The following is a 72,089-nucleotide window of genomic DNA, read 5'->3' on the forward strand; positions in this document are numbered from 1 at the left end:
TTTAAACTGTGAAGCACCCAACCAAAAGCTGAGGAGCTTTTGAATAATCGAACAACCCCCTCCCCTCATGCTGAAGGACCTGGCACCTGGTTGGACCAATGTGACACGAAGGGCTCACACTAGCCAACAAGCCAACGAGGGAAGACATGGGTCCAGGACCTGGCGCTTGGCCACAGAGAGGAACAGGGGGCTCGGGCTCAATAAAGCTGGAAAGGACATCAGAACAGCTCATCGGAATAAATTGTATAATAGAAATATTTAAATCTGTATATATATATATTTTTTTTTTAATAATGTGTTTTTATATTCAATGTTCATGTATTTTATATTTTATATTTTATATGGATAATAAAGCACCCGACATCGCCCAGCCCCTCATCCGGGCAATGGCTAAAATTGACAATGGTCGATAGAGCCTGGGCGGTGCACGGAATGGAAATGGAAATGCTACACTACCCATGTTACTCTATAGAAATTGTTTTCCTAAATGTGTTTCAATAGGTGATACAATACGCATTTCTGGAAAAGCGTAGATAGCAAAATAAGTGATCCAACCAACAGCTGATAAACCAAAAAAGTGAAAATTAGCTTCATATCTCTGGTATAAAAGGGTCGATATGCTGAACATGCTTGTCATATCACGAAATCTCTTAACTTGTACCATGCCTTTTGTTTACTCAGTTATTATAGAAATCATCACTAGTTTTCGTTGAATCCACTTCTTTCTTCATGTCAAAAAATTTGATCAAAATATTTATTCAAATACAGGGTTTTCTGTTGATGGAAAGACAAACTCAGAGGATTGTTAGTAGACATCAAGAGGAACAAAAATTCCAATGGAACATGGTGTCGCAGTTCAAGTTTAGAGGGTGATAATCGCGAAAAGCGCATGCAGGTTTCGACGTCACGCTGGAACGACAAAAAGTAGAATAACAACTACAAAAGATTTATTTTATTAATTATATTACAAGAGTTGTTGGAAAAGTGGTGGCCGCTGACGTCATTTCACAGTCTACAACGGCGTAGAAACGATTCCCGGATGCAGTCGAAGATACCAGGTATGCTTTTGATGTCTACCGCAGCGACGACAATCCGTGCTATGAGATCTTCCGGTGCGCCACAGGCGTCAGATACGGTGTACATTACGTCAGATATGATGAGCGAACCCACGAACGCATTCAGAGATCAACTGACGTCCACCTTTCTTCTCCTCTGGACTCAGAGCTTGCATGCATTTTTCACGATTTTCCCCCTCTCAACGTGGTTTGTGACACCATGTTCCATTGCAACTTTTGTTCCTCTTGATGCCTGATAACAATCCTCCAAGTTTGTCGGTCCATTATCAGAACACCCTGTATATGCATCTAAATATGGCCACTTATCTGAAATGTTTTTGTAGGAACATAGTTTAAGACACATTTAATCAGTTCGGTCAAATAATTCAACTTAAATTCAACTAAAATTTTTAACTTCGATTAACCATTGATCGATGAACTGATTCGATTAATCGATCAATCGGACCAACCCTAATTAAGATACTTCCATGAGTATCAAAACGAGATTTTAAAGACAACGTCCTTAAAATATGGGAAATAACAAACTCTCTATCGATAAATAATTTGAAGAAACATATTAATCATTTTTCTTTAGAATTATTCCAAAGAGGTGTTTATGACTTTTAGTAATAGATTACGAGAAAAACAAACTTTCTTTGTTTATTTCTCAGAAATTCATTTTCCTTAAAGGGGAAAATAATTAGAAAGTATTCAACGTTACCTGAACGATACGTTTACCCGGACGTCATCGTCGATGTTTATTGACGATCAGAAAACATCGATATACAAAATACAACAAGAAAAATATTCTTTTTGGGAAAAAAAACACTTCCAAAGGGGAAAATTCTATTCATTTTACAGAATATGATTCCAAAAATGAAACATAATTACATGAAACAACATTTTTAAACGAATTAAATTCGCGAATTTCATGACCAAAACAACGTTTCATTATTGTTAATAAGGAAATACATTTTTGAATATAAATTAAATTTCTTTTGAAAAGAGTTGTTCGGACAGAAAAATAATTCTTTTCATTTTACTTCTTCTTCGAGTGGGGATGAAATTCTAAGAAAATTTTTACAAAATCTTGAGAAATTTGATAGCGACTTATAAGAACGCTTCTGTATGATGGGAGAAGGCTTGTAGAGACACAGAGAGAGAGGAGGGAGGGGTAAAAGAGAAGAGAGGTTAACATCACAATGGCTCCATTGTTCAAAAATGTTTTTAACGAGCTCAAAAATGTTTCTTGCATTTTCTTTTTATTTCTCGTTAAAACGTCAAAATCTTACACAGAAAGTTCTTTAAGCATTTACTTTGCCTGAAGGTGAAAACATTAAGACTCAAGGACCCGTAAACAACTATCTCTCGTGGAGAAGATACAGCAAAGCTGAGTTAATAACGTGATTATTATTATTAAAAAAATAATAAATAAATATACATATACATACGCAAAATTCAAGGTTTTCTAAGCATTTCTCGAAGCGCAAATGGTGTTTAATTGAATTCCATTACCCGTTGTTATAATTTGATATATCTTGAGCAGGGATTCTCGTCACGTGCTTTCTGATTTCTTCCCGAGGGATTTTGATTTGTGAGTTTTCTATCTTTATGATCAATTTTGTATGTGTTATTATTCAGTTTTTTAATGGACATAAAATTGATTAGCCCTTCAATTGGAAAGCATTGAAATATGCAGAGGAGAAAAGTTTTGAGGAGTTTTATAATCTAAATTATTTAAGCAAATGTGGACCGTTAAATGATAAAAATAAAATATTATTGTGTCAATATTTAAATAAATAAATAAATAAATAAAAGGGATATACCACACTTGAGGAGTTGCACTGTATTTATATGATTTACATTGGTTTGAATAGTTTATAAACGCAATTTATTGTTTGCCAATTTACTTTTCTATTATCCGATCGTCACATATGGGGCCTTTATTGCTTCACAATTTACAAGTTTAGCTTACGTGGTGTGTTCCCCCCTCCAATAGTTGCTAATGGAGGTTGCTACGCAAACTAATTCCATTAGTTGCGTAGTTGAGTTGACTGATTGGAAACTTATTGTCGTTGAGCTTGGGCTTCTAGACGAAGACCTGAATTAATATTCTGACAGTGGCATTTACCTGGACTGTATTTTCGACTTTCTATTTCACTTACAAGCACTCCACATTAATACAAACACGCATGATCTTGTTTTTAACCATCTCCATAGCCGTAAGGGCAGTTTGCAAGTCGCCCTGCAGCCCCCTGGAGCTAGGAAGCGACGAGGAAAAATCAAATTCGATCGACCTGACCAGACCAGAATTGAACATTTCCGTCGCCGCCTAGCCTTTACGGGCCGTCTGGAGACTGATAGATCACCAGGGGTGGTATGTGAAGGGGATTTGCAAAATGAGTGATCATCGAGATGAAACTGAAAACAACACAGTGGAAAGAATAAAAGGAAAAACAAAAGTAGCGGATGTTATGATACCCTAAACTCTCGAATATTATAAAATGCTACTCAATCCAAAGACACTCGTTAGAAATGGTCCATCAACACAAGTTGATTTCATGCTAATATACAGTATAATCTGTGACCGTTATGCAGAATAACGTTCTACACAATATTACATTAGCATAAAATATGCCATAAAATGATAAAATTTGACGGAGGAAAAGAAAAAAATGAAATAAAATAACACATTTTGTTGCGGATGTTTTTGTTGTCTTATCTACCAGTTTGTCACACATTTGATGTCTTCGTTCATGAGATTGTCTTAAACATTGTCTTAAAAGATGAAGTATTGAATGTTTGAATATATATATATATATATATATTCACAAAAATATATATACATGTATACATAACCGTACACATATTTTTCACAATTCGGATACATATTTTGTGTCGAGGATGTTTATATAAACCTTAGATGTTTCAGAAACTCGCAAGCATCATAATTTTAGATCCCTCACAGATGTTGGTGACACGACCTTTCTTGTTTTTTGAAGAAGTTTCGAGGTAGTTCCTTGATGTGGGGAATACATGGACGAGACCTTGAAATCTTTGTGCAGATCGATGAGGCGGAAAAATTTTTGTGCTCCAGAGTGAAGCGCCTGAGGACGCGATTCTGGAATCGTTCTAATTTGTACATGTTGCTCTTAGATGCGAAAGCTCGAGCTGGGTACCATGTGTTAACACTGGACGAACGATTTGTTCGTATATCAAAACTTTGTTCTTCAAACTGAGTTTGGACTTGGGATAGCAGAAACTCAATAGGTTCTCCAAGAGGATCTGAGCCTTTTTGATTTTGTTCTTCGTATGGCTCCTGAAGTTGAGTCTTTCATCCAGGGGGACACTCAATCACTTGGTTTGAGTCGATCGAATGATATCTTGTCGCTCTATGATGATCTTTGTGGTTGATGGGATGTATCGGTTTGCGAGCCATATAATCACACATTTATGACATGAATGTCGCTCTCCACTTGTACAGGATATACAGAAGACTGGATATTGTGAAGATATTTATTATTTGAGATGTTAATTTAAAAAAAAAAATTAACATCTCAAATTAACATCTCTTCACAACATCCAGTCTTCTGTATATCTTGCATCACACATTTGTTCACATTCAACTTCGCACGGTTGTATGCTTCCATTTTCGACATTTGTGACCAGCTCTTGGAGAATACTTAACGCTTTCAAGGGCTTTGTGTCGGTTGAAGTTAATATAAAGCCCTGAGCGTATAAACCCAGGATACCCTTTGGTACAATAGGATAATCATCCATGAGAGATCATCATCGGGCAAAAATTTGAACCTAATTGCTGCGGTTATACGTCTTTTTTCTGATATTGAGTCGTTTATCTCGACCTGAAAGGTCCGAAAAGATACATATATACCCAAGAAAATGATTATGATCGAGGGGTAGCTCCTATTTACCATTTTGAAAAACAGCCCTTCATGCTAAATTTTATCAAAAGCTCGACTGTAATCTAAAAGAGCTGGCTGCGACAGAGTAATCTTTACAATATTTAGCTGGTTGAAGGCATTCGATCACCCTAACGAGCTGATGGTAGCAAAACTGCGTGATCCAATGGAAGCGGGTTCTTCAAGTACTCTCTCACTACTTGATTTATTCGCTGCCGATGTTCTGAAGTGGAAATGTCATTTGTAGAGAACTGGTGTTTTAGATCCACTGAAAATCCACTCTCTGCACGTTCTCAAACATCAGTCGCTATGGATCGCTTGGAGAATCAAAGTGACTCTCTTCCATTTTTCTTTTATAAATATCGTACACGCACCCATCTTCTGGCTTAGCTTCCATGACACATTCATCGAACCTCTGGTTTAGGAAATTCTTGATAATTCGTTTCGTCTTTTCTTCTGTTGTACGCTGAGTGAAAATATGGATCTGATGGTTTTCTGAAACAATTTTCTGTACCTGTTCTTCTCTTACCTTTTCTTTGAGGAAGTATGGAAGCGCTAGTGGATTATGTCTTCTAAGTTTCGTAGAACTTGCTGCTTTGACGCATGCCAGCACCTCATTCGTGATCCTCTCCAACTGGGTTTCCACCACTTCTGCTGATTCCAACTGTGGAATCAGTACAACTATGCTTTGAAGTGAATGCTTTAGATATAGTAATTACCCCATTTTATTCATAAAAATTTTTTCTGTGCTTAAAAATTATACAATACAGTGCAAGATGGTTTTATCATTGAAGTTGCAATTTTAATAATTGATGATCAGAAAATCTTTAAAATCTTCATGAATACATCTGAAACAATGTAATTTTGTTCGGCAAAGTAAAGCAAATAAAAATTTACTGATAGGCGGCGCTGTATTTGTAAAAACGGGATATCTGTTCGCAGAATGGAAACAATAGTCAGTCAGGACAAAATATACAATTAATATCGAAAGTTTCATAATTCATGGGAGACATCACAAAAACGAAGTCACAAAACAAGTTCGACTGACACAAGAAATTTTCAGTGTGTGTCCACCGTGTTCTGCAACGACTTGGAAGTGTGAAACTGCGTGTTAGACAATATTCTGTAAAAAGAAAGGGAAGCAACACTGCTCAGCACTGCGGAGGGAGGCTTTGTTTCCTCGTTACCCGTCACAGTGGAGGCGTTGTATATATTTTGTATATATTTTGCATTTAGATCATTCTCGAATGTCAACTTCATCTTCTTACATGCCCCGCAATTCTTCTCACTTCTTTTAAAATCCCCAGCTTAGGTCTCCAGCCATTATGTGCCACTGGGCGCACGTGCAATTTTTCTCCATGGTCATGGGGTTCAGCTATAAATTTTTAGTCAAATGGCTTGTCCGTTACATCGACTTGTCTTTATAGGGAGAACGACGCGAGTGGTTTGATACTTGCGAGCTCGGGGCAAAGAGGTCACCAATATCAATCTTTGCTAATTTTTCCGACACAATCTTGCCTTTTTTGAGGTAACGGAAGTAAGTTTCTTTGCATCAGTCCGGGGTTGTGAGCAGTTCTATCTATCAATCTATCTGCGTGTTCGACAACAGATCAGAGTGTGCAGGTGGCAATGCTGTGGATGCGATGTGACTGAGATACCCCTCCGCAGATCGCCACCAGATCTTTTGCAAAACACACAGTCTGATCGGTTGTATTTTGCGTTTCGTTCTCGTATCAGACCGGGGTGGATAACATTTCTTGTGTAAATCGTAGGCACAGTGGAAGCTGGATATAATAATATTCTGCTGGTTAAAAAATATCGTTGTAAATAGGTTATCACACACATTAGGTCTCATATTTCTGTCTTTGCATTTTTTTGCATATTTTGCAATTTTTACACGATAGAGCATATTTTCACAATTTTAAGGCATATTTTGCATATTTCAAAGTTTTTGACAAAAAATAAATTTCTGCTTCGGTATTCTAATGCCGCTTCAGACTGGTTTTTGCGGTTCCTGCCTCTGACGAGAGAACTCTTAGGGCTAGGATTTTCATGCACTAAAAATGGAACGTCATTGCTGATTGGTAAAAAATCCTGAAATTCAGGTTTTTCGACCAATCAGCAATGCCATTGAATTTTTGGAGCATAAAAAAACTAGTCCTTCAAGAATACTGCTGTGTGGTTGTAAACAGTAATCATTTGAATCGATGTCGGTGATGGCAACTCGTGGGGAAAATTGGCTAAAATTGGTAAATGGGAGCTAAAAATTAAAGTAATGATAAAAAGTCTTCAGCGTTTTTTTGAAATTTTGAGAGTTTTATCAATTAAATAATTATTTATTTCTTTATTCTAATTTTGTGCAATGATTTTCTAAAGCTAAATACCGTACTTGGGTAGATATTTTTACCTATAGATGGCAGCCAATTAATTCTGAATTTGTAGGGAAAAACTTGCTGTAAAAGGAAATTTTGTTTGGATGAGATGAGTTAGGCTTGTATTACACTATAAAACTTTGATAAAAATTCTTTTATAAAACTTGAAAAATCTAACCAATAAACACATCTGTTACTTTCGAGCGAACTTAACTAATTCGCCTATTGGTTGCATTTTTCAAATTTTATAAACGAACTTTTATAAAACTTTTATAGTGTATTCCCAGCCTTAGTAAAACGAAGAATTTTTGTTCATATAATAAGTAATAGTGCAAAATAATTTAGACAGCATCAGCACTTGTCATGATCATATTATTTTGCTAAAACCAACGTTTTCCCAGATTGGAATGAAACATTTTTAGGACATATTTTTCGTTTTATAGGACATATTTACTGTTTTTTAAGAGCATAAATTTATATTTTATTTTTATAGAACATATTTTAGAAGTTTTGGAGGATAAAATTCTATAGTAAAGCAATTTACCGCACACCACTGTTGCGTGCTACACAGAAAAAGGTAGGGTGTGGAACCGCCGTTGTTAAACACCCTCGAAACAACATAAACTGATGAGGAATTTAAAAACATATTGGGGGATAATTTTGCGTGAAATGTAAAAAAAATAACAGTTTCGAATCTCGTAAAAAGGGAACAGTTGTATTAGTTTGAACAGCTTTGTAGCAGTTTCGAAATCTCCTACAAAAACTATCGTTATAAAGGGATTTATCGTGATAATGTGATTTGTTGCACGTAGAAGAGTTCAACATTAGACTATAACGTGGGGGTTCTCAACCTATAGGTCACGACCCCAAACTTTTGTCGCAAGGCCTCCGAGATGGGTCGTTCAAATCCATTTACAGGCATGGGCTCTTGAGCTATGGATTCCGACCAAACTTGATTCGAAGGGCGTCAGAGATTGGTCGTACAAATACACTTACTGAAAGAGTTTTTTTCACCTTTGGGTCACACACAACTAAAATTTGATTCGCAGGAGCCTCCTAGAAGGGTCGATCGAAGTCTGGTTCTGTGGAAGAAACAGTTGAGTTTGTGGAGAAGGATAACAACAAATACGAAGCGATGGTGGGGAGAAACAAGTAATAATGTTCAGTCAGTTGAACCAAAGGGGATCAAAGAGACTGCGGCTGAAACAGCGGTCAGCCTCACACGCTTAAGAAAGCAAAGAACTTGGCTGACAGAACTGTGCTATGTATGTATGTTTTTTTTGGTCGCTTAAAAAAAAATTAAGAACCCTTGCTATATTCGGTCCTAAACAAGGTGGTAGAAAAAAATCATTCAGGGGGATTCATCGTTATATCGATTATCGCTGTAGCAAGGTTTCACTGTATTCGTTTTGTGTGATGTTTCCATGAATTATGAAATCTAGCGATGTTAATCGAATTGTGCACCGGCTGACTTGTTTCCATCCTGCGAGCGGATTTCCCATGTGTCACGAGTAAAGCACCACCTATCGGTAAATTTTCAAGTATTTTCTCTTTTTTCCCTTCTCCGAAAATGATGGCATTTCTTCGAGAGCATTCATACTAAAAAGTATCGTCACAGGATTACAACGGAGAAAATAATTCAATCATCAATTTTCACGCATAGTTAGAAAAACTGATGGCAGATGGCAGCACTATAACAATTATTACACTGAAACAAACTTCACGTTAGGTTCACAACACATTAATATCAGCACGGCTGAGGTATTCTTCGACACCCCTCCCCCCCCCCCCCGCTATCTCTTCGTTGAGACAGGAGGCGGCCTAAGATCTTGTTAGGAATTTCGGAAGAGGAGTAATCATACAAATTTTCAAGCCATTCTAACCTGTGGTTCTTATTTAACAGCATTTCGAAATCGCAACTTTAATTACAACCACTCCGTACTTATACGCTTGAAGTATTCTCAATACGTTATAATGTCTGTATAGAAAATGTATTTACCTCGAGTAAATTGCATTATCTTCATAAGTTATCCACAGAATTTAAACACCCCAGACATTGCTATTATCCATAAGAAATAAATTCTTTAAATGACACGTAATTTCCATTCAAATTGAAACCAACGGTTAAACCCCCAACAAAAACGGAACATTATTCCCACTGAATATCGGAAATTTTATTCCAAAACAAACGCGAAATATTCAAACAAAACTAATTAAACGTTAAAATATGAAACTACACGCAAAGAGGTACCTAGATTTTGTGGAATTTCATACCCAATAACTTTCTTAGACATTAACATTACAAATGTATAACGTGTAATAACCTTTAAATTGCACATTTTCCCGTTACTTCTTCTTCTTTTTTAAATATTACAGACCATAGTTAGAATACAGGAATGTTTCCCCCAGAACGGAAGTCATGATTCTTTTCCAGAAAGTTCTGCAGATAGTAATATCGGAATCCAATACACACACAGACAGAAGCGGAAGAAAGGTGTTCTATGTACACATACGGATGGCGCCTAGGAAATATTCAGTAATGATCCAGCTGGGGATTTACTGTATGAATCTCACGGATTCGCGTTTCCTACGTGTGTGTGTGTGTGTGTATCCGTAAATTTTGCGGAAATAATATATGTACAGAAAAAGTCTTTTGTTAATAGATATCGATCAAAGTGATGACGTAAGGTGTGCAGCATTCAGGAACAGTTGACAGATATTCAGAACACGTATACGTTATAAAATCCTTTTTTTTTTTGGAATTCTGCAACATAATAATAAAAACTAAGGTAATAATCTAGAGTGCGGGAATGTCTGAATATACTGGATTGCGCTGGGAATAGCATTTTATACGACTGGTTCTTCGGTCGATGTACTGAGAAAACACGTTGTGGTAGTGGTGGTGGTGGTGCCAAGGCGCCAATAAAAAACCGTTTGTCGATTCTTGTACTTCCTGTATGACTTGTATGATTTGCATTTCGTGTGGGGTTTGAAAAAAATCTCGGCTCTATGGGAGGTTTTTATTGCCTGTCATAAAAAGGGGCGCCCTTTGATGACAAAAACAAACACATGACCTTACTTTGGATGTTGTTATGGGTGCACGTGATCTTAAAGATCGTGTAGAAAAATTGCGATGTACGGAATGGTTTTAAATAACATGGAATGTGACGAAGGCACACGAAACGTATATTTTTGCAATTAAATTTGGAGGGAAAGGGGAAAAAGAAAGAAGGAGAGAGAGATATTAAGTAGGGTTTACTTAGAAAAAAAATTCGCTGTATAAGAGCATCAAAAATGTCGGTTCGCAACTCAAAAACATCGGAAACAAGAATCGTCGGAAAGTGGCTGCACATATATTCAGGTCTAAAACATTTGAAATTCACGCATATATGCAAATAAAATAACCTACTAAATTTTTTGCTCCGAAGTCAGATGGCGTACCACTTCATATACACGTAACAGGCGTTCCTTACACACCAACTACGCACCGCACATTCCGACCCGCACCGATTCGTTAGAAGTTTCTCAGAGGAATATTTATTTAGTTGCATGTGCTGTGTAATAGTAGTAGTAGTAGAGCACTTTTGCATCTCCAGGTAGAGCAAATTGCATTTTGATCAATAAAATTGATAAAAATTGCTGAGGGAGACAATAGGTGTTTACAAAGACGAATATTAACGAAAATGCAGCAGTTCGGAAGTACAGTGTAAATTTTATTCACTCAAAAGCGATTTAATTAGAGGCGACTGGCGGTACGCAAAATATGCGAAGTTGATTGTCCATGACCCACACGAACATTACGTACGCTCTACTCTCATGGGAACAGTCAGAGTTAGCCACATCATTATCAAGCCGACGGATCTAAAACTTTCATGGGCAAATTGCTGTAGTTCGACGTATGGATTACTTAATATCGGAAGCCACGCACGCACTATGATTGTTACACGCCATAGTGCAGTAGGTCTAACATGAGTACCTAGATTCAGGTAAAAGGTCCATGCCAACTGCCGTGGACAACAACGTCGACGTCAGCTATCTCATATAGCACCCCGTTAAAAAGTCTCGCCACAGAGAGCAACAGTCCTACAAACAGTACAAATATTCAGTCATTACACTTCCCTCACTTCACTTCTGAGATATAGATGGCAGCACTAAAAATCATACACAACGCTAGAAACGCACTCAGACTGTTAGGTACACATACTTACACTTCCGGCACAACTCACTAGGTAGTAAATTGCCCATGGCTGAGTTGTGCTCGGCTTGAAAAAAGAAATATCTCACATGGCAGCAATAGACAAGCGTCAACGCAACAAAACGCTCAGTGATTTAAGGGCAGCGTACCAAAACGTGCAAGCACTAACAGCATACAAAACAACCTCCTCGGTTTTGGGGAATACAAGAGATCATCTAATGAGATCCAACCTCAAGTATCTTTAATTCAATTGCTCTTGCTTCAATTAATCAATTGTTCTCATATCATGTACTCCGGTTATGAGATTCGGAAGCAGTAATATTACACCCTATTCACAATGTGAAACGTATATGACGTATCTATTTAGCAACAGTTACTATTGTCATTAATAAAAAAGAAAAGAAAAACACGTGAATTGATATTACAAACTGCGTTCTATAAGAGTAAAATCATAAGAAATAAAGAAATATAGGTAGAGCAAAAAATAATGTTACGATTTGTAGGCGATAGATAGCGCGATTTGTTCGATGGCTCTCAGAAATATCGAAATCGGTTCTTGCTGGTTTCGGTTTATCGGATAGAGATGTTATTGGTGAGAACATTCTAGAAAGTCCCGCCCCTCCGTATGGTGGCGCCGCCGACTAGGAAACTGTAAGATAGAATTTGTAGAATTTCTCGAAGTTTCTGTCCGGGTTATAAATACCGTGGCGCTCGCAAGATGGAGACTCAGAGACACTGAGAGAGGCTAGACAGGCACAAGGAGATTCAGTCAGATGTGTTTGACCGTTGAGAGAAAGTTGTTAGCTCTCTGATTAGCCTGTAAATACGTGTAAATTGCTGTTCTGTAAATAAATCTGTGTTTGTCCGTCGAACCGCTTCTTGTTTTGCAATCTCGAAATCTTGTGGAAAATTATCCGGAACAATAATTATTCCTTTTGGGAAATATCTCCCCTTATATGACATGTGATATTCCCATCTGCCAAACTACTCTTTGAAGTAAGTAGAAGGAATTTTCTGTCTTAGTGCACCTGAGCTGAAACAAAAAAGTAACGGCAGCATCTTCATTAAAATTTCTGCTATGGAGCTTCTCCCTCAACGTCGAAAACAGCCAAATATCACGTGGTGAGAGATCCGGACTTTAAGCTTGTTGTGACATGATGGTTTTGCTAAGGGGCCGTTCAAGTATTACGTCAGCAAATGTTTAGCCATTTTTGACCCCCCCCCCTTGTCAGCAAAATTTCGTCAGCACTGCCCCCACCTCCTAACGTAAATTGGTGGGATCAGAGACGTACGCGGAAGGGGGCATAGGGTTGCTCGTGTGCCTACCCCACACACGAAAAACAAAATTTTTAATGCGAAAGATATTTAAAAAAATAAACAAAATTTGGAAAGAAAAAAACATTGTATGTTATTACAATCGATTTCTGTTAATTTCAATGCTATTGGGAGGGTAAGAAAAAATTTCGGTTTTAAGAAATTCATTGCGACCCACCCTTTAAGCCAAATATGGTAAACTCTTGACCCGAAGACCAATTGTGGCTCTGAAGGTTATCTGATGTGGCTTGTCCCCCCAAACCTAATTTTGTAAAAATGAACACAATTCCAGAGCATTTAAGTGGCCCGTGGCACATTTCAGATCACTGAAGTAGGATTCAAAGATAACTTTCACATTCAAAGATCACTTAAGTAACCCGCGACACAGTTCCAGAACACTTCAACGATCCGTGGCACATTTAGAGATTCCTTGAGTTACATGTGGCACAGTTTTAGAGCATTTAAGCGGCCCCCAGTGCGGTTCTACATCACTCAAGTTACAGAACATTCCCAGATTACTTTAGTGATCCATAGCATAATTACGGATAATGCGGCCGGACGCATTTCCAGAGCACTTGAACGATCCGTGAAACATTTAGAGATCACTAAATTGGCTCTGTAGGGTACTCTGATAAGTCTCCTAACTCCCCCAATAGGGAGAATGTTAGTTCTGGTGCCCAATAACTATCTAAAGGTTTTCCATTTTTGGAGTACCGAATAAGATGCCATTAAGAATATTTTACATCTTCATAAAGGAAGATGACGTCAGCATCATCCAAACCCCCCTCCCCCTTGTCATCAAAAGTCACAAAATCGGGGGAAACCCCTCCCCCATCGATGCTGACGAAATATTTGAATGCCCTGTAACAAGAAAAGGTACCAAGGTAACGTCTTCGAAAAGTTTTGAAAAAATTACCGCTTATTCTAATCATTTAAATATGCACACAAATATAAAAAAAAAATCCGGCGGAATTATAATGGATCACTCATAAACAAGTTTTAAATATTAATATTTTGAACGCCAATAGAGTATTTAAAAGTCCAACAACCCCGTAGAGTCTTAACGCAGAAACACATTGCACTGACGTGACGTGATTATCATATAATGTCAGAGACGTAGGGGATTCTGATTCGTGGAAAACTTGTGACGTGGAAATTATGATGCGTGCAATTCCACGTCACATAATTTAGAGGAATCAGAATTCTCAATGTCTCTGACATTACGTGAAATCACGTCACATCAGTGTAGTGTGTTTCGGCCTTTAGAGTGACGTCAGTTAAACAACACATAATGAACAGGTACACTTACCAGACAAAGAAAAAAAAATTTTTTTTTTCTCGCTTAGTATCTTAGGCCGAGATTACACTATAAAAGTTTTGTAAAATCTCTTTGATAAAACTTGAAAAATTCAAACAATAAGATCACTGGTTGCATTTGCTCGAATGTAACCTATGGGCGTATTGGTTAAATTTTTCAAGTTTTATAAAAGATCTTTTATCAAACATTTATGGTGTAATCCCGGCCTTAGAGGATGGTGGAAATAAATTTTTATAGACATCGCCAGGAAGCACGAGAGGCGATGAATAGCCAACTGTTGTGTCATTGATAACAATATTTCGTGGCTTTAAAAATTGCTTTCCGCAGCGAATTTGTTTGTTTTCATGTGTTCCTGTGTGTGAGAAAAATGTGCAGTAGCGGCCTCGTGATGTAGCGTAAAATGTTCTACCGATTCACGACGCTTCGATATGTGTTGCCACAAACTTTTCATCACTGAGACGTAACACGTAATTGCAATATGTGAAATCATGCCACAATCCCCATCTCATAGTCTGGATCTTGCACCATATGATTTCTATCTATTTCCGATGTTTAAGGAGAAACTTCGTGTGGGGATTATTACTCAATTCAGCGTATGGTTCACTGAGACAGCTTCCAGAAAAAGCCTTCTCTACCTGCCTTGAAAAGTAGATTAAACACATTGCATGTGATCCGAGGGAAGATACAATGAAAAGGAATTAATTTTTTCTGTAGCTATATTTCTTTATTTTTTTATGATTTTATTCTTTCATGGAACGCACCTTGTATATTACCGTTGAAGCATTATCAGTAGAGTTCGGAACATACGCTCGTAAAAAGTAGTCAATAAACGCTGAAATGCATTGAAAAAATGCTGAGAGATCGAAAGTATGTGCGGAAAATGAAAACAAGTCCATTGAGTATAACATGCCGAAATATAGAACTGAAAAATATACGAAAAAAAGATGCATTTAATAGTTTCAAAAAATGAGAAGAAAAATTCATAGCATTGTGGAAATATGCATTTAAAAATACCGAAACACGCATAAAAAAAAATTTTCGAGTTGTCCCGAAGGGTATTTATAAGTATCCATAATAAAAATATACGTGAAATGAAAGAAAAACATGCATTTAAAATGCTGAAGTTTCCCTGAAAATGAAAAAAAATTGCGCAAAAATGACAAACATATATATTAAAAGCACTAACGTATGGCCTAACATAGGATAAAAGTAAAATATGCATCACAACTAATAAATATGAGCAAAAAATGAAGGACGTGCTTCTGGAAGTGAAAAAATATTCATTTGAAAATGCTTAAAAATGACAATACTTAATAGCGAAGTTTTTTCTTGGAAAAATTGTAGAAATTTGATGAAAGTTAGAAATGTGTGACCTCACGGATATTAGTACAGTGCGATTAATCCAAAAATGCTAAATATTAGGCACTTATTCTAAAATGTTTTCTGCTTATGCTTATTCTATGCTTTTATATGCGCTAATTACGAAAAATGCATATAAATTCGAATCCCATTATAACGAACGCCTAGAGACGGGAGGAATCACTTCGTCAAAACGAAATTTCGTTATAAAGAAATTCCAAGTTACTTAGTATTGTTCCTATGTAAACTTGTTTGGGGGGGGGATTAGAAAAGTGTTCGTTAAGACGAGATTTTCGCTATAATGGTATTCGTTAAAACGGGATTCGACTGTACATATGCAATTGCATATGCACTTATGTGTTTGCGTATAATCCGGGCTCTCTATTCATTAGTTACATCCCGTACGTAATACCTATAATTACTTTATGTTTCCAATATCGGAGAGGAAAAACGAAAAAAGAAATTCAGAAACGATAATTGGATTATTATCAAACCAGGGAATAATTTGGCGTAATTCTTAATGTTAAGCCTGAAACAGATCAAATTGCACGAAAATGTCAGACGGAAATCTACATTTATTTTTCAATTCCTCTTATGTTATTAAATAACGAAGGAAAAAAAAAAATCTGAACTAATCATGGTTCAATGTTTACTCGAAGAAATTGGACTTTGATTTTGAGAGCAATAATTTTTTTCCCGTGTTTTTAGGATTCCTTTTTTCTTAACTGACTTGATTATTTCTCGAGCGCATCTCAGGTAGAAAACTTCTCAAGGGATGGCAAACAAGAACAACAACAGCAAGCCAAGAAACAAACTGAAATAATGAATGTCTCGCTCATTTTCAAGACGATATTATGAGATATGCTTATACAGAGAGCAATATTTCGTTCGATCCTATCTTGTGAAGTTTCTTTCGTTAATCTCTCTTGGGAGCAACACTGCTTGTTACTTCGTATAAATTAATTTTCAGTTTTCGTTTTTTCCGTGAAACAACGGCATGGCACGTGGAAATATGTAATTGTGCTTACGTGTACTCGTGTATACAAGGTGTCCTGTAAGTAGCGATTCGGGCTTTGTCTTATTATCCGTTCGTTGTAAAGGTAGAGTTCTTATACTGGGTGTTTAAAAATTCGCACACATCATAGTTTCTGAATATGTTTTTTTAAAATAATTTGACTAATTAAGGGGGTTGGTGAACGATCTTGGCTTCCCATGATTTGCTATGGAAAAATTTGACTTCATTTTGAGGAACATTTAAAAATTTTCTATTCACTTCAAACACCCAATTTTGTTTTCTCAAATACTATGGATATTTTAATACAATTTAACATGAGTATTTAGGATTTAATTGTTGGTTTTTTTTCTCGAATTTCAACTTCAACATTTTAAAAAATCAGCAAAATTTAACTATATCTTGTGCCACAAAAATTTTTCAATAAAAAATCTTCGTGTTAAGGTATGTAACGCTACAGGGTGATTCAGAAAATATGGAGAACAACTTTAAGAGGTGATAGTACACCCCCAATACAAACAATTGTCATCAGAGAATGCATGAGTCTAACATGAAACGCAATCGCTAGCGCGTTTCGAAACGGCCGTTGCCGCAAACGTTAAAACGGCATTTCTGTTGAAATTTATCGGCAGAAAAAGAACACCATGCATGCAAATGTAACTGGGGAAGAAGAAGAAACCGTATGTGTGCATATCTGCGTCACAACCTTGTACGACCTGCATAAGACCGAGAAGCAAGAAAGGATGCCGTTTCGCACAGCTGCTGATGCAAGCGCGCAAATTTATTCGGATTGAGCAACCACCTGTGAATAAAACGCTCACCGTACATTCGTGCTGCCCATGTGGTACTTCCGTTTGCAGCTCCGTGAATGAAATACATGTCTGCTTTTTTTCAGAATTACTAAAGTGTGCCATTATCACGTAGGTTATAACTGTTACAGCGGTTGCACGCTGGAATAACTTCACAGGCCTGGCGTCCGCGCCTTTTATTCACTGCGACGCAGATTTTCATACGGTTTCTTCTTCCCCGGGTTATATTTGGATACATGGTGCTCTTATTCCCCCGATAAATTTCAACAAGGATGCCGTTTTAAAGTTTGCGGAGCGGTCGTTTCGAAACGTGCTAGCATGTTTGCGTTTCATGTGAGACTGCATTCTTTGATGGTTTTTCCCATCTTTTCTGGATCACCCTGTATAGTGTTGAGAGATCACACACAAAGTTTCATTTTCTGGAAGAAATGTTCCTTCTCTAACAAAAATTTTAGTTTTGAGAAAAGAGCATTTTAGTGGAAAACATTAGCATATACAGGTGTCCTGGAAGTGAAGTTTATTTCATCAACCGACCATCGTAGAGGTATGATTCTAGTTTGAAAAATGCTTAACAGGTGTTGAAAAAATACCCTGTACCAGATTTGAGAGTGAAAATACAGTGTATAACGAAAAAAAAAAAAAAATCAAAATTTTCAATGCTTCCCCTCCCTGTGCTTCAACTTCCAACTTTAGAAAGTTGTCGTCCTGACAAGACAAAATCAGAATCAATCTTGTCTATCGTGATGACTAGTACGTGGTAAAGTCTCGCTATGAACAGAATATATGTATGTGGCATGCTAAAAATCCATAAAGACACCTGTACTGAAATTTTTTGAAATTTCTAGATTATTCTAGGCTTGGTAATCCCTTGATCCGCTTGCTAAGTGACATAAAATATTTAACTTAAAAAAAAAGCAGCGCTCATGGATGAAATTTTTTAAAGAATCAAACAAACCACTAAAACTTCATATACATTTACAAGGAAAACGAGTGAATTGATATCAGTGGACACGTTAATAACTAAGCAAGGTTGTTGCTCTGTCTCTCTTTTCCTGATGTATTTTGAATCAAAAATTGAAGAAAAGTTGAGAAATAACAGCATAAAAGCAACAGACAGCGCTTCTTTCCCTCATTTATGCTGTTCTTTACAAACTTTCTCCGATTCCTTTTTATTCAAGTAGCTCAGTGAATATTGCAGTTAAAAACGTGGACTTTTTCGTTGGCCTCAAGGGAGACACAGACCAATCCTCTGGTTGGAATTTTTAGCATACGGAGACTATAAAACGTTAATTTCTGTAACTTTTATGTATACGACCCCTCATATCAATTTTGAGATACTGCATGTCATTTGAAATTTTTTTTGTAATTAATAGTACACTTCTAATGTTCACGGCTGTATCGATAGTCCTGTAGACAAACAACTTGAATCGTCCTGTATACATTTTCAATGCATGCACTTCGGTTTAGTTTGATGCATTTATAATTTGGAAATCTGATGAATAGTAAAGCGCCATAGAACCTCTAGTGGCATCGCAAAGACGTACCTAACAAATTTAAACATGAAATCTACAAATAAGGCAGTCGCGTAAACTCAAATTAAATTTGTGTCATTTATACACTATTTACCATCGTGTTTTTTTTTTCCTGTCTTCATTCGTCCCAAAATAATTAGAGAATACTCATTACCGGTATTAAATAGCAGGGTATTCAATGTATTCTCTCAATCGACTGAAATAAATGCGATCGAACCAATTTTATTTCGGAAATTCAAAGATCTCCATTTCAATTGCTGAAAAATTTCAGAAAATGAATGCTACAGATATTTGATGCGAATAAAGTCCAAATAGACCTCGTCGAATTTTCTATCAAGCTTTTTGATGTTATAACAAACAAACCTCGATTTTGAAAGATCCTGAGGAAGTAATTTCAATTAAATGCTCCCTCTGATATACATGGAAGAAGAAGAAACTTTACGCGCGTCGATGGATGATAAATAACAAAAAAAACATCGATTCGGATTGGAAATTTTGTTCCAACTAATTATCATTAAATTAGTCAGTACTTAGATTCAAGACTTGTTGAAATAGCTATCAAGAATAATAAGTAACTTTAATGCTGTAAGTAAAATGAGATTAAAACTTGTTTTTTAATTAAATATAATGGAACATTTGATATTTGAATGCTTAGGTTAGTTGTAGCTTCAGTTAATTATTAAGTATCTAATTAACGAAGCGTTTGCGTCGGCATGAAGATTGATATCAAATTACAAGTTTGAGTTGATCTTCAAACTCACGAATTTAATTCGCACTTCAAAGATCTGAAATTTGCAGGTTCGGTTTTCTTGTACAGATGTGACTTGATACTTCCTAGAAATTACAAGTTCAATTTGTTCTTCTAAGTTGTGCAAGTTCAATGCTTTCCTGAAAGTCAGGATTAAATCCTAAAATTTTAAACATAAGGGAAAGTGCTCAAATACCGTCCCCCCAAGCAAAATAATTAATTCTGAAAATTTGTTTAGAGTGGAAAATAATTTTGAAACGATAAATAAATAAATAAATTAATGTATGTAACGTTACATGTGATAAATCGGTAATTATACATAAAAAAACTGTTATTAGGCAAACTCACTAACCGTCTTGATATATTTGATAAATTTATCACTTTTACGGGCGACTATGCATAATACCCAAGTGTCGTTGGTAAATTTTATAAATACTTTACATTTATCGCCTTTATCTGTGATTATACATACCCTAGTGCAGCGCTTATCAACTTTTATCAGTCCAAGGACCAGTAAAATAACTGAGACAATTCGACGGACTTTTAACTTGCAGCATGAGTAGCGTGACCATACGCCCCGTATTTTACGGAACATTCCTGTGCTTTTTGTTCGTTCCGATTTCATGCAATTGCCCCGTTTTTTTCAACGAAGCTCATTCGAATTTGTAATCTTTACTTAAAATGATGAAAGAAGATAACTTTCATGACATATAAATTATACTATGTGATTATATACTAAAAATATAAATACTCATATTAGGTGTTGCATATTTTGTTACGTTGAATGTTTTTTTTTCAAATGAAATACATTTCAATTCAAAGCTAGTCCCCGTAGTCTTTCAACTGATTCATGATTTTCAGCGATTTCAATAACAATTGATGATTTTGTCGACTAATGGCAATGGTTGTGGTGATTTTAGCATTGCGCCGTATTTTGCCGTACCTAGGGTCACAGTTTCCCGTTACGAAAGTGGTCCTCTGTAATGATGAATGCTTTTGTGTCCATGAAATACATTTTACTTAGATTTCCAGCCGTCTCTTAATTCCCGACTCTTCAGCAATTTTAGCAAATTTGTCATAAATTTCATTTTTCGGTTTTAATTTACATCATATTTTATATTGCGATTTCCTGCATTTCTTCAATTAGATATGGTTACTCTAATGCCCTAAAAACATGTTTTAGTTACTTAGAACTATATATAAAATAACCAACTGTGCCTTTAGTTATAGACCATAGGTCAAGAACCGCTATCCTAGAGTAATTGGTGAATTTGATAAATATAAAAAGAAATATTACTAATGAGTCTAGTATGAGTGATGGATATAATCGGACCCCGATATAATAATAACAAATTTCATGATCGTGCCCCGATACAATGATAAATTTTAAAATCGTACCCGATATAATAGTAAAAAATCCCACTATCATAACCTAATATACTGATAATATATTTTACCGTCGTACCTCGATGTAATTATGAAATATATATATATACTGTACATGGTAATTCATAAATGTATTGTATCTAGTACATTTTTTCATTTTTACCAACGACGCGACGCTTCGATATTATGTATAATCGCCAGTAAAAGTTATAAATTTAGGGAAATTTATCAACCTTATCAAATCTCTTGGTAAGTATCGATAATTACAGCTTATTACGTATAATAAACGCATTTATCACATTTATCGTAACATCTATGTATATAAAATTGATTTTCTGTATATATAAATATAAATCTGCAATTTTAGATCTATCGTCGCCAAATTTTGCATATATACTAAACAGGGCCCGAATTGAACGATTGGCCTCTTAAAATGTACGTCATAGCTGGGCAAATGCCCGAAATGGGCAAAATACTGTCGGGCAACAATGGTTCCTATTCCTCAAAAATCCGTTTCGGAATGTTTACTTTGGTTTCCGTAGCTTCCCTAGAAATGCGTTTTGGACATGCATATTCCTTCACAATGGTTTGCCACTTCTTTAATACACCTAGTATTATGTACTGTAGTTTATGTCTTTATAATAGTTTGTCACTTTTTAAATCCTCCCACAAATTGAAGAAAAACCCGGGCAGCGCTGGGTATTATAGCGCTGGTATATACTAAATTTGGTTTAAAAATTATTGATCATTGGTCATTATTACTGTGTGGAATATGATAGATACTTAATTACGAAGAATTTATGATTTTTATAAGCACCAAACTATATATAGGTTTATGGGAAATTTACCATGCATTGTTGAGAATACCAAAGTTAAATTTTAGAGAAAAATATTGAAAAAAATTGGAAATTAACGCTTGAATTCTTCGAAACATACTTATCCTCTTTATTATCCAAAAATGTTTCCGAGTTTGAAAGTTTTAAAGAGAACCAAACAATACGAAAAGTTCCTTCATACTTTTTGGGAAAAAAAAATAGCTACGATGATATTTTCGGTCCAAAATTACCAATTTCGTATTCATTGAGATCAATTTTATTTTATTTTCCATCTTCTTCAAAGAAATAAGTCAAGTAAGAGTAAGTAAGTCACTTACTAACGTAAGATACCTTCGAGTGTGAACCATGTTTTCTTCCCTTCCGTAATATCTTATCCCCCTTTCTTATACCTTTAAGGAAAGTACGTAAATAAGTTTCATAAGGAAAAATTTTTTATTTGTTTTCCTTTTTTCATCTTTATTTTACATCTTTTTTTCTTATATTTGTTCCGGTTCACTGGAAATAATGAGTTTGCTCAAGTCATTTCTTTTTTATCATTTCTTATAAAAAAAAAAAAATGAAGAACGTAAGGAAAAAGTAGAGAAATATATAAGTCGATCAACAGACTCTAAATTAATATTGATTTTTTTTTGGAGGCTCCTCATTAAAAAATATCGTATTTAGCGGTTTTTCTGAGAAAGATAAGAAAATATAAATATTTTTGTATTTGAAATATTTTTAGTTAAGAGTTCACGGTGTTCAGCAAAGTTACTAAATTCATGGAGAACGCGTCCACCTAAGCGATCTTTCTTATCCAGAATAATACAGGGTGATTGTAATTAAAGTTATCGTACTCTGAATAGTTTTTCCCTCAAAAACTGCTTATCAGAAGACAGCCATTTTTTTTAGGATATCGTAATGAGACCACGTAGGACAGATTTACGTTACATAAAATGTAGTTCAATTTTCGACAATCAGATGAAAAAGTGGCGCTTTTTAATTGAATTTTCTTTCTTCATATAACGTATATACCGAGTTTAAATGGAATACACACGTCCTCCAGAACGGGTGCTACATAGGTCGGATTAGTGATAGTATACTGAGGCGTTTTACTTTGGTCTAAGCAGTGTGAGTATACTGAAATTATTCCGACCTATGCAGCGTATGTTCTGGTAGGCGTATTCCATTGAAACCTAGTATATATGCTATGTGGACCATGGGGAAATATAAAATGCAATAAAAAAGCGCCACTTCTTCACCTGGTGGTCGAAAATTGAGTTATATATTTTTTTATATATGCTTTTTTATTGCTTTTGGAGCTCCAAAACTACTCGCACCTCAACCTCTCTCCTCCATGGCATCATTAAGATATCCTAAAAATTTGGCTGCATTCGGATAAACAGTTTTTGAGTAAAAACTATTCAGACACAGGAAATTTAATTTCAATCAGTCTGTAGATATATTCGATTCGTCCAAAGTTCATGTGATGTTTATAGTTACTCGTATGAAAGTTAATTAGCGTAATAAAGTGACGTGTATTCATGCGGAATAATGTTGTTGGCTTGATGAGTATAAATAAGATGGTTGAGATTTTGGATTTCGAATGAGCTATAATACAGCCTAATTTTGGTAATCAGACGTATTTGATTCCTTCAGGAAACTACCCGTATTTGAATCTTTTTCATGAAACTTAACGTCAGTACGCGTGCGTTTACAGTGATTTTGCCAATCAGACAAACTATTTCTTAGCCATATCAGAGTAAACGTTTGGTAAACTGGTGAGTTGTTTCGCGGCATCGGCGATTCAACAATGGTTATAGAGAGCAGTAGTTCCCAAACTTCTTGTGAACTATTTTTATAGTTGTGGCTCTAGTGCTTCTTCGCCCCACTCACTATTACCAGCTGCCTTTCATAACCACCGCCCTTAGCTTTAGCCATCGCATTTGATCGTCTCTCCGCTCAGAATTGTTTTTTCCTTCATCAGACGAGATATTGCCGATTTGGGAAAAACTGATTTCCCAGATGTGCCTTGCAAACCCATCGTGTATGTCAGAGGTGTTACTCAATCATTGTTTACTAGATGCTTTCATAATCATCGTTCACCAGTGACTTCATTAAGCCATCGTTTACAGCCTACATACCCATCTTTTAACAGTATCACATCTTTTATACCCCCAGTAGCACACTATATCGTTAGTGTGCTACTGGGGTAGTGTGACCACGGAAAGATGAGCTCTGCCCGTGTATGACCTTCATCGCGAAAAGAGAGGGTGGGGAGAAATGGGAATGGTGAGAATTCCAGCAGCAATCCTAGAGGATGCTTGGTTTCTTTTTTGCCTCCACTTATTCCCTCTGAAGAATGAACCCTCTCTTTTCGTCATGAAGGTCATACCACAAGCCCACCTTTCGGTGGTCTTAATATACTTGGACATCATTTTACCGATAACCATGACCATGACTAAGTTATGTTGAGCGCCAGATCAGTATTAATTTTACTATAGATCTACATCTTCTTCATCTTTGGGATCACTATTGGCATGATCCTATTACCGATAACATGCAAATGATGAGTGCTATAATTTAAATCGAAATCGGGTATAGTTTGTTTCCAAATTTGATACATGTTGGCATACATCAGTACCCTAGGCTCCGTGCGACGCCCCTAAAAGCCATGACGCACATTTTGAGAACAACTGTTATAAAACATTTGATGAATTTAATGTTTTATTTACTCAAAAGATGAAACATATCGACACGACTTGGCGTTGTCGATATACTGTCGATGGCGTTTTGTAGCGAAAATCCTTGGCTGAAGTTGGTTTTCTGTGGCGTTCCGAATTTCGAGGCACAAATGCGAGCCGATGTCCCCGTTGAAAAGTCCCGCCACAGAGAACGACAGGCCTATAACGATACCATTAATCAATCATTACACTTCACTCATAGTTACAAAAAGGAAAGGCAGATGGCAGCACTACACATAACAACAGAAACAAACTTGATGGCAGATTCACTGCACGTACATACATTCACAATCCAACTGATACCAATTCGTCAGAAGTTCTGCAGAGGAATATGGAAGGTGGGGTGCGTGTGTAGTTTATAATTGTAGTAGCGAAAATCATGTTTTTACACATATTACGTGCTGCTGCCGTCTATACTCTGGATCAAAAAACAGAAACCGTCTAATTTATTGAATGCTTTTTTCGGAGTATATCTTGATTTTATCTTTTCTTGAGTCGAGGGGCGTGCTGCTAATTGTTATTAGAATTAGAGACTGTGTTTCATTCGTGATACGAAGTGTTAAACACTTATAAAGTACTGTGAGATTTCTCCAGTATTCAATGCCCAGAAGAGAGAAAAATTATTCCGTGGTTATACCCTAGAAAAGAATGCACAATTTACATGTTTCTCGATAACATAATCATTAACCAATAGGGGCATACTGAACGTACCTGGGATGAGTTATCGAGTGGCGATGGCTCCCTTTGGGGGATTTCAGTACCCCGTTTTATTCAATAAATGGTGCGCTCGCCATCAGAAAGGTCTAACGTTCATATTGTAAGAAATTTATAGCATTCGGACCAGCTGAACGTTCTCTACAAACCTACCTATTTTAATGGGTTCAATCTCAATAAACCTGTACTTCGATCAACGCCTCAGTTATCATAAGCATTTTCTTTCATTGTTCCAAGGGTGTACTCCAACATACTTTTCAATGTCTGTCGCCTGGAAGACTATTTCTTCTGCCTAATTTCATGACCCGTCACGCCCTCCGTAATGAACAGAAAAAAAAAAATTATCATTAGTCCCACAAAAGAAATTAATTATTGTATATTTACTTATTAGAAATTATCTTTTTTTTACCGAAATTTCATGATAATGAAAAAAAAAATATGTCTCATTAATCACGATTGCTCAGATACTAAGTGATTCGAACCTAGTCCACACAGACAGACTCGTTTTCTACAAGGCAACCATTACGATTTCCATATTAACGACCCACAAGACAGGTACTTAAATGCCTTTCCGTACCCTTCCCCCTCCACCAACTCTTCATCGAATCTTGCTTAACCCATGTACGTTCCCGCAGATGGATGTGACGCCATCTTAATTATTTTCCACGAGAGGAACCAACTCTGTGAGGAGGAGGGGGGGGGGAAGGATGAAGACAGGAGAGAACCTCTGCAGAATCGAAAATTAAATCACGTGGCGGAAACAAATTTACCTCAATTTATTACATGGAACCATTAACATCTCATCAACTTGGACAGCGCTAATTTGGGTTTGAGGGTAATTTTCTCTCTCTCTCTCTCTCTCTCTTTCTCTGCCTTTGGCGGATGCCTCTCGCGTCTTAACCGCGCGTATGTGTATGAGCGGTGAGATACAAGAGGTTAACACGTCTGTGAGGAACAAGTGAGATGTATACGACCAGTAACTTATCAATTTCCTAGAGAATTCTCTGGCGAAAGGAATTGTGCCCAAAAGAGCGTTAATGGTTGCGATGTGTTTCGCATGTTGACCAGGTACTAATGTTGAAGTACGGTTTTCACATGTCTATAAAGTCAGTGTTTTTTCCCCCGTGAGCCTCATTGCGTTTGTGATGGTGGACTTGAGGGGTCATTCAAGAATTACCGCAGCAGATTTTTAGTCATTTTTGACCATACCCCCCCCCCCCGCCCACCTTGTCAGCAAATTTATATCAGAAGAATGTTACAGCATTTTTATATCAGAAGAATGTTACAGCATTTTTATATCAGAATGTGATTTATTTTAGGGAAAAACAGCAAGGGAACCAGTCGCAATGCTTCGAGAGGCATTTGAGAATAATATTTTTTAGCGAAGCAATGATATTTTTCCAAATGATTTCTTAAAGTCCGTCGAGCTTATATTACTGTAGAGAGCATCCAGCCACCGCGACGGCAGCAACATCCAATGCAAGGAAATCACGTGACTCGGTGAAAACACTGGCAATTTCCCCACAGGCTCTAAATGTTCCGTTTTAAAGACTAAAAAGAAGGAGGACTCATTTAAATATGAATAAAGATTAAATTATTTATTTCATTAATACTAGAATGATTTCTTTCATCAATTCTGGAATTTTTCTTGATTAATTCTGGACATTTCCTTCATTGATTCTGGAATTTTTCTTTATTAATTCTGGACATTTCCTTCATTGATTCTGGAATTATTTCATTTATTAATTATTATTTCTTTCATTAATGCTGAAATTATTTATTTTATTAATGCTGGAATTATATCTAGTTTATTCAGGAATTATTTCTTCCGTTTATTTTGGAACTGAAACTATTGCTTCCGTTTATTTTGGAACTGAAATTATCTCTTCCATTAAAACTAGAATTTTTTTTTTATCTTTTTCATTAATTCTGGAATTATCTCTTTCATTAATTCCGGAATTATCTCTTTCATTAATTCTGGAATTATCTCTTTCATTAATGCTGGAATTATCTTTCATTAATGCTGGAATTATCTTTCATTAATGCTGGAATTATCACTTTTATTAATTTTGGAATTATCACTTTTATTAATTTTGGAATTATCACTTTGTAATCATCTATCAATTATCTCATCGATGCTGAAATTATTTCTTTCATTAATTGTTTTAAACTCCTATTTATGCCATAAGAAAATAACGGGGGATTGTGTGTGCTTTCACCGAGCCACGTGATCATCCGACGAATGATGCTGCGGACAACGTTCTCAGCACTGCCAAGGCGAAGACCGTTGACGTCATATTCTCTCCAGGAATATAAGCTCGATGCTTATAGTTCGTTTCAGGTTAACTTTGCAGTGGAGAGAAAGGTAGAGAGTGTACTCCTCCGCCGCAAAATAAAGTTCCCATAAATCGGAGTTTTATGATGATCATTTATACAGAATATTTCAATTTTTTTAATGATTTTGTGAAAAACAAAGGAAAAATATCGTTTTGAACCGATGTTTCTTCGTTTGAAATTTTTAAATTAGAAAAAAATATTGTTTACCATTATCCAAAAATCTATAGCAACCACAACGACATTTTCGCGGTATCCTAGAAATCGTCCATACCTTACCCAGGCCGCGCATCGATACATTGGTTAAGAGGCTTTTGTTGCCATAGCAACGAGTGATGAGGTTCCCTCGTAGCTTCCTCTTCACTGCAAAGTTAACCTGAAACGGACTATAGGTCAGAATATGGTTACATGCCATTTCAAAACCCACTACGATTTTGCGCCATGCGAAAAATTTCGTGGTGTACTAATGTTTGATCGTTATATCGAACAATCGAGCGATTTACGAATTGGAAACGATTATTCAACAGTGCTATAGTAAAAGCTGTTTCCTTTGGTTTATTAATTTTACGTAATTTAAATTTTTTATTAATTTCGTTTGTTTTTTTTAAATTTTATTATTATTTAATTATGTCGATTTCTTTTATTTATTTTATTATTATTATTATTCAAGTTTACTGATATTTTTCTGTTTTAAACATTATTTTTTAAATTTTACTGATTTTTGTTTTAATTTTATTAATTTTTCGTTAAATTATTTTGTTAACTTTTCGTTTTTTTAATAATAATTTTTTTTGTTTTTAATTTTATAAATTTTGTAAATTTTTTTGTTTCATTTATTTCTTTTTTTATGTTTATTTTTTTGTTTTTGAAAATTTCTTTATTGATTGATTTATTTCTAAATCTCTGTTAAATTTTATTGTTATTATATTTTATGAAAAAGTGTTGTATAAAATATTTCCCAAATTGTGTTAGTATTGACCAATACTTCCCATTACCCATTATATGGTGAAAAATTCATTTTGCACTAGAAAGACGGGTCGGGGGGTTTATACCTAGAAAGATGGCCGGGAAGGAGGGGTTATAATTAATAATTACAATTAATAACAATTGCTTATTGTTCCTACTTCTGGCGCAGTCTTTGATCACTATTGGCGATGTCCCGTATTTTATTCTATTAGGATTCGAGTCAATCAGATATGGTCATCTGATCAATTGGATATATTTTTCATGAAATACATTTTTTCATTGCGATTTGTAGCAGCCCTTTATTTTTCCACCCTGCAGTAGTTTTAGCAACAAAATTATGAAATTGCGTTTAAAGCAATAAAATTGAATTTTTTGGCAAAATTCAATGATATCCTGCATTTAGGATCGCATTTTCCTCGATGATGCACATGGTGAACCTAAGTATAAAGGAGAAATTTTTATTTGAAAACCCATACATGGATATCACGAATATCAATATCGCAACGGTTTAATAATTTTTCTTTTAGTTAGAACTAATTATTACTTATTAACTAACTAATTTTTGACACTGCGGCCCACCTACGCCATCGTCGTGGACCAAAGGTGGGTCCGTGACCCACAGGTTGAGAAACGCTGGTATAGAAGAATAAGTAAATGTTCAACAAATATTCTCACTGACTTTTTTTTTAATCTTTTACATTTCATTTTAAGTATTATTTTGTCAGAACTGTAATTTTCCCGATTTCCCGGGAATTTTTCTCTGAATTTCGGGAACGGGAAATCGTAAAATATCCCCGAGAACGGGCTCCGGAAACACTATGTGTGACCCCATAGCTTTTTCCGGCAATTTTTGAACATTTTAATATTTTAGAGCATGGTATAATATTTTCATGATATAATAGAGTTGTAACAGAAAGATTTATTGGGTAAAAACATTGATACATTTACATATTTTCATTGTTATTTAGTTTTTAAAAACATTCTGTGCAAAAGACCTCTCGATGTGCGTCTATAGAAAAAAACTCGAGGATTTGCATTCCCCCCCTATAGGAAATGTGAATCTAATGTAACGCATGATTTAATGATCGAATAGTTATATAGTTGCATGTTATAGTTTACTGTTAATGTAATAAATGTAATGTAATAATTTTTTTCGATATCACATTGAAATTCCCATTACTACTGAACCAGACATGCACCTCGCCCATATTCCTCTGCGGAACCTCTAACGAATTGGTACATGTTGGAATATGCATGTATGTGTAGTGAAACCTGGAGTGAAGTTTGTTTGTGTAATGCTTGTTATGTGTAGTGCTGCCATCTGAATGATTTACCGTTGTAGGCATGTTGCCCTCTGTGGCGAGACTTCTTAATGCGGAGATCAGCTCGCATTTACGCCTCGAAGGTGAGAACCACAGGAAACCCACTTCAGGGGTTCGGACCACGGTGGGGTTCGAACCCGGATCTTCGCGATGCGAGTCCGTCACTATGACCACTCGACTACCATAGTAATGCCGGCTACACGTAATAACCAGCTAACATATATGTGAATGAATGGGCTAAAAATTGGGGATTACAAAACCGTATGTTATATCCAGAGTATATTGTAAGTGTACTTCGACTGCAGATGACATTACATTGCAATTGAAAGAAGAACTATATATTGTTAATTTGTCTCTTCATGGTCACGTCCATTAACGGATAAATTACTGAAACTGATATCTGATGATAGATCTTTCTCGGCTGTGTACAGTTTTAAAGAAAAAAACCGCTGATCTTGTAGTAATCTCGACATTTCAGTAGATATTGTATCTTGATCGATTCATCTCACAGTAACAAAAAAATCCCATACATGTTTCTCAATGATTGTTGTTACAAACTGAAGGGAATTAGAATTCTCGAGGCATTGAAGACTTCCAATCGATCTCGATATGGGAACAAATATCCCAATAATTTGCCGATATATCGGTTTATTTCCAGTTCAAATTGCTACAGATTCCCAATCTCCCGATTACAATGAAGATATTAATTATCGGTAAGAGTCTGCATCCGTTTAATTTTCAATTACTGGGAGAAACATATAGGTAAGGAATTAAAATTACGGAATCGCATCGGAAATGGTTCAGTGAATCTCTTTTCTAGGAACGAAATATTCTGATTCAATTTTTCCCCTCTGATATTTGATTGTCCCTATTTCCCCTTAAACATGGTATATATTCAATTGAGAGAAAAGACATTTTAAGAGACTTTTCTCGTTTTGACGAAAACAACGATCGATTTTCATTAGCGAAGGAAAATGCACGGAATGCGAAATATTGTTAGATTTTTAGGGGAGATTGAAAATTGTGTGAGAGATTTTGGATGGGATATTGACATTTCTGAAAAAGATTTCAAATAATTGTGGATTTTTTCTTCTGTTTTTCCATTAACTATAGAAATTTCAATTTCGGGTGAATTGAGGTATTCACAGTAAGAAAAAATTTCATATACCGTATTTACCCGCGTATAGGACGAGGGACGATTTTGTATAAGACCCCGTTTACATGGGAAATGAAAAATTCCGGTTTCCTTCACTCCACAATAGGGAATAATCGCAAAGGATTATGGGAAGGGAGGGGTATATATGCACTGCCAAAATCCTCACGGGAAAGAGGGTGTAAATATATTTCCTCCTCTTTCTTTACTCTTATTCCCTACGAGGGAGAAAAGTCTTCAAGCAGTTGCCAGAACTCCCAATGCTACTGTAAGATTGCACATGCAAACGGGGCTTTAGAGATCAAAATAAGGGACAACTAGATTTATTAATTGGACTCCTTATCTCGTTCATTCACAGACAATAGAATACGTGTTTCAAGTTCAAGATGACGTCAGTCGAGGTGTTATTTATAGTATAAGGGGGGATTATGAATAAATTCTGGCGGGGTGGGGTGTGGCACTCAGAATGTTATTACAAACTAACGTGGGTGCTGGAGCAGCCGTTGCGTTCCCAGCTCTCACGCCGATGTTGCGATCCCTGCGTCTGGCCCAAGGACGTGAATCAAACAGAGGGTCTCAAAAGTATTGAAATATTTCACAAATTCTGAAATTTCATAATTCTGGAACCATTTCTCTTATAAGATTTCGATCGTTTTATTCATATACGGTTGTTATTTCGTTTATTATTATTTTATTTTATTATTATTTATACGTTTTTATTCATATACGGTTTATTCATTATACGGTTGTTCTTTCATTAATTTCCTATTGTTTCATTCATCAATTTTCGATTATTTTACTCCGTCTAATTCTGACTTATCAGCACTTTTTGAGAATTAATTTATTTCTCAACTTAATTATCATTCTTGTTGGTTTTGTTTTCGTCTTTCAGTGATAGTTTTTTAGACATACGCTCACGCATATTGGACGACCTAGGTTTTGAGAAGCACTGAAAATTTAATAAAAACCTCGCCCTATACGCGAGTAAATACAGTATTTTATAGATTTATAATCTGCCATATCTATATGGAGTTAAAGAGAAAATCCCAAATCACACAATATTTGTCCGGAATAAAGCCATTGGACTGGGATATTTTTGATTGACCTTACGTATGCGCATCAATGTGATGGGTTTTTTGTTCGAAATATTTTTTTTATACAAATTTTTGTAAGAAATCTTTTTTTTGAGGAATAAAAATATTTTAATGAGTTTTATGGTAATTTTAAGAGATTTAAAAAAAAACAATTTTATTTTTTTTTGTTTCTTTTTCTTCAAAAAATTAGAATTTTCAGTAATTTCTTCCTGTGAAAGTGTATTTTCTTTATATAATATTTTGTAATATTTTTGTTATAATATTTTGGTTACAATATTTGTGTTGTATTTTCCTTTTATATAATTTTTGTTTACATATAGATGTTACATGTTTTTTGGCCATAAACGGACCACTGAAATATCTTTGAGAACAAATCTATCGGTGGTCGCCTCGAGTTCGTTAGGGAAAATTGCTTATCTATATCCTCCCTTGGGTTCGAACCCGGGACCCTGACAACAACCTTCACGATGGTAGACGAACATCTTATCATCATGCCACTCGGGCACATCCTGAAAGCCTGTCACGGCCCGTGACGCACACTCCTTAGCGTTGAACATGGGTGTGACTACCGGGCAAAGCTTTAACTAGGATTTTTGCCGCCCGGAGCAAACATGATTTTGCTATCCCCACAACTTTAAAATTCGATAATTTTGCATCTCGGTGTTCTTTATTCCCACCTAAAATTGCAGCGCCCCCTAAATTTTTTCACCCGGGGCAGTTCACCCCCCCCCCCAGTTCCGGCTCTGCTACAGCGTAATGCAACCCCACTCATCTTCTCCACCGTATTTCTTCAACTTAAGAAGTTTAATTAAAGCCACGGCTTTAATTAAAGTAAGAGTTTATAAACTAGCACCGAACGTGTGCGAAACACACTTTGAGAACCACTGAGTTAAATAGAGGTGTTCCTTATTCGGAGTGTCTTGCAAACAGATTTTTTTGAGCGGTGCAATTTTCTAATCCCAAATCTGGAAAAAAAATTTCAATGGGATCGATACGATGGATAATGAAATATCTTGGCTAACGAAGATTATTCGTTACGGAATCATGTTCGTTAGCCGAAATCTTCGTAATCCGAAATGCGATTTCTCATGGGTTTCCTATAAAAAATTGTTCAATTCACTCCAGGGTCTTAGGAAAAAAATTTAACTTTTTTTTTTTGAAATACCGAGAAACGCTATAAAAAAGCCCAAAAACTGACAATAAACAGTTTCAAAATTGGATAAATTAGAATTTACAGGAAGATTATAGATACTGAAGACCTTTTTATTTTACACTAATGTACACTCAACCAACAGCGATTTTAGTTGACTAAAAGCTGGTGTGAACGCAATCCAGTCGAATTCACAGGTGTCCCATTCATTTGATAGCTCATTTCTGTATCTGATAGTTGTTTTTTCCCTAAATTAATCGGTGTTCATTCTGTCTCTATCTTGTATATCATAATTGACCCAGTAGGTATCGCTTTCTAGAGCACTTGAGTTTGAGTTTCGGGCATGTGATGTGTGCTGGTTTGTGCTCGTCTAGTTGCGTTCCATCATCTCCCCCTCCCATAACGTATTCGTCATGACTTTTGAAGAATGTGTGCAGAGATGAGCCCATAACCTAATAAATATAACCCTACCATGAGGTATAAAAACACGATAATTTTTATAATCCTCACGCTAACGAGTGCAACGAGCGCTACAGTTACGATTAAAACTACGAAATGCATCCATAATTTCTTACAGATGTTGAACAATTGATTAACATTAGACAATCCACACACATCAGATCTATAATTGGAGTACATGTCCTCCCAAAGACTTATGATCGATCTTAATTCACGTGTTTGCAATATATGGAACTGACAGAACTGACCAAATTCCATTCCAATAGAAATGCTTTCAATTCAAGGAATCTATAAACTTTGTACGTCTTTAATAATTTGCCGATATGTGCAGACATATTTATTGGTTGTAAGGAGACCCTCCCGAGGTACGATCGTTGCTTCAATGATTAAATTTTGACAACGAAATCCATCGAGTTCCGTGTCTTTGATCATCATCCCTTCAGATGCGTCTGTATCCATCTCATACTAGAGCAAAGCAAAGGCATAAAGGAGAACTTGTCCGTACGTCATATTGCTCGAGTCCAGTGATTGCTCAAATTACGGATTCCTTTGACACGAGTAGGAATTTCCAAAAACCGATAGTGATGGAGTCCCTCTGTCTCTCTTTGGTGAAGTGAGTGGGCATCAGAGATTCCGGTGACTATCCTCTAACAAACCACTCACCATCCGGAACCACGAAATGAGCATTTGAACGCAGCGACTCGCTTTCTCCGTTCCTTCAAACTTTGAGTAATTATCTCTCCAATTACAGATACGCATAGCTAGTTACGTATAGTACAGGAACATACATTTGATACATCTCTAAGCTCTCTTTCCAACTCGGTGCCCTCGTGGCATTAAGTGAAATTTTCCTCGCGATCTCGTAATTACGCTATAATATATATAATAACATTCCCCTTTCTAGTACCTAAGGTGAATTTTCCAAGTCTTTTCAACATCCAAATGTCTTTCATGTGCATTGCTACTACCACAGGTGCACAACCTTTTCAGTTTACGGGCAAGATATACGGCATTTCTACAGCTCGTGGGCAGAGAATTTTATGTATGAGTATTAGTCGCGTATTTTACAGGGTATTTCCGTAATTTTGGCCTTCTCAACATTTTTTTTTTTATGAAATGTCCCGTTTCCCCCTGCCCCTTATTTTCAACAAGTTCCACTGGAATTTTTGAAATCAAAAACTGAGATTATCCATCGTTAGAGTAATAGAGTGAGATAGGTTTTTTTTTCTCAGCCCGAGATATCAAGGAAACAGTTATTTTCCGGATATAACAGTTTAATATCCGGAAAATAACAGTTTCCTTGATATCTCGGGCTGAGAAAAAAGCTATCTATCTCACTCGAAACCGTCCCACCGGGTGCCATTTCCTGAAGTTGAGGCTACTAATGCCTCTACTTCAGTGCCTCACGCCACAGGGCGTGAAATAAGGAAGGCAGGGACATGTCTCCAGTGGTGTAGATGGTAGCATGCTTGCCTGGTATGCAAGAGGACCAGGACGTGATGACTTTTCTTTCCGAGTTCACCTCAGCATAATATCCGGAAAATAACTGCTTCCTGGATACCAGAATAATGTTCACAAAGAGCATGTACGATGACAAATATTGATAATAATCAATCATTTCAATTCTTTTTAGGAAAAGAAAGAATGACCTTAAATAAAGAATTTTGTTGACGCTTAGCGTAACCTTTGAGCATATTAGTGTTCATAAGTGCACGGACGCACATTTTGGTTCGAACAACTCACCTTTCACGAGTAACTAACTAAACACTAAGTGTAACTAAATACTTAAATTTCGAGCAATTTTCCTGGGCGAGCAAACCCCTCCCCCCCCCCGCATAAAATTCAAAATTTAGTTTTTTTTTTAAAATATAATTCCCATATCATAAAAAAATGAATTAATAAATGATAATTTTACAGCACTAAACGTGTCTTTCATGCAGTGAGGGTTGAAACTGATCCCGGGGAACCCTTGGTAGTACTCACGGACTACCAAGGGCTCGCGGAATCACAGCTTGGAAGACAATGTTCTGAATCATTGGTTCCCAAACTTTGGTCTCCCATGGCTCTCGTGCAATATTTAATCAGCGGCTCCCCAAAATAGTCTAACAAAAAAGCGCTTTCATAGAATTACATATCCATATCGCCAGCTTGCTACGATGGCTCTTACAGAGATCACCGACTCCCAAAGAAACCGTGACCTGCGTCGGACTCAGACAGGTGCGATAGGTGCAGCCGCACCGGGCAGCAAAATGAATAAAAATACTCCGATTGTATGGGATCCATCTTCACTTCTTAACAGAGCAATAGCTTAAAATTTTCTGCAAGACAGGGAACCTATAAGTCTAGGGAATTCTCCCTTCAATGATGTACAGTTATTTTGAAACTGAACGGGAGGGGCCTGGCAAAATGCTTAACTTGCTCCTAACAGAAAGAGTATTTAGTTGCAGCTCTGGGTTGATGATCCATCGTCTTCCCCTTCCATGGTGGTGCATTGTGCACAGATATCGTGGTCATGAGCGACAATTTTGCTGCAGGGCTCCTAAGCTGCGATGTTTGGCGGGCCTTAGGACACATATTTTTCACTAGGTCCCTCAATAGTAAATTGATAAGGTGAAGAAGCAAAATGAATAAATCGCACCTTTACTCTTTTGGAGGGTCATGATTGTAGTGTTGGTTCTCTACCTTCAATAGCCCGGGGGCACACACACAATTTTTCTCGTAGGGTTATGGGAACCAAATTTATTGCCGAAACCTTTATTTATTTTTTTTATGTTATTTAATATTTTTGCCGATATTTACAGTACATAGTGGATATTTGATAGCCGTTCTCGGGTGCTAATGCAACCGGAGGATCGGGGAAAATCGCTTTAGAGGGCCGCGAAATCCTGAAAGCCTGTCACGGCCCGTGACGCACACCCCTTAGCGTTGATCATGGGTGTGACTACCGGGCAAAGCTTTAACTAGGATTTTCGCCGCCCGGAGCAAACATGATTTTGCTATCCCCACAACATTAAAATTCGATAATTTTGCATTAATTGCGATAATTTTTGCGGTGTTCTTTATTCCCACCTGAAATTGCAGTGCCCCCTAAATTTTTTCACCCGGGGCAGTTCACCCCCCCCCCCTCCCCAGTTCCGGCTCTGCTACAGCGTACTGTAACCCGACTCATCTTCTCCATCGTATTTCTTCAACTTAAGAAGTTTAATGAAAGCCACGGCTTTAATTAAAGTAAAAGCTTATAAACTAGCACCGAACGTGTGCGAAACACACTTTGAGAACCACTGAGTTAAATAGAGGCGTTCCTCATTCGGAGTGTCTTGCAAACAGATTTTTCACTAATGGGATCTCACCTGCACTACTCGGAGAATATACAGTTGAATCCCGTTATAACGAACATCAAGAGACCGGAGGAATCATTTCGTTAGAACGAAATTTCGTTATAAAGGAATTCCAGGTTACCTAGCATTGTTCCTATGCAAACGTATTTGGGGGATTAGAAAAGTGTTCGTTAAAACGGGATTTTCGCTGTAACGGTATTCGTTAAAACGGGATTCGACTGTATTTACGCCAAATAAAAGTTAAAGAAAATTCACAAAGTTAATTTTAATTGAATAGATAAACGGAAAACATCCATTTGAAATAGACATTAAAATTACTCGATAATTATCGTCAAAAGGTAGATAGTGTATATAAATTATTTAAAAGTTCGATTTAAATTTAATTAGTCTTTAAATTTGCGAATCAAAACTGAGATAAATTTGCAATTTGAGAGGGGGTGGGGGTAGCGTAGTCTGGGACAGAATTTAGCAATATAAATATTTGATCACTGGAGTGCATATTTTTCTCGTAAATTGCATCAAACGCTTTTTCATACTTTAATTTTGATAAAGGAAAATGAAAAAAAGATCTAATATTAATTAAAAATCTGTTCATTAATTTATAATTCCGTAGTTTCAGCAGAGTTTCCATATTATTATTAAGGAAATATTGCGAAAGCGTTTTTGTGTAATTGAATATTCTATAGTTAATTTCTCTCACACGCATTTCTTTTTTCTTCTCCGGGAAAAGGAAAAAACTGTAAAAATATATTTAAAAAACGATTTAATTACAGTTTTCAATCAGTTATCACTAGTATAATATAATCAGATCACACGTATTTACCTTGTAAAAGCAATAGATAAATTAGATACTCTTTCAGAGATTTTAAATACTTTAAATTCATGTTTATATTTTTGAGATGAAGCTATAATTAATTTTTTAAATCGCTCGTTGGTGTTTTTTCATTGATAGGAATGAACGGAGATTATTGAATACAAATCACTTTCTGTGCTAGGATTATACGATTAATATTACGGGGATGTAACCAAATTACAGTTGACGCCGGTTATTAGAATCACGGATGTTATCATTCGGGTATTTTTATCACCAGTGCCCAGATGCTGATGACATTTGCATATTTCCATGTTTTTCTTTTTCATTTTTGAATCATTTTTTAGGGTTTAGGCCATTTTTTTTTGGCATTTTAAAGATATTTTGTCACTTGATTTTTTTTTTCAAAATAGAAAGCCTTGCACCTTCCTTGATATAACAGTAAAACCTCTCTTTTGCGGTTACCGCTGGGACAAAAAAATTCGTCCTTATAAGAGGGGTGATCGTTAATCGGGGGTTTGAGATGCATGTATACAATGGGGGAATTATTATTTGTCAGTTAAATATATATAGGGGGTAGCCGCATCTGAGGGGTGTCCGTTAAGAGGGGTTTTACTGTACAATGTTCAGAATCAATTCCAGGTAAAAATTTAGCATTTAGTTGAAATTCCAAGAACTGGCCATACTCAATCAAACAATAAACGATAGTGAATTCAGGAAATTAGGATCCCATATGGGGGCGTTTTAGAGAGAGGAAGTATCATTATATAAAAGGGGGACTGGTATAGTACTTGTATGTAATACAGAGGGAATTTTGAAATTCACAAATTCATTTTGAATGATTTTGATACGTAAGAATGCTGCAAGGGGCCCGCGACACATTTTAAGATTACTTCAGAGATTCGCGGCATCTTTACAGATCGTGCAAGTGACCCGCGACAGATTTACGGGAGTTGTATTACGCGGGAGCGTTACCCGCGGCACAGTTCCAGATTACTCAAGAGGTCCACGGCATACTTGTACGTGACTTAAGTGGAACGCGGCCATGGCCACCTCCCCCATCTTATCGCGGTTTCCAGGCTGAGCCGCTGTGGTGGTCGCGTGGCCTTAGTGAGGGACTTCAAACCCCGCTATTGCCACAGTGGTCGTGTGGTGTTCGGCTGAAGGTGGTTTGCTGGGGTTCTTAACTTCGAGACGCTGATGCGAGCCGATCTGCCCATTAAAAAGTCTCGCCAGAGAGAGCAACAGGCCTACAACGATAAAATCTTCAATCAATACACTTCACTCAGAAAAGCTTGCAGATGGCAGCACTACACACAAAAAAGCATTACACGGGGACAAAACTTTCCGTTAGTGTGCGTTTACTCGCACATTCGAACATGTACCAATTCGTTAGATGTTCCGCAGAGGAATATGGACGAAGTGCATGCCTGATTTAGTAGTTTCTAGGCTGGGTGCTTTTTTTTGGGCCCCTCAAGCCCTAATTTTCCGGGTCCTTCTGTGGTGGATTTATTACATCAAAACATAAAAAAGATGGTAGCTGCCCGGGGCTTCAGGGCTTTAGTACTGTCAGCCCCACCCTTGTGGGGCACATTATAAGACCACTTAAGTGGACTGAGATATATTTTCTGAGGACTAAAGTAGCTTGCAACACGTTTTCAAACAAATGAAGTGGTCCGCATTTTCCTAGAGCAGTGTTTCCCAAAGTGGGCGATCGTCCAGGGGCCGATAGAACCTGCGGATTTAACATTGGATCCTATGTTAAATCCTATGTTCACTTGAGTTGGGGGGGGGGGACGATAAGAGATGTATCGGAAACAATTCATTTTTGGATAATGTATCGAAAACAATTCATTTTTTTGATAATGTATCGGATACAATTTATATCGTTAGCAAATTCATCGACAAGTCATCGATGAAAGAAGAACTGACAAAAATACATTGATCCTAGAACAGCTGACATGATTTGTGGATACGACGACGAACCATATGAATAACTGAGTGGGTGGGAGTGACCGTATGAGTGTGCGAACGAACAGGAGAGCGAGACATTTATATGGGCACTCACTCAATCGCTCTCTCAATCGGTACTAACCTACTTACTTGGTCACTCAATCGCATACTCAGTTGGACACTCAACCACATACTCACTCTGTCACTAAATCGCATACTCATTAAATCAGTCAACCCTATGTTCATTCGGTCATTCATACTGTCACCTACTCACTAACTTGGCTCCCTTCTGGGGCTGATATGTGTCTATAAATCAATCATTCCAGGAATTTATTGGATATTCTTCTGCATATGACCAAAAATGAAAAAAAAAAGTGGACTAATTTCTAACAAATTCCTTGGACGGATCATACGGATAATACATGGGAATACGTGAAAATTATGTTATTATATTATAATTAAAAAACACACACAGCTAGTGTTGATTCTGCAATATTTTTACTTCCTGAGAATTTTCCACAGACGAAGAATTTTCAATCAACAAACTATCCAATGAAATCTGAGAAATAAGCTGTCAGAATTGAAGTTACTCTCTAACCTAATTATCTCATGATTATCGACTCCATTTATACGATGATCATGACATACCGCCAAAGTAAAGTAAAACTATCGAAATGACATTTTCACGCGAAGGTAAGAAATCGATGAAAATGGTTCAAATCAAAATATTATGATTGATGCTAATGTCCAACTTGTACTTCGAAAATATCGCTTATCAATCGATTTTGTAAAACGGATAGTTTGTTCGAAATAAGATCTTTAGGAATTAGTTACAAAGAGTAAAGACACGTCGAATATCTGGTGATTAAATTAGTCATTCGAACGTTGTAATTCCCCACCATACCACTTGATACACAGCCTTTATTTCAAGAATCCTATTAAAATAAATTGGAAGATTGGAAGTAAAATCTAGACTATATACAGGGTTTCCCTGAACTCATGGGGCTCAGAGGCACCGACATGAAGAAATATTAGGGGCTGAAAGTTGCTGGTCGTCCCATATATACGGGACTCAATCACGTACGCAGGAGAGGGAAAGTGCGTTACATTGTTTTTTCAGTAACTTTTGCGGCCTCAGCCCCTAGGTTTCGGTGCCTATGCATGCGCCAAACTTTAAGGGAAGGTAAAATATACACTTAAAGAAGCAATTTTTGTATCGCAAGGTGGGGCGGAAATGAAAAATGTTGGCGGGAAAACATGAAATGCTAAGGAAATGAGAAGGAGTTTTATTTACGTCATTTTGTGAAAGTCTTGCTAAGAATGGTTTGGTACAATTGAACCATTAACAGTAATAAAGCCCTGGAAGTGTCGATGCAATGATTGGCGCACATTTTGGCCGGTAGAGGATAGCATGATGCTGCCCTCCGCTTCAAGCAGTCAATTTGAACATCATTTCAAAGGCATATTTCGAACGCGACGGACAAATTTACTCGCTGAGAAAACAGAAATTTTTTATGTGAATTATACCTTCCCTTTAAGTTTTACCTATGGGTTCAGGGACACCATGTATACGAGTAAATCGTTAGAAATTCCGTAAAGGAATGTTTAAGAGGTGCATGTTCGGTTAAGTAGTAGTAGTAGGTGCACATACACGGTTTACAACGGTGAACTTGTGGATTAGGAGCGCCAGTTTTCTTACAGCCTTCTCATTTGCACATTTCCACCGAAGTCACTCGTACCAGCGCAACCTATCGGCCTTTTTTTAAAGTTTTTTCCTGTCAAAAAAATTCCCGTGACAGCGACGCCCTAACCCTGATAAGCGTTTTTTATTTCGGTTATTTTTCCGGTTTTTATTCATTTTTAATGTTTCTATGGACTTTTTGCCCACCCCTGTATATCGATTATTGCACGGAATGCAAGAACGCAAATTGACGTTCACTGAGGCTTGTGGGGCTATTAAAAAAAGCAAGACCCAATGGTATAGTCACTATGAAAATAGGTATTGCTCGTCCACCATCTTATTTAATCGAAGAGTAAATTATTACTTGTAATTATATCATTATTCATGCAATTTTTAAATTGACCTTCCAACACCTGAACATATCTATGTGTGAGCACGACACTCGTGCAGACATTTCTTTCTTTTTTTCTGGGGGGACTGTAATCAGGGTCTGTTTCTTGCATTGGTAAACGGGGCACGTGCCCAGAGCTCACAGATTCCTGTATTATAGGCCCTCTTCCTTTTCCGCGCCTCAAAGAAACACTATATAAGTTGCCCCAAAATAAATATTTGCCCAGAACCCGAACGCATGAGAAATCAGGCTCTGAATGCAACTAACTACATCTTTTTAATTAATTATATACATGAATCTCTCGTCAGTAAACTTCGCAATGCTTGCATTTATTTTATATGTATAAATATATTCCACACACAATTTCAATTCATTTTTCGCCGGTTATTGACATTTCTATATATATCTACTCAAAATGAATTAAAAAAAAACACAAATACTACGGAGAATACGGAATTTCGCACAATATGTTATTCTTTCTTACAATTAGAAAACGAACAATTCTTGCTTTCAATATTTTAATCAGTACTTTGTTTACTTTCTCTTCACTAGCAATATGTTGTATATTTTCTCTTTCGAATCCACTATCTCCGTTTAATTGAATATATATTGAAACTTGTTTATTCACGAATATCAAAATAAGATATTCTAAAAAGAAATGTTTGAGAGATGAAATAATTTTAATTATATGAATAATCAAGGGACTTTTCTGCATCTTATATACTAAAGTACTTAATTAAGTAGAACGTCACGAAACTCAAAAGTGAATTTTTTTTGTAATTCTCGAAAAATGTATTAATCTCTAAGAATTTCAGTGAGTGTTATTATTGTATATACGAAGGCGTACTTCATTCATATTTCAGTAGTTGTAGTAGTTAACTAAGTAGGAGTTGTGAATATTGGATGCAAATAAAGAAATAAATTCCAGTGGCCTGGATTATCGTCATAGTAGATAGTATTTAAACTAGATATGTGTGCAAACAAGATTAAACTAACTATATGCGAGAACTGATATTTTGGGTTAGTTATCAGTTATTCAGGGCAAAACTTCCCAATTTAATGAAATAATTTTTTACTTTAGCTGTTGTTGCTGAGTTGCCGCAAAAGACTGTTGTGGTGGTCAACTGGTCATAGTGTTGACTCGCATCGCGAGGCATTCTTACCAGAACCACAGTGGTGGTGGTCAGAATACAGAGTGCACCGAGCACGTCCAAGTTCTGTCGCTATTGCAATTTAAGCAGAGTGGCCATAAGACCGCAGACGTGCCGAGAAAACCTACCGAGTGCCCGAGTGACACGGTGGTAAGATGTTCGTCTACCATCGTGAAGGTTGTTGTCAGGGTCCCGGGTTCGAATGCAAGGGAGGATATAGATAAGATATTTTCCCTAACGAACTCGAGGCGACCGCCGATAGACAGCGCCTTCACTTCCAACCCATCTCACTAATGGCAGTGAATTGCAATATAGCGATATGGCCAGAGTTGTTGTTTGGTGAAGTAGGGAAAACCTACAGGTGAATCAGATCGGCGGAGCCACCCGAAGCCATCCCACCACCCCAGAGCGCCATTCGCCATCTCTCTCGCCACCATGCTTCCAAACCCAACAATAGCCCAGCATCACCGCCCTGCACCACCAGGACGTTCGCGCTCCAAACCCCAACTAAACATCCTCAGGCAAGTTATCTGATTATTCCCATAGCACTTCCACAGTACGATAATAATTTTGTAACCTTAAATATTTCTATGAACTCATTAAATAGTTACACACAGAACATATTTACAGGCATTTGGATCCTTCACGACACATGCCTTTGTAGTAATGTCAATTCTCAACAGTTCCTCAGTCATTCATTGCAGTGCGTGTAGGGCCCTTATGGTCAGGCTTCACAGTTATCCGCCTTCTTAACGTACAGGGCCCCTTGTGGCCAGTCTGCACGGGTGTCCTCCTTCTTCACGTGCAGGTCGGTCTTCCCGTTAAAAAGTCACGCCAAACGGGTAATAGTTTACAGGAGAGGTCATGGGATTCAATTTTATCCGCTAAAGAGAAAGTTCAAAACTTCACAATCAGCGGGGAATGGCACTGTATGCAATATTGTAAAACGAAATAAGACATGAACACATGTTTTTTTAATCGTATCTAAAACGTATTACAAAGCATATTCAATGTGGCTTCCACCATTTTCTGAAAGCAAGTTAAATAGCCTTACTGCGTTCTCAACAGTAGCTCTTAGCATATTAGAAGGAACGTTACGGACATATCCGTGTATAACATTTTTCAATTCAGCCAAATTGGTTATGTTATCACCATAAACAAAGGCTTTGAGGTAACCCTCATAGCCAGAGGTCACAGAGGTTCAGATCTGGTAACCGGGGTGGACAAGAAATGTGCATTTGTATAATTCTAATTTTCATTCCTCCTGCCGTAGGACATGTAGCCATTGCGGTTTTGCATAACCCCACAAACATTTTCGCTTCAGAAACGAATTAAAACATTTTAAACCGATCTCTTCATGTCTTATTCCGTTTAACGATATTGCATACAGCACCATTCTCCGCGGGTAGTGAGTGTTTGAACTTTTTTTTTTTGGGAGAAGTGATAACATTTTGTCCTGTAGTTTCCCTTTTATGGCCATTTCAAAGTAGAACTTTAATTATTAAAGACCCTGTAGAGAGTATGAGTTGAGAGATTACACTGAATTTTTATTCTCATCAAAATAAATTTGTGAGCAAACATCCAATAACATATCGTGAACATAATTTTAAGAACATCCACTGACATTCTTGAATTTCTCCTAAAATTGTTATTCATGTTTGCAAAACAAAAATAAAACCTAACGTTTATAAGTTGAAATATTTAACGTAAATGCACATCACATAATCCAAATATTTACATAGATTTCTTTAGAAGGAATTCATAATAGAGGACATCCTCATTTGAATTTAATATCTTCAAGATTCAATATTTGTTTTACTTAAAGTTCAATAGTTAGAAAGAGATGAAGCTGTTATGGTTATCTGCGAATCTAGCTGAGAATGCCAACATAAGAATTTAGAACATTCCATCAAATAGTTTATTAGAGACATTTGGGTTCGGGTGAATTGGATTCTTCTTGGAGTAATTGAGGTAATACGGAAAAATCGATTGATTACATGTTTATCGAACTAATGATTCCAGGCTCTTGAGAAAATTCATCGATTCCCATTGCATCAGCAATGATGCTTTAGCCTCATAGAGATCGTCGTTCATTGTAATCAATACCACATCTGGTGCATTCATTGCATAAACATCTAAAACGTTATCAGTCGAATATCTGACGCCATGTCTTAGCATCGACTCATGTGGAAAATTTAAACGCCATTGATTATTTGAGTAATTACTGGAGGTAGGAGTCATTGATTAAATGAGTTAAAAACTCGTCCTTTTTCGATTAGATCGTAGATGTCGTTCTGATGCAGCTCTAGTGCTACATACCATAATCACCTTGTAGCTTGGTACTCATGTAACCAGGGATTCTCGTATCTAAGTACTTTGGCTTGTCTTTTTTTAAATACTTTTTTACTGTATATATACATATGTATATACATATAAATTTTTTATGGGAAAATAACTGCATAAGTATTTAAAGCTTGTTCTGACTCTGCTCAAGCAAGTGGACTGTATCTGAAGAAGGCTTTGAAAACTTAAACAACTTTATTCTTATGCTATTAGAACATTACTCAAGAGAGCGACGGAAGGCCCGTGCTCTTTCTCTCGTGCTAAGGCAGCAACTCTCCTCTACTCCCACGCAGTGGGAGGGTTTTGGCGCATGGCGCAGCTTGGCGGTCTTAACACTCCCGCCGATTGAAATTACATAATTTCAATTATACAATACATACAATACAAAAATTTTCAAAATAGAATGAATAACGCAATAAAAATTAATGTCCTGAATAAGTGAATGAAATGAATATACAATATAAATACATTAGAACATGTTATACACAAATGCAAAAATAATTCTTACTCAATAGGTAAAACACAAATATTTCGCACACTTCTTTTCAAAATTTTGCCACTGGGCAAACGTATATTTACAACTCTTATCTTTCCTTCGTTGCCATGGAACACGTCGGTGATCCTGGCAGTACTCCATTGAGTGCTTGGTAAATTGTCAACTTTTAACAGTACAGGCTTGTTTTTGAAACAAATAAGACACTCTTGTACTCATATTAGCCTCCTGCTAACTTCCTACAAAGATTTCTACCATTGATTGGCCAAAACTTTTGTCTCACATGATATAATAACGACTGTGCACCAATATACAAATACTTTAAATGGTGGTATCTCAATATGATCATGGTGAGAGGATGGTTAGCTGGCAATAACATGGGAAATTTACTGTTGGTATTTAGATCGGAATTCTGAAGTCTTCCACCAACTCTCAAAATACCATCATCATCCAAGAAACAGTTCAAGGAAGCTAACTTGGAGTTACCCTTTAGAGCCTCTCCCCTCTTAAGCCTTTCGATTTCTTCCTTAAACTCCAACCCTTGAATGATTTTTATCAGGAGATTTTCAGAAAATTGTATTTCCTGTCTCATTAAGTTACCTGCTCGTTTTTCACAAGATCTCAAATTATAGGCAAATCTTAATACAAAACTCAATATACGTAATATTGTGACGTAACTACTGTTAATTTTTAAGATATATTCAATGAGAGAACTCTTGGTAGTTAGAGTCAAAGACAAGTTAGTGTCCTCAAAATTACTGTTCGAATCTTTTTTGAGTTCTTTGGAGTACTCACTTTCAAATAGTTCGGTAACTACAGGTGGTGAGTCCTCATAAGCCAGCTCTTCTCTCATCAAGAATCTCGGTCCGGTCCACCATCTGTCACTGTGCAGAAGAGCGTCAGCACTGATGCCTCTGGTAACCAAATCGGCTGGGTTGTCCTTCCCAGGGCAGTGGAACCAACAGTTTTTTTCTGTCGAAGTTTGGATTTCGTTCACACGGTTTGCGACGAATGGTTTCCATCTTTTTACTGAACCCTTTATCCACAACAATACGATCTGTGAATCGGAATAGAAGTAGGTCTTACATGGTCTTTTCCTTCTCACGACTTTCTCAATCTCGCAGGTCAATCTTGCCGCGAGTAGTGCTCCGAGTAACTCCAACCTCGGTAGAGAAAGATTCTTCAGTGGCGCAACTCTGCTTTTGGAAGCAATCAGGTTCACGGAAATATGGTCTCTGAACCGGACTCTGAGGTACGCCGCTGCTCCGTAGGCTCTTTGACTGGCATCTGAAAAACAATGAATCTCTATTTCATTCGAGTCATCTTCAGAAAGGTCGAGAATGACCCTCGGCACTTGTAGTTCGGATAGGCGGGAAAGTTCCGAACACCACTGAATCCATTTCTCCTTGACATCCGCTGGAAGCTCATCGTCCCATAGCAATTTTCGAAGCCACAGTTCTTGGAATAAACACTTCAGCCTAATCGTGTATGGGCTAAGAAGTCCAATGGGGTCGAAGATTCTACCTGCTGTTCGCAATAAGAAGCGTTTCGTATTTTTGTTTTGTTTCAGGAATTCCACAAGGTCCATGATATCCATGGCTAGATAATCATGAGAAGCATCCCATGACAATCCCAAAACCTTGTGCATGTTGATGCCGTCTGTATGCTGAGGATGGACGTCAAATCCCTCTTTCTTCCATAGATGAATCAGCCTAGGATCGTTAGATATCCATTTACGAAGATTCATGTTGGCACCTCTCATGATCTCTCTAGTTTCACGAGAGACTCGCAATACTTCTGCCACGCTGTCTTCTCCAGCCACTAGATCATCGACGTAAACACAGGTGTCGAGCACTTGAGTTGCAACTGGATAATTGTCGCGTTGTTTTTCTATGTGTGTTTTGATCGTAGCAGCAAGTAAGAATGGGCTGGCATTGACGCCGAATAATACTCTTTTGAATCGAAACTCTTGCACGTTGGCATGATCGCTGATGCACCTTGCATTGGTGAATAGAAACCTCACTGCATCTCTTTCTTTTTCCGCAAGAGAAATCTGTAGAAATGCTTTCTCGACATCTGCAAGAAACGCGATTTTGTTGAGACGAAAGTACGTCAACAAATGAAAAATGTTCGGGTTTAAGTTTACACCTGTCCAAAGGCAGTCATTCAAGGACAGTTCACCTGGTTTGTGAGAGCTTGCATCGAATACAATTCTCATTTTTGTCGTGACGCTTTCTGCTCGAAATACTGCTTGATGTGGCAAGTAATATACTGGTTTTCCATCAGTGTTTTCCGCGTCTGGTACTTTCTCTATAATCCCTTGATCTAAGTAATTGTCTAGTACTTCACGATACTGAGCAAACATAGTCGGATCGTACCGCATTCTCTTGAGAAGGCTCTGTAATCGTTTCTCTGCGACACTAAAGTTATCATTTAGCTCTATCCAATCTCTCTTCCATGGTAGGCTAACCTCATATCGTCCGTCTTTGAAACAGACTGTTTTGTCAAACAACTGTTTGGCCTCATCGGTTTCCTTGAATTTAGGATCGTCCATTATCCCGATTGACTCCAGTTCCCAGAACTTCGCCAAACCCTTTTCAACCTCATCCCGATAACTCGTTAAATGGCAATGAAGATTGTTGTAGGTTACCGCATTCTGGAATGTCCCTGTTACTATCCAACCAAACACAGATGCTTGAAGTATGATAGGCTCATTTTTCAATTTTATTTGGTTGTTCTCCAATAACTCGTAAAATATTTCTGCACCCAACAATGCGTCTATTTTTTGCGGAATATTGAAGTTAGGATCCGCGTAACTCAAGTTTCTAGGAAGTTCAACGCAGGTCAAATCCAAACGCTTTGACGGCGTTAAATCTGTTATCTTGGGAACAACTAAAAGATCGAGTTTTTTACTATAGTCCCCTTCGCGGTTAGCGATTAGCGTTGTTACTTTTTTCTTTATGTTCAGAATAGAGTCATTCAGTCCTGCAATAGGAACGTTTACAGTGTCTCTCCGAAGTCGTAAAGAGTCTGCCACCTCATTGCTGACAAAACTGACTTGAGAGCCGGCGTCGAGTGAAGCGCGTATTGGAAACATCCCACCAGCTGGCCTCTGGATGTAAACTATTGCTGTTGACAACAGAACGCATCCCCTTTTCTCGCTCGAATGTAAGCAATTGTCAACACTGGAAGATGCGGCACATGAGTCTGTCGTTTTCTCTTTCTTGGTCTCACAAGCCCCGATTTCTTTTCTTTCAGTGGGGGACTCATTTTGTTTTGGTTTTTGTGGTTGTGCATTCTCTCTATGGATTAACGAATGATGCTTCTTCCCACACATACGGCATCTCTTATCGCTGCCGCACTCGACTACTCTATGGGATTCCAGACAGTTAAAACACAGTTTTTTATTTTTTACTTCGTATATTCTCTCTTCAATAGAAAGGCTATGAAAAATTCTACACTTATAAATTGGATGATTCTCTCCGCAAATGGAGCAGGAATTTTGCTTTGCATTCGCTTTGGCTATCAGACTTTTAGGTTTTGAAAATGCATCGAATTTAGATTTCGCGTAGGAAACTCGTTGAGTATTTTCAAGCACTTGGCTCCTTCTTTGCAAAAAGTCAACAAACTCTTCCCATTCGGGAAATTCCGTGTTTTTCAGCGACATTTCGTATTGCTTGCGTGACTCACGGTCTAGCTTAGGCAAAATAGCATTAACAAGCAGTATCTCAGTTAGCTTATTCATCTCAAGGTTTACAAGTTTGAGCCCTCTGAGATGTCTCAGGATAGTATTCACCATTTTTCGAAGCTCTTTAGCTGATTCATGATGTATTTTCTCAAGGTTAAGAATAGCGTTGATATGTGTGTTAGCGATGAACCTTTTGTTTTCAAATCGCTTCTCTAATTCTCCGAAAAGCGAGTCGAAGGTATCGTCGACCGTTTCGACAAGTTTCGCTTCCCCTCTTAACGAGGCTCGAAGATAGTGAAGTTTATGAGCTTCATTCAGTGATTCATTGTCTATAATTAAAGATTTGAACTCGGATTTGAATGAGCTCCACTCTTCCGGATTTCCCGAAAAACTCGGCAAAGGAATCTCCGGCAATTTTGCGGTTGCAGGTTGAGCGACCTGATTATCTTCCGATTTGATTTTTAGTTTTGAAACTAAACATTTTGAACGTACCTCTAAGGCGTCTACGTTCGCCTCCATCTCCTCGATTTGGTCGAAGGCATCATCTAGTTGTGCGTCCGCTGGCAAGGCGGCGTATCCCTCTAAGAGTTCATCGATGCTCGTTCGAATGCCCTCAATTTTCACTAATTGTTGTAACAGCACAACATCAGTTTCTTCACTCGATTCATCGATGTTTTGTAATACCGACTGGACTCGTGTAATCCTCCTTTTGATCGCACCGCGAGTGCGGTTGAGTGTTGTCTGGTCCATCTTAATTTTAATTCTCCGGCGAAGATGTTGACCAAAATGTTCTGACTCTGCTCAAGCAAGTGGACTGTATCTGAAGAAGGCTTTGAAAACTTAAACAACTTTATTCTTATGCTATTAGAACATTACTCAAGAGAGCGACGGAAGGCCCGTGCTCTTTCTCTCGTGCTAAGGCAGCAACTCTCCTCTACTCCCACGCAGTGGGAGGGTTTTGGCGCATGGCGCAGCTTGGCGGTCTTAACAAAGCTAATTATTACTAAATCGTATATCTTCTGTAAGCCTACGTTTTTTCTGCATTTTTTGAAAATATTTTACAGCAATTTCTAGTGCTAAATTTATTTATAGATTTTATAGCTTAGAAAAATGTAGTTTTCAGCTCTTACAGCCAATTCGTGGCCCTAACATAATAAAGCCCTAATAAAATAGAGGGTGGTCCATGATTTGTAGATAGTTTAAAAATTCGCAAAACCTGCAGCAATTGGTGTATTTGAATGTAGTTTGCGATTTTTTCTATTTTTATCCAGAAAGTAAGTTCGAATTTCGTCCATAGAAGGCACTTCACGAAAGAAAATCAATGGAAATGTATAATCCAGAGGTCCACACGTATATAAAATGCAAGATGAGTGATTAGCAGCTGATTTTTGAATTTTCCTGTTACTGGCACTTCCATAATGGAAGTTTAGTGCTGTAGTGGTGGGTTGGTAAGATACGGAGTTAGAGATGGGAAGAGTTCCAGGGTACATGGGTTCAAACCTACCCACCTCCAGATAGTTACGCCCAAAAGGGCGCCATCTATTGTCCAAAATTTGAATGTATCACATTCACGATATAGATCTATTTATCTCCGACTACGCCTTTTTATTACACAGAAACAAACTTTACGTCAGGTTGCACTACACGTACACGCACATTCCCGCATGTACCGATTAGTTGGGGGGTTCCGCGGGGGGGGGGTGCATGTGTGGTGTAGCAGTATTAGGTAGGCCCTCCAAAAAATGGCTCGGGGATCCATGATGTTCTTAAGTCAGTCACCTCGTTGGGCAATTTGCCTGTTGTGGCGTTGTATTTGTATTTATATTGCATAACGTTTTCATTGTGGTGATGTTGAGCAATTGTTGGATAAAGTACTATTGATGAAGTTGTTTTCCCTCAGCCACGAATCACCGGCAAAAGTTTAGCAAACGTTTCGGACCCAGTAGAGATTGAAGATCGTTCAGATCCATTAGATTTTGTTTTCAGGCAGTGCCATCCATTGAGAAAACTTGTTTTCCAGTACGTTTCGGACGCTAAAGAGATTGGAGAAACGATCAAGCTATATATATGATGCTGGTTTTGATTTTTAAAACTATTTGCGAATTTATGGGACATCCTGTGTGTGGGGAAATAAAAGTATCAATTTTTTGAATTCAAATTATTAATAATTTTGTTCGCCATGAGAGAGAGAGAGACCATCATTTCCAGCAGTAAATAACAATAAATAACTTCGGCGTCCATGAGAAATAGCATTTTGTATTGTTTATATACAGTAAAGCCCCTCTTAACGGTCACCCTTGTTTTACGACCAAATAAAAAACTTTAGACAAAATGCCTATTTAAATAATGTTTTCCGAACCCCCTGCTCAATAGTTACCCTCAGATACGGTCACTGACACCATTTTCTCCATTCGCTACATTGGACTAAAACCCCTATACGGACGGGCACCATTGATTGCAAATTTGGTCCGTGCTATGCTTGCTAGATGGCAGCAAAAGTTTTAATATATCACCAACTATTTTATACTGTATTTGGCTACTTTTGAATGCAATTTTGGCTGGAAGTTTGTTGATGCTTGGCAACTCTCACGTCCGTATAGAATCTGAAACCGCGTGTGTTGATGGTTGTGTTAATGTAATATTTACATAATTCGAAGCTGATTAATTCTCCAGCTCAAGTAATTAAAACTCTCTATCACTAAGAGGAAAAAAAAGGATGTTTCGAATATATACAGTGAAAAACGTAATGGTGGAGTTCATACTCTAGCAAATGCATTGATTGCATTGATGCATTCAATGCATTGATCAAAACCATTTTCCTATAAACACACACAGTGGCGGAAAGTCATTAGATTTATTTTCGCATCTAAAAATACATTTTGAAGAATATTCAGCAAAACTCACTAAACAGTTGATCAATTTTGCAAAAGATGAAAAATCAGTACATAAATTGGGTTTAATACAGTATTGTTTTTTATAATTTTAACTGCGCATCTATGCAATTACAGTGAAACCTTACGAAACGAAACGTCAAGATACTGAAATAATATTCCGTTTCAGACAACTTTCCGTTTTATAAAGGTGCAAATCAAAGTATTAATCGTTGAACAGTCTGTATTTTGATTCCGTTTGCGACAGATTTCCATCTCATACAGTGTCCGTCTTAGACAGGTTTCACTGTATTATGTACTGCATTTTTATGACTTTAAACGCCTCTCATATTGTCAGAACTTCATTCATATTCAAATAAAGAACCATTTCAGTTACTGTTAATACTATATAATACAATTTTAACAGAACCTACGGACGATTTTTGTGCACACAAAATAGGGGTTTTATTTTACATAGTTAATGCCCAATTACTTTTAGATGTCCAACTCAATTGTTATATGTCTGTTCCAACAGAGGTCGGGAACTTCAATCACTTATTCGGTTAAACAGCTGATAATTTTAAAGCTCAGTAAGTTACATAGTTGAACTGTGATATATGTGAGAGTCAAGAAAAGAGTTATTTTAATGTCCTGGATCAAAAGCTCTTTCTGCATTCTGGATGGATGTTACTAGGAGCTCCTCGTAGCACAGCTATGCCATCAATCCGTTTCTTGAAAGGTCATATTTTACATTCGAATTTTGTATATATTCCAGAATGTCTTCTATATTATTCAGGATTAGAGGTTGATGCTTCCAGGACTTTTCCTCAATCCTGGAATTACAGGATTAAAAGTGATTCATGTTTTTAAACCGACAATTTGCTGGGATTTATTTCTTACAAACACGTTAAACTTAATCCATAAGTTAATAGTATGAAGCATATCCATGAATATACTTATCAAACTGATATGAAAAAAAAAAAAAAAAAAAAAAAACATTAAAATTAATTGATGAATAGAGATTGACTAATATTAATTAATATAAATTGAATAATATTAATTGAATAATATTAATTGAATAATATTAATTAATATAAATTGAATAATATTAATTAATATAAATTGAATAATATTAATTAATATAAATTGAATAATATTAATTAATATAAATTGAATAATATTAATTAATATTAATTGAATAATATTAATTGAATAATATTAATTGAATAATATTAATTGAATAATATTAATTGAATAATATTAATTGAATAATATTAATTGAATAATATTAATTGAATAATATTAATTGAATAATATTAATTGAATAATATAAATAGATTATTTAAAAGTTACATAATCCAAAATTGAAACCGAAGTGACCATACGTCCCGCATGTTTATGTATTTTCGGCGATCTCCGAATTCCTAAGACACACCCCGTTTCTTTTTCCTTTAAACGCGAGGTTCACTTCATTCATTATCTACACTAAAATTGTATATAGATATAATCAATTTACTTAGCTTTAGTGCAGTCAACTAAAAACGTAAATATTAATTTTTTTTCTTTCAAATACAGTTTGAACTTCACTTTATATCCGTATATACCCATATGCATGAAACTTATCAACTGAAAAAAGTGTAACATGCTAGACCATACCACCCATCCCCCTAACGAAAAATATTGCTCTCGAAGTCATCTGATGTAGCTCGAGACCTGAACCTAACTTTGACAATGAACTAAACATTCCTACATCACTTATATGAGACTTCCCATCCAACCTCTATGCTGGGCTGGATTTCCGTCGCACAATTGTCGATCATTAGATTCAACTATATGACCCCTAGGGCGGGTCAGGTTTTGTTCATGCATCTCTTAATTGACCAGGGACCATAGTTCGTGGTGACCTACGGCACAGTTCCAGATCGGTTGAGGGTCCCCGCGGCATATTCATAGACGACTTGAGTGATCCCCAACATAGTCACAGATCACTCAAGTGTCACGCAGCCTATTTAAAGATCACTTAAGTGACCCGCAGTGCAGTTTCACATCACTTGAATGACCCACAACAAATTTTCATACTACTTGAATGAAAAAATGTAAAATTTAATAAAATCTCTACTACCACAGAGTGTTAAATCCTTTATAAAATACAATTCTGAAGAACCAACCTTCGTAGTACATACACGTCAACGAATATGCTCTTGAACATAATTGGGGTAGTGGGAAATTCAGGTATATAGGTGGTAGTATGGCGAACTAACTTCTGAAACATACTCTTGTCAGTAGCTCTCAATTGGGGCCGATATGGCCCCCTTATGGCCTTGGGATATTCTAAGAGGGCCACACATCAGAAAATTAAGTGAAGCGGGAGCCATGACAGATGCTAAATGGGGATCACAGTGAACTGTGGAAAAAATGTAGATGTAAAGCAATGAAGCTTGTTCAAAGGAAAATATTGCGGGAGAAAAGTGTTACCACTTGGCAAAACTGCCCTTAGAACTAGGGTCATCGTAATACATGTACGTACCAATCCAGACATTGTAAGTGTGGCCTCATGCACACGGTGCATACTCAGCATCGTCTTAACGTATGGTTTTCCAGTGGGAAGGGTGTGTTTCCTGTAAGTTCCAGCATTGGGCAAGTATTAATTTTTGGAGCCCCTTATATTTTGTGTTCTTTGAGGAAGAGTCGTTGGTAGAATAAAGGTCGTGCCTATACATAAAGCAGCTCATTTAGGGGCCACGAAAATTAGTGGGTCTTGTTTGCCCAACGAGAAACAGGCCCTGCCCCGAAGGGGGAGGGATCACGATAGTGAGATCTAGCTAAAATTTTCGAGAGTGAGTATGTAAATGTGTTGGCAGTTATTTCTAGCCCCGCATGGTAGCCCCAAAATCACTTTGCTATTATGCTGTTAAAAATACCTTCGGCCTACATGATGAGATCTGGTATTGAGAGAGATCTACTTCTATGTTTTCAAGAATAAATGCACAATATAAGCTTTTATACCTCTGGTCACAAAACGTTACTTTACCTGAGGGAAGGGGGAGGGGGGGGGCAGTGATGTTGAGACTTTTGCCCTGCATAGAACCACCATAAAGAGGGAACTCCAACCCAGGGATCCAGAGACTGACGTTAATTTTTGTGCATTACACATTTACTTTAAAAAATCAATTCAATAGGCACAAACTATGTCGCTGCGGAATGATGGTAAGAAGGTGGGGGGGCCCTATATAAGACGGGGATATGAGAAGAAAACACTGTCTAAAAGGGGCCATGGTCTCAAAAAGGTTGAGAAACTGCTCTAAGTGGTGGTATATATCCATAACATGGAACCCAACCCACACACAGAGGACGAAAAACAGCAACACAGCCCCATTAACGTACTATAGATCACTACTTAAAAAAACAATGAGAAGGAGCAAAGTTAAAAGTAGAAATTTTTCATCTGTCTAACCTGTCTGAGGAGAAGCAGTTTACACACAACATTACTCTCATGTCTCTTTTCAGACATTCCAGTCTGATTTACTGGACAGAAGTTTAAACACCCACGCACCAAAAAAAAAAAGGTCCAACTCGTAAAACTATTACCTCAAAGTAACCAAAGTCATTAAGTCCTCAGTCCATTAAGCCAAGAACTAGGTTAAAGTGAAACAGAATAAGAGCCCGCCTTGGGAATTTCTATCTCGTGAAGGAGACGAGGTTTCGCTAGAAGAATTTGTGACCGAATCCCTTAATCCGATAGGATTAACGCGGGTTTTCTCACGGTATTTAAACGCGGGGAGAAGTTAAAATTACGATTGCTTTTACTCAATTTACTCTCATTCGAGTGGAATTCTCTCGAGTTGTTTTCTCGCCCCTCTCGGATTAAAATCAGAAATTATTATGCAATTAAAAGTATTTACCAAGAGACGGTCCAGACCGAGAAGAGATTGTTTGGCCTAATGTAAAAATTATCGTATATCAAAATGAAATGTGAAGCTCATTTCCTTCTTCGTTAGGTAGTTTAGATGAGAATATATGTGCTGTTTGTTTTGCGAGATCCTTTGTTTGAAGATGGCTGTGTGCTAGACCGCTCTTAAAAATTTAATTATCCAACAAAAAGAATGCACTATGTATTTCAAGGATTTACAATCTCCTTGATTTACTACACTCTTGTGTCTGGAATTAAAATCTTGAATACATTTGTCTTATTTTATTGTATTCTGATGCAGTGTTCTTTCACGGCTGTTCCTCAAACTTTGTGCCGGTCCGCAATAAAGTTTGTCCTATTTATGCAGCCGCCAAATATCACCAGATTTTTGGCGGTGATATATTTAGCGAATACACCAAAATACTTCCCTAAATTTGTTATTATTTCTGTTTTTTTCTTTCCTGCCTGTCAATAATCAAACCTCCTGTTCTTTATATGTTTCTGGTCACCAAATTGTTTTCAAAATTATTCTTCTTATTCATTTTTGTTTTGCCGGTAAGCAAATTACAGTCGAATCCCGTTTTAACGAATACCGTTATAGCGAAAATCTCATTTTAACGGACATTTTTCTAATCCCCTGAATATGTTTACATAGGAACAATGCAAAAATCTGGAATTCCTTTATAACAAAGTAATTTCTCCGGTATGTTGGAGTTCGTTATAACGGGATTTGACTGTATCACTAATAGTTATTTATTTTTTAATCAGCCGAACATGATTGTTATTTTATTTAATTATTCTTATTGATATATATTCTTCTTATATTCATATTTCTCTTATTCCTATATATATTTATATTTCTCATACTCTTATTCATACAATAATTAATACAGTATAATTTTCTCTGCTGTGCAAATTATTATTTTTTTTCATTATTATTTTTTCGCCTCTGTGCAGAAATAGCTTTTCCATTTATTTATTTTTCTGTCAGTCTGCAAATTTCCCAACCATTTGTTTTCCGCCAGTCCGCAATCCATTTATCTATTTTCTTCCAGGCTGATGGTGTTAAAAATTTGAAGAGCACTAAAGTGCAGATTTCGAAATGGTGCGAAATAAGAAGCAATGGTTAGAATTGTGTAGAATTTTGCGTGAGTACTATTAGGAACTAAAGAAGCAAAACAAGGCAGGTTTGAATCCATTTATGATTTGTAGAGCATGGAAGTTAAGGCTAAATGCCATAAATGTCTTTTTTTTGCTTATTTTTTAAACTTTTTTTGTGAAAACGCTTTTTCGAATTTTTCGTACCCATAAATGCCTATTTTAACATTGCTTCAAGTTTATTCGTAAATTTCAGAGGACATACTCAGTAGAACTTGGATATTTTGAACATTGAGAACTTCAAAATAATTTCTCTTTTTTATAAGCTCCAACTATTAGTATTAATTATTATCAGGAACCCCCTCCTTCCAGTTCAATTTCAAATTATCCAATGGGCGTAAGCGTCTGAGATATAGGAAACTTGGTGCTCCTATGCATTGATTCTACTTTGGCCGGATGATGTTAGACATGGATACTTTTATTTCAGATGAACGCAGCTCGTGTGTGAGAAAAGATTAGGAAAAATATTAGAAGTTTGTTTCTCTCCCAGGGTTTACGTACATGTCTTGTTCTTGCATTGGAGTGCATTGCAGCAGTTGTTACCATGACTCTGGGGCTCATATTGTTTTTATTCGTTTTTTTTTACACTTTAAATGCTCTGCAAATCACCATGCCTATTCATTTTAGGTACATATTCAGTATTCGATTAATTGATCAAAGCTGCGCTCAGAGGTGTGTGACAGATACGGCAACAACGAGCCCCACATACGTGGCAATGTAAATGAATAAAAAAATGTATCGTTTTTGTTTACAACAATAAAACAAGAGCTAGCTGTGTTTCAACTATGGAAATTACGATCACAATTCCAGATAAAACAACAAATAAACGATAATTGTTGGTAATTCCAAGCAGAACTCCACGCCCATTTTCTCTACGCTCTCCACGTCTGATAACGGTGGTCCCGAAATAATTGTAATTCTGAGGGGGGGGGGGACCACAAACACTTTATTTTTGGCGTTAAATCAGTTTTGGAATAACTACATTATTATCGAAATTTAATGTAATTGAAACAGTGGGCGAAGCAAGAGCAACCAATGTTTCGGCGGTTTTCGGAAACTTAATGACTTTGCATTCAGTTATTTTTCTTTTCTTCGGTAAAATATCAATGACTTTTTTTCTTAGTGCCTATTTTAATCATTTTCACTGCCTTTTTGCCTGCCTATTTTGACCATTTTTTCGTGATTAAACTTTCGGGCTCGAATGGTTTGGTTTATGGAAAAGAAATAAAAATTTGTTCAGTTGAATTTTTAATTAGATTGAGTTGATAAAATTTCAATATCCTGCTTCATTTTCTAAACGGTTTTATACTTTATATAATCTGAATCTTTTTTTTATTAAACTACATTGATTTTATGGTGTTATATCATGCACGTAAGGGGGTACATTTACTTCTTAATGTGGAAAAAAAAATTAAAATTGAATAATATACAGATGCAAGTAGTTGTTGGTCCCCCAGAACCATAGTGAATTTAAATTAAGTCAATTGTCAAATAATAATTTTACGGATATTTATACTGTAGAATAGTTTTTAGAATTTTGACTCTGTTGAAATGCACAAGACCCTATAAATATTCAGTTCATTTCAAAGAAAAATTGTCGGAGTATAGTATCAAAAGTATACTGATATAAGTAAAATCTAAAAACAAGCTCGTTTTAAAAATATAATAATATCACAATTAAAATATTTCTGCAAATTTACCAGATTTCTTTATTTTATGCAATTATTATGACTAAAACTATGATTGTTTCGCATGAAAAAAACAATGAAACATTTCAATAAAATTGTTAATAAAAGTTCTTAAATTCATAAAAATTTTTCCTGCATGAAATTTTTAATAAAACTCGCGTTTTCGAAAAACTGTTCTTCCTACATAAAATCATTTATGAAATTATTAGACTCATAAAGATTCAATTAATAGTCTGTTCAAACGTACATTTGTCGTATATATAAAAACGTTTCCCCCGAAATTTCATAAATTTGTTGCTTATTATTTAAATTTTCTACAAACTATTTTTGTCATGGTATTTTATTTAAAGTTTTCGGCACATTCATGTATTTACTGGAGCAAGAAAAATTCTTTCATATTAAATTGCACCTTCTCGATTCACAATAGATATTCATTTAAATGATTATTCTTACCTATTTGAGACCCTAGCGTTCATTTTCCGGAATTTTTAAGATGGTTTTGCATATTTGAGAAGTTGTTTTGCATATTTGATACTCAAGCACTACACTAAAAACATAAATGCCAGCAAATCTTTTTTTTTTCCTTTCAAATCTCTCAGAATTTTATTGCTAAATTTGAAGTAATAAATCACTCTTTTCTCCAAAAGTGCATATAGGAGGGGATATTGGATAGTTGAGGGTTTAGTCGATAGAAAGGTACTCAAGACATCGAAATGTATTGAAAATACGTACGACATTGACATACACCATGAAATATTATCTATATAATTACTGGATACCGGCGTTCGGTATCTACAAATGCAAGAAAAAGCTTTTCTTTCTTACAGAAACGTTTCGTTTGATCAAATTCATGAATATTTTGAATTTTTGCGAAATTCCATCTAGTGCCCGATTTTTGGAAAGCAGTGTATAGTAATTATTTTTATCGGATGAAAGCTGCCCCTGTGTCTCGGCATTATTTAAGCCCTACGAAAATATAACCGAACTAATTTCTACAGAAATCCACCGATTGACAAGAATTTTTTTTGCAATCGATTAGCAATTGAATGCATTACTTTTAGAAGTTGTTTTTGATATAAATCTACTTTAGGGATCGTGACATACCTTAAGTAAGGGTATTACTCCATGATGTTAAAAATAACAAACGAATTCTACAGTGAGGAAAAAGCAACAACATCATTTGTGCTTGCACGGTCTGAAAGGGCTATAGAAACGTGAAAAATCCGAAACTTCACCGGAACGAATCCGATAAAAGACCCTTTAACGTGCCTAAAACTTGATTCAATCTCAGTCAGCCCTCCAACGCAAGGACACGAGCAATTCAGGTCTTCAAGACATGTGACAGCAACGGATGCTTTTCACAACCGTAAGTTTCCTCTAAAATTGGTCTCTTCCTCGTGTGAAAAGGGCCTCCCCACGTTTTAACTGCTGTTACGGAAAAGATCCAGTAGAAAAGAGAGGTCCATAAAACTGACACGGAACATTTATGTCCCACTGTTTGTTGAAAACTCTGGCGAACCTTCGCTCTTTGTGGAAAAGGGTAGAGGTTGTCCAAAATATCTTAATTTGCATTTCTTACAGGAAAGGGTTATGATGAGAGAGAGAGAGTGAGAGGCGCTTCATTTCTCTCCTGCGGTATCTCCCAGGGGCCCTTTGTCTGCCCTGACGTAAATATTTTGCACAGAAACTGGAGAAACTGCTTTTATCCTTATTTTAAGCATTTTTTTTTACACAGTGTACATCGTGTAGCCATTTATCATCTTCCAAGATGACGCCCCACTCTGAATACCTTTATCTTTACGTATCCAACTGATTTTTATTTCTGGCTTTTATGTTTAAGTGTTTCAGGATTTGTTTTCGAAATATTTTAAGGAATCTCATTTTTTTCATATCCAACGTGAAGCGAAATCATAGATTTCTATAGAAATTAGTTCGGTTATATTTCCCAGGGCTCAAATAATCCAGACGCAGCGGCAGTTTTCATGGAGCGTAAATATGATAAAAATAATTATTATACACTGTTTTCTCCAAAAGTCGGGCACTGGATGGAATTTTTGCAAAAATTCAAAATATTCATGAATTTGATCGAACGAAACATTTCAGGAAAAAAAGAAAAACAATTTTTTTTTGCATTTTGCAGGTACCGAATGCCGTATCTAATTACGATTCGCTATCCAGTAATTATGCAGATCATCTTTCATGATGTATGGAAATATCGTACGTATTCTGAATATATTTCGGTGTCTTCAGCATCTCGTATCGACAAAACCCTCAACTATATATTTTTTTCTAATGTGACAAACATTTGTTTTAGAAAATAGTTTAATTTCCTTAATTTAGTGTATATCTTCTGTACTCTTTTGAACTTTTGCAGTTACATCAAGAATTCTGTGCTTCATTCAGAAAAAAATATATATGCTGAAAACTTGCGTTTCTACCTTCGATCATACCATATTACATCTCTATTCGTACTCATCCATACCAAGGTATGGAAGGTCATTTATATCTAATCACTTGACATTAGAACTACGATAGCGGTCATTTTGACCGCATTCGGGAAGAAATAGACAAAAATTATTGTTCTTTACTGAAATTTCTTAACCCTCTCAACGGAAATCCCGAGATTTCCAATATCTATTTTCAGTCTTTTACCGGAAGACATATTATGGAAATCACTAATCCCTCTGTAAAGTGTTATAATTAACAGTTTTAACGCAGTTTTATGACAAAAACATAAAATGTGTCGTAAAAAAAACAACACCAAAAATTCTCAATCTTGCACAAAATGTTTGTTTAACAAGTGATAGTAAAATAAACCTCCGATTTTGCAATTGACCAATGGGTAACATTTAAAGAAACGCCGTGTGGATTCAGGTTTTTGAAATTGTATTTCTATATTTTTTTCAAATATTTAAAAATTAATAAAATTCTAATCAATCAACCTTCATCATAAACTATTTTCGACCCACTGCTGAATGAAGATCTCCTGTAATTTTTTTTTCCATTTTATTCTGCCCAGCGACCAGCATCTTACCTCTGCGCCACTCAGGCGCTGCATCAAACCAACTGAGACAATTGGCAGTTATGCATAATAATGATTATGAATACTCGAAGTTTTATCATATTATTATACACTGCACAGTACACATAACTTAACATTTAGGAAAAAGTTTAACACAAAATGAGAATTGCCAAAAACTCAAGCCATTCCTAAATTCGGCGTTTTCCAAGAAATGATTCATTTACTCTACTTGCCTGATGAGTTTTTAATTTTTTTCTGCACAGAAAATGTCAGGCTTTCTCATTTTTTCATTCTATTTATGTGTCTAAGACTAGGAATAATGGACAATTACAGAAAAAAATCGTACTTAATTTTTTAATTTAAAAAAATCTGAAAAATTTTACTCATTCATTACCTTTTTTTGAAATTAAAAAAAAAATTGGAAAGTTCTTATATGAATTCTCTTTTGCATGGGATATAAATAATCTAGTTTTTAGATAGATTATATAATTGAATTTTATACATATTAAGTATCTATGTAATAAGTAAGTGGCAAGGATTAAAAATACATTGATGCCCTTGAAAAACTGTAAATATGCCCTTAAACATTTTTCATTTCTATTCCCTTACTCGTGATTTTTACTCTTATATGCACAACTGGAAGAAAGGTCTTCGACGTAATACCAAAAGTGGGTAAAATCAAAGAAGTCATGCCGAGAGAAATAGTAATGCTCCTCACAGAACACGGTCCATTCAGTGAATACATGTAAAGGTTCAAAATAAGCCAGACCAGCACGTGTAGATGCGGGCATCCGGGAGGCGTGATACACTATGTGACACACTGTGAGTACATGAATGAATGAACGCCAGGGTCTCTGCCACCGGACTTATCCCGTTGACGAGATCTCTTCCAGCCCAGCTTCGTGGCAGAGTCTGGAACAAAGTGAGTGCACCTAACAGTCTGAGTATGTAGCTAGTGTTGTGTATGATATTTCAGTGCTGCCATGTATACTTCAAATTGTGAGTGAAGTGTAATGATTGAATATTTATAACGTTGTAGGCCTGTTGCTCTCTGTGGCGAGACTTTTTAACTGGGAGATCGGCTCGCATTCGCGCACAGTGTGAGTACACAAATGGATACCATTTAGAAGCACCACCAAACGGACGAGAAATCTTGTGGAAACGGAAAATTATTTTACAAAGATCTGTAACGAGGAAACTACAACAAGTTTTGGACTATCTGATGATTAATAAAGAAACTGTTTTGATAATAACTGGGAGCAGTGAATAATCCACTGATGATTCGGAAGTAGAACCTGAAACAGATGCAGATTGAATCAACAATTATATAAAAAGGGAAATTTATATTATGTAAATAACGTATAATATATTATGTAAATAAATTTGAGTAGTTCAAATGCGAACGGCGAGCACTGTGAACGAAGGCTGTATTGATTATTCCCGTCGCACTTTTATAGTATGATAACAATTTTGTAACCTTGAATATATTATATATTCAAGGTTACATTTGTATTATCATTTGTTTTTATATTTGTAATACAAAAACAAATACAACGTCACAACAGGCAAAATGCCCAACGAGGTGGCTAATATGTATTGCTTTCATAGTAATGTTTATGTGCATTCCCAATAGTATAAAAAAGGAAAATTTTTGTAATGTAAATAATATATGTGAGTAATTCTAATGTGAATGCCCAGTACTGTGTGGACGGAGGATTAGTTTCTACGTTTCCCGTCACAGTGGAGGCGCTGTATATATATTTTGTATACATTGTGATTTAGACCATTCTCAAATCTCTCCCACTTCAACATGCCAACTTCTTACTTGCCCACAAGTGTTTTCCAACACACTTCTTTCGAAATTCCCGGCTGCGGTTTCCGGCCCTAATGTGCCACTGGACGCACGTGCAACTTCCTAATCACTGGGTTCTGCTATACGTTTTAGTCATGTACGTTGCATCGAGTCATAGGGAGAACGACGCGAGTGATTCGATTTATGCGAGCACGGGGCGCCATCACTATAAATCTTTGCTAACATTCCAACACAACTTTGCCTCTTTTGAGGTAACTGAACTTCCTAATCACTGGGTTCTGCTATACGTTTTAGTCATGTACGTTGCATCGAGTCATAGGGAGAACGACGCGAGTGATTCGATTTATGCGAGCACGGGGCGCCATCACTATAAATCTTTGCTAACATTCCAACACAACTTTGCCTCTTTTGAGGTAACTGAAGTAAGGTGCTTTGCATCAGTCCAGAGTTGTGAGCGATTCTATCTATCTAGCTAACAGTTTTTCTTCAATTGTTGAATTTATTTCCCATTAATTCTGAAATAGTCTGCAATCGGGGTCTCGTGTAGCAATAACACAACACAAATCCCCTTCGCCATTACCACGCCGTTTTACGCGCAGTGGTACAATTAGCTATAGCAGGATGTAATACATTTAGGGCCGTATTCACCGACATAGTTTAAACTGTAGTCACAATTTTTGGATAAGAGATCAACTTTGATTGGTTAAAAACCTGAATTTAACTATTTAATTCATATTTATCACCATGTCGATGAATCCTTAGGTTCACTTGACGCGCAGCATTGGCATGGAAAGACAGTGAAGGAGAGTATGACCCTCCAATAACTTAGGTCTGAAGATCAGAGCAATATACAATTATATATAATGATTTTATTTTGATACTATAAATTACTCTTGATTTATGTTAACAGTAGTTTGTAAAGAAGAAAACACAGTTTTAGCTGCATTCAAACAAATTCTAGAACGTCACAAAAGTTAGTAAGATTCAAACTGTATTGAAGAATACAAACTATTTTCTTGGACGTAGGCTTTTCTCAGTATCGAAAAGGTAAAGTTAATAGTTTTGTCGATAGAGGGTACCCGAAACACCAAGAAACCATGTCCCGGTTGAGATGAAGGACGATTGGAATAAAGTATGCGTAAGGTGCTTTGTATCAGTCCGGGATTGTGAGCGGTTCTATCTGACTCTCTATCTACGATGTTCTATATGTAATATCTTTGACGTAAATATACAATAAATTTTGGTTTTGGTTTTGTTTTCCACCCTCCCTGGGGGGGGGGGCGAAGTGCGTATGTTGGTTTTTACGACAGAGCCTGGGTGCCTCGCGCCGGTGATTTCTACAGTACAAATTTTTCAATCTAATGGTTTGCATTACCCAAAATGTTAATAGTAATTGCATGGATTTGAACAGTGAAGGATTTTTATACAGATTATATACAAATACAAAGCCACAATAGACGAAACGCCCACCGAGATGGCTGATAAATTCTCGCGTAATATATATATTACGCCTTATTGTGGCTTTGTATTTGTATATAATCTCTATAAAAATCCTTCACTGTTCAAATCTATGCAATTACTATTAACATTTTTGGTAATGCAAACCATTAGATTGAAAAATTTGTACTGTAGAAATGAGCTGTACGTAATATGTATTATATTACGCGAGAATTATTGCTTGATATCATAATATCATCATTGCTTGTCACATATTGCAAATTACACATAATATATTTCAACAAAAATTTGTATCGTTGATTAAAATACGTGGTATCACCTATGAACACGTAAATAGTGCAACAATTTGTCAAATATCAAGGAAAATTCCATACGGATAATGTAAATTTGACCATTTAACGAGTGATATTCGACCCACGGTCTGGTCCCGTTGAAGATATGCTAAAATTATCTGATGGCGACAGAGCATGGACCATGTTCGGTTTGAGAGAATGATAATCATGTTGTTGTGTCAAGAGGATTTTCTCTGTAGTAAAAAAAGAAATATTGCCAAAAATTTCATAGATAGACGATACTTTACCTAATGAAGATTCGTATGAAGTTTCCATGCGCCATAAAAAATGATTCGAATAATTATTCAATTAAAAATATCAATCAGACGCAGTGTTTGGCATGTCATTAGTTATTCTGATATTTTTTTTTCAGAAATACTTCACCCGAGGAAATTTTGCAGTACAGGGCGAAATTCAATGTACAGGGTGCATGGATAACAAGTCGTATGGCATTTTCCAGGCGAACCATTGATCCTATATTCATATTTCAAATTAGAAAAATTATCCAAATAACATGTAGTACTCATATGTCATTCATGTTGCAAGGAATTGTGTAGTTATTAAAAAAATTAACTTTTTATACCGTCATCCGTGTGTCCAAAAACCCAAATAGGGAGTTGTTGCCCTGTCTTTCCTGATGGCAAGTAAGAAACTTCCACGTCTCTAAGTACAATATTCACTGAGATATTCGAATTCGAGGAAACGAATGAAAGTCGGGAACAATGGCATTAAATGTGACAAAAACAGTTTTCCCTTACCGTACCGAGTACTACACGTTATTTGGATACTTGTTCTAATTCGAAACATGCGCCTAGGATTATCGGTCACACCAGTAAAATATCATACGCCCGTTACCTATATACCCTGTAAAATCTGTGTATATTTTTTGGAATTCCACTCTTGCTAAACTTTTTAAAAGCAGTGAATATTACCTCTTTTTTCCAGATTGTGGTCAACAGCGAGTCAGATTAGATGACCGAATCAATTTCCCACTAATTATGTATATTTCATGTTTTTTTTGCACAAAAGCAATCTGATTTTGTGACTAATACTTTTTTCTGTTATGTTATAAGTTTATAAGTGATAGCTGTTTTAAGTAATTTTACGGGAAATATATACATAACATTTAAAGATATTTATACAAAAATTGCCACGTTGTATAAATTAAAACCAGGCAAAGTTACTCATTTTTTGTGATAATTTAAAGATATGGCTGTCATGAAATGAAATTGTTTCTAAGATTTAAAAAAAAAAACTTGAAATATATGTTGAGCTGTACTATAAGGAATTCGTTCACTCACATAATCCTACTCGCTGTCGCCTACGTCAACAATAGCCGAGATTCTGGCATTACAATGTAAAAAATAAAGAATTATTTTGTGCAAGGGTTGGAATTCCAAAAAAAAAAAAAAAAAAAATCAAGACCTGCAAAATTTCATCGGGCGCAGCAATTATTAAATGTCTTAACGGTTCAAAATTCTCATAATCAGTGCTAAAACTGCGTTATTCAAATAGACTCATGCCCATAAATTAAGGATAATTCAGAATCACACGGAAATCGAAATCCAAAGTAAAACTTTCACCTGTAGAATTATCACACATACCTGCAAGAATGATATGCAAATTTCAGGAAGTCACCAGATGATGCCGATAGTACGTCACAATGACGAGAGTGTAAGAGGGGGGTATATAAGGAATGGTGGCAAAGAAGTGAAATTGTTCACAAGAGTTCTTTAAGGCACTCAGTGCCATAAGCGAATAGTTATGACACAGAGGACGCATGTGGATGATTTTTTACGTGGTAGAATTATCAACCGCCTGGAATGTGGGCGTACTCAGATGGAAGTATCCGAGGAACTTGGAATTGCCCAAAATGTCATCTCTAGGCTGTGGCAACGATTCCAAGATAACGGAAATGTCAGTAGACGTTACAGTACAGGTCGCCCCCGAGTTACAACGACGAATGAAGACCGGTATTTGGCAGTAGCTGCCAAAACAAGCACACGGAGCACAGCATCCGACCTGTCTCGCCAGCTATCTGCAGCCACGGGTACCACAGTTTCAAGGCAAACCGTGTACAGACGTTTGGGAGATATTGGTCTATATGCTCGTAGGCCTGTCAGATGTGTTCCGCTCACGGCAACTCACTGTCGGCAGCGATTAGCCTGGAGTAGAGAACATGCAATGTGGATATCGTCACAGTGGGCTTGTGTCATGTTTTCCGACGGGTCCAGGTTTAGCTCGCAGTCTGATTCACGTCGGACTTTCATATTGAGAACGCCAGGTACCCGTTACCACCAAGACAACATCATTGAACGACACCGTTACGGTGGTGCAGCATTGCTCGTTTGGGGTGGAATTATACTGGATTCCAGAACAGATCTGCATGTTCAAACCGGAACCACGAAAGCCCAAATTTATCGGGACATCATTCTGGAACAACATGTACGTTTGTTTAGGGGTGTCATGGGCGCAGAATTTGTGTTTATGCATGACAACGCCCCGTCCTCACCGAGCAAACGTCGTAAACGAATGCCTTGAATCTGAGGACATAACCCGTATGGAATGGCCAGCATTCTCACCTGACTTGAATCCGATAGAGCATGTGTGGGACATGCTTGGCCGACGAGTTGCAACCACCGTCAACCACCTCCTACATGTGTACCGGAATTTCGGAGAGCATTGCTTGCTGAGTGGAGTGATCTTCCCCAAGATCAGATCGATAATTTGACACTCAGCATGCCTAGGCGTTGTACGTACTGTATTTCATCGCATGAGAGACATACAATGTATTAACCATCATACCAACCATGTAATAGTAAGTATTTGTAAAGGAGATATTTTTTACAATTGCTCCAGGGAGCAAAAATCGTAGTTTTTATGAATGGTATCATACATACACCATCGTTTTTGTTCTTTATCTTTTGTTTAATAAATGGGCTTTATGAATAAGTAACGTTTGTTTTATTTCCGAACCTTTATCTGCCGGAGCTGGCATTATCCTTAATTTATGGACATGAGTGTATATACAATTATTAATAAATTAATTATCGATGAACACCATTGTATTAATTGAATTTAAAAAAGAACCTAATGGTTGAACATATTAAGAAGATCACTTTTATGGCTTCAAAAACTGCATTATAAACATTAAATAATAATTTTATTGAAATTTACACACATCTATTTATTTTTTCGATGCGAAAAAATGGGAGGAAATCACTATATTGAACACTTTTTTGATTACCAAATCTACGCGAGTGAAGCCGTGGGTTCCAGCTAGTTCATTATAAATCTCCTCAACTTTCCAGAATTTTGAAAATGTTTACGCGGATAAACAACGTTGTAATATACCCGTACATATTATATAGGACTGTCTTTTCAACATCAATAAAAGATTCTGTTGATTCATATTAAACGTCCTTTATTATATGATGAAAAACAATATATTTATAAAGTAGATTTCCAGCCGAAACCAATTCTGTCAGCGGTGTGTTAGGAAACTACTTCCACGCGTATGAAATGCAATACCTTCGTTTAATGGTGCAGCAGAAATCACTAAAAGCCCTCTACGAAATAGAACATTGTTTTTAATGAATTATGTTTTTTTTTCGACATTCAGCAGTTGCGAAATAAGGGGTATGGGGAAACATTGAGGGAAAAAAAAGCAATTTTAGAAAGTATGTGGGGGCTGCAATGCTAAAATAAGAGGATTCGAAGGAGAAGCTCGTGAATTTCTCTGAGAAGGTTGATTACACAAGTGGGTAGAAAACTGCTCCGACATTAAACTGCGTATGATTATCGCATATGCTTTCCATAGCCACCAGTGAAAGAGATAAATGTAGAAAAAAAATTTCAAACTTACCGAGAAGATTGGCGATTATGCATAATGACTGACATATCACAATTTTTCGTTTAACATATATATACACTGAGTTGTCAATTTAATGTGACCAACGAACAGGCATTCTACTTGAATATTCTTGGCGATGCAGTGTAAGGCGAACGAAAAAATTATATAAATGCAAATACAAGGCCACAACACGCAAGATGCCGAACCAGGTGGCTGAGAAAAATATGCCCATAACAAATAAAACAAATATAAATGTAATAATATTTACAAAATGCAATTATAAACACAATCACAAAAATTATAAACAATATATACGCATGATAAGATATTGTACAATGCCCATAAAGAATATTATGGTTGTCTTATTCTAAGTATGGATAGCTTCTCGATTTACCCAAACATGTGTATCGTATTTCTTTTTAAACGTGTCAATTGTGTTACAATTTACTATCTCCGAGGGTAAGTTATTCCATTTATTAACAACCCTATTAGAAAAATATTCCCTGCGACACCATAATCTCGCATTGTCCCTTACCAATCGATACTGGTGTCCCCTTGTGAAAGCAGCCGCTTGGCGGTGTACTGAAAGTTCATGGTTAATCCAATCCATCCCGTTGTAAATTGTGAACACTTCGATGATATATCCTCGACACCTGCGTTCATCTAATTTAAGTATATTCATAAAAATGAAGTCTCTCTTCGTAACTCAAGCCCCGTGTGCCAATAAGGACACGCGCAGCTCTTCTCTGCATCCCTTCAACCAAGTCTATGTCCCTCTGTAGGTATGGTCTCCAAAACCTTACAGCGTACTCCGTCAAACCGAAATATTCCCAGGCCACATCGCCATATGGCAATGTCGGCTCATTGTCTACACGAACTGGATACCTCTGGCAATTTATTCATAAAAAAGCATACATTACAAAATATACATTACAATCATAACAACTATAAAATCATAATCTAAGTGTAAAATCATAATCTAAGTATAAAATAAGTTGCGAGATCACAAATCTACGTATACAATCGGAAATCAAGCATATAATCATATATATTCCATATTAAATCTTAATTCGAATATAAAGTCCTAAATCACATATTGAAATCAATAATAAATCAGATAAAATTCATAATCGATTTCATACCCAATTTAAATCGTTCGATTTCTATGACATTATACTGGTCTTGTGCTATCAGTCAGTCTTCTTTGTAGTTGATCAGTTTCTTTTTTCTTTGTGAGCGGCGAGGTGGTGCAGTTTGTACTTGTGCTATAGGCTGATAAGGCGTCCGTGGGATCACTTTGTCTTCATTGCCTTCTATCCATCTAATTATTTTCTTGACTTTATTTATTCTACTTTTGTTTTTAAAAATCTCTGATCCAGAGTGTGGCATTTTCAGCAGCGGGCACAGCCATGTGCTTTAGATGTGCAGTTAATGTACATGTTGTCAAGTAATGGATGGGAGTGCCGATTTCACCACAAAGGCAATGATCTGTTCCTCGTTTTTTGAAGCGGTGAAGGTAATTTGGAAAAAGTCCGTGATTGGTTGTAAAAAATACAAGTTCTCTGCGCGTCATCTGCGAATTTACTAGCAATCCCATCGATACCCTGATCGAGTTTATCGATTCAGCAAGTTGCCCCCAATTTCAATCTCATGTAAACGCTTCAATGTTTACTATGTTGGACCCGATCGAACGCCTCCTGGAACTCAAGGTAAACAACATCTACATTTTTGCTTTTCCCCAAAACCTTAGTCACGCTAATATATGAAATTATAGATCCATTTGAGAGAATCCTTGTTTATTATGTGCTGTAACTTGCTGTACTGTTGTGCGCCTGTTGTCTTTCACAAGTCCGACATTCTGTTTAAGCAATCATCAGTCGATGATGACCACAAGTTGCAGGTTGAAACCCGAATTTTCACCTGCCAGTCCAATCTTTTAAACTCCTAGCTACAGCTGGTTTTGAATATTTCACAAATTTCGAATGAAATGAAGAAAAGAATGCTCGGTAACCGAACCGCTCGCTAACCGAAGTTCCACTGTACTACCCAAGTGATTTCAAAAGCATGAGTAGCGCACATGTAGGGCATTTTTCTTTTCCAATGTCGAAAACCTGTTTTTTTTTTTTTGCTAGAAGTAGAACGAAAGTGTGAACATCATTCGTGAAAACAAGTCATGACTACGTCATATTCGCAAACTTAGAATTATAACAACACAACATTTTTCATTCGAGGAGTGATATACATAGCATTTGCACCCACGCGGGCATACAATAAACACATTTACATATGTGTGCGAACACTGTATATGTGAATAAGATTCAAATGCAAATGCAACGGCCACAACAGACAATTTCCCTAACGCGGTGGC

General features: G+C 36.6%; 1 protein-coding gene across 1 annotated transcript; it reads right to left on the reverse strand.

The window, feature by feature from the left end:
* Positions 1-5,282: 5,282 nt before the first annotated feature.
* Positions 5,283-50,367, reverse strand: LOC149079228 (uncharacterized). Its single transcript, XM_089240420.1, has 4 exons — positions 46,725-50,367; positions 46,320-46,469; positions 7,892-7,971; positions 5,283-5,675 (listed from the first exon to the last, which is right to left on the reverse strand). Exons 1-4 carry the CDS (start codon positions 50,365-50,367, stop codon positions 5,283-5,285), a joined length of 4,266 nt encoding a protein of 1,421 aa, XP_089096546.1.
* Positions 50,368-72,089: the final 21,722 nt, after the last annotated feature.

Source organism: Pholcus phalangioides, unplaced genomic scaffold, assembly GCF_987345545.1.
Source record: "Pholcus phalangioides strain wild (caught in Gottingen) unplaced genomic scaffold, Ppha-v1.0 ptg000012l_1, whole genome shotgun sequence".
In the NCBI taxonomy this organism is placed as follows: domain Eukaryota; kingdom Metazoa; phylum Arthropoda; class Arachnida; order Araneae; family Pholcidae; genus Pholcus; species Pholcus phalangioides.

Excerpts from the sequence above, each read along its gene's own strand:
- LOC149079228 (XM_089240420.1), bottom strand. The coding sequence starts at position 50,367 with ATGGACCAGACAACACTCAACCGCACTCGCGGTGCGATCAAAAGGAGG. Across the intron at positions 46,470-46,724 it reads AGTTACCGAACTATTTGAAA|GGTTGGAGTTTAAGGAAGAA; the intron begins GTGAGTACTCCA and ends AAATCATTCAAG. Across the intron at positions 5,676-7,891 it reads GCACGCAACAGTGGTGTGCG|CATTCACTTCAAAGCATAGT; the intron begins GTAAATTGCTTT and ends CTATATCTAAAG.